Source organism: Ipomoea nil, unplaced genomic scaffold (assembly GCF_001879475.1).
Source record: "Ipomoea nil cultivar Tokyo-kokei standard unplaced genomic scaffold, Asagao_1.1 scaffold3100, whole genome shotgun sequence".
In the NCBI taxonomy this organism is placed as follows: domain Eukaryota; kingdom Viridiplantae; phylum Streptophyta; class Magnoliopsida; order Solanales; family Convolvulaceae; genus Ipomoea; species Ipomoea nil.
Genome location: NW_017619528.1, coordinates 2,755,578 through 2,827,666, shown reverse-complemented (window position 1 = coordinate 2,827,666; position 72,089 = coordinate 2,755,578). Strand labels below are relative to the sequence as shown.

Here is a 72,089-nt window from a genome sequence, read left to right as displayed (position 1 = left end):
TCTTAGAAATTAGCTCTACCTTCTCTCTAGAAAAGAAGTGTAGCTTATTCTCCATGCTAAATTGAGACCCTTGTCAAGATTCCAAGATTTGCTACCAAGACTCCGCCTTTCACCTATTTGGGCATCTAGAAGGGTAAGATCTAAGTTCATCTTGTGTTTTTGGTTTCATTTTAGTTGTCTTTTTCTTAAAGGTAGGATCCTTATGATCTTTTGGTTTGATCTTGAAGTGGGTTTGGAAAGTAAGTCTTGTGGGGAGCTTGTTGTGATGTAAAGTGAAGTCTTTTGGTCTACAAGAGGTAACCCATGCTCTACAAAACCTATTTTGCTTACCTATATGTGATTTCTTGGATTCTACATGTGTTTTGCTATGAAATGTGAGGGTTTATGCATTTGTCTTATGATATTGCGTGTCTAGAGCTTGTGTTTAGGGTTCCTTTGTGCCATTGCTTGGCATTTTCCATGATTCAAGTCATTTTGTTGTGTTGGGTGAGATTTGGCATGTTTTGGACTTGAATTTGTGTTTGGAGAAGAAAATCCCCGAAGGGATTTGTTGTGGAACTGGAGTGTTCCCGCGGGCGGAACGGCGGGCGGGGCACCACCCGCCAGCCTACCCGTGGGTAAATAGCCCAGTGGGAATATGTTCCCGCCGGCGGAACCACTGGTGGGGCACTACCCGTGGGTTCACCCGCGAGTACATGGTGGTCTTTGTCCGGGATTTATTCCCCGTGATTCGTTTGACTTGGTATTTGGTCTTTTGACTTCCCGATGTTCTTTTGTGGAACTATTTGAGCGTCTTCTTGATGTTTCGTATGTCTAGAACTATATGGTAGGTATCCATGTAGGACTTTGGTGTCTTGAATCGTGCTAAGTGTTCAACATTGTGTTTCGTTGGACCAAGAGGTGTCTTGTGTGTTCCTCGGAACTATCTTGAGTTTCTCCGTTGTTAAGCATGCTAGTTTATTGTCTTAACGCTAGCGTGTGTGTGGTTTGTACCTTCCGTTTGGTTGATGATAACTTGTGTTATTCATCGTTGTTGTTGTTGGGCTGTGAGCTGTTCCTTGATTGAGTATGTTTCATACCTTCGTTGTAATCCGTTGATTGATTCCTGTTGAGGTGTGGTGTGTGTGGCTTTACCTGGATTGCACGATTAGTGGTATGGGACCCTAGTCACCAAGGTATTGCAGCGGTCCTCGTGGCGGCCGTGGCGTGATTATGGAGCTGTGGCCTTTGTGTAAGGTTCACGTTTATGGGGGATAACATGTGTTATCCGGGCATGTGTTGCCTTGTACAGTACCTTGTGTACTATGAATTGGTGGTCTCGTTGGTGGTCGTTGGTGGGGGACGACGGTCCCAGGGGAATAAGGTTGGACTTGGCTGTATAGGAGTCCTGGAGGTAATGGTTGGAATGAAGATACAAGGTTGGGGGTAGCCATAAGGTTGGAACAAGGCATAAGGAAAGCATATAAACTCGTGATAGGTGATGTCACGAGGGCTTGTGTAGCCGTTGTTGTGTGTTCTCTTTCTTGTGACATGTGTAGTCACAAGGGCATGTGTTGCTGTGACACCCCAAAAATCCACACTCCAATCCATGAATTAATTGAGTAATTAATTCTATTTCTTTTGAGGAATTGATTCCTAAAATCCTGATTTTTTGATACTCAAGGACTAGTATTTGACTAGTCAATGTTTAAGTGGTGTTGTACCTTGTGCTTTGAGAGGAGTCCCCTTGTTCCTTACACTTTCTAAGAGTTAGTAAGGGTATCCTTGTCTTTTCACCAAGAGCTAGTTTTGTAACCTAAACCTAGAAGATATCTTCATTTTTCATCCCTTACCTTTCCAAGAAAATATCTCTACCATCTCTCTAGAATAGAAGAGTTGCTTGTTCCTCAAGCCAAAAGAAGCCTTTGTCAAGATTCCAAGTTTTGCTTCCAAGATTCAATCTTTCCTCTATTTTGGCATCTAGAAGGGTAAGATCTAAGCTTGTCTAGTCTTTTTGGTTCCATCTTAGTTGTCTTTTTCTTAAAGGTTGGATATTTATGATCTTTTGGTTTGATCTTGAAGTGGGTTTGGCTAGTGAGCTTAGTGGAGAGCTTGTTGTGGTGTAAGAAGAGTCTTTTGGTCTTCAAGAGGTAACCCATGCTCTACAAAACCTATTTTGCTTACCTATATGTGATTTCTTGGCTTCTATTTGTGTTTTGCTATGAAATGTGAGAGTTTATGCATTTATCTTGTGATATTGCATATCTAGAGCTTGTGTTTAGGATTCCTTTGTGCCATTGCTTGGCATTTTCCTTGGTTCAAGTCATTTTGTTGTGTTTGGTGAGATTTTGCATGTTTTGTACTTGAATTTGTGTTTGGAGGAGAAAATCCCCGAAGGAATTTGTTGTGGTACAGGGACTTACCCGCGGGTGGGGCACCACCCACCGGCCTACCCGCGGGAACGTGATGCCTTGTGGGTGTTGTACCCGCGGGCGGGACCAAGGGTGGGGCACTACCCGTTGGTCCACCCGCGGGGAACACAATGGTGTTGAGATGGGATTTGTTCCCCATGATTTGTTTGTCTCGGTCTTTGATCTTTTGGCCTCCCGATGTTCTTTTGTGGAATTATTTGAGCATCTTCTTGATGTTTCATAAGTCTAGAGCTTTATGGTAGGTATCCATGTAGGATCTTTGGTGTTGTGTATCGTGCTATGTGTTCAACATTGTGTTTCGTTGAACCGTGTGGTGTCTTGTGTGTTCCTCGGAACTATCTTGAGTTTCCCCTTTGTTTAGCTTGCTAGTTATTATCTTAATGCTAGCGTCGTTGTTGTCGTTGGGTGGTGACCTGTCTCTTGATTGAGTATGTTTCATACCTCTTTTACAATCCGTTGCTTGTTTCGTGTGAGTGGTTGTGCGTGTGTGGCTCTACCTGGATTGCACGATTAGTGGTATGGGACACTAGTCACTAAGGTATTGTAGCGGTCCTCGTGGTGGCCGTGACGTGATTATGGAGTTGTGGCTGAGTCCACGTGTTTGGGGGATAACATTGTGTTATCCGGGCATGTGTTGCCGTGAATTGGTGGGTTTCCGTTGGTGGTCTGTATGTGGGGGACGACGGTCCCGGCGGAATAAGGTTGGACTTGGCTGAACAGGGGTTTTCTGGAGGTAATGGTTGGCTTTGAAGGCACAAGGTTGGGGGTAGCCATAAGGTTGGAACAGGGCATAAGGAAGGCAAATCAACTCGTGATGTGTGATGTCACGAGGGCTTGTGAAGCCGTTTTTGTGTGATCTTCTCTCGTGACGTGTGTAGTCACGGAGTCTTGTGGTGTTTTAGCATGTGTTGCCGTTGGGTGAGTCTTTATCCTTGTGTGTGGTTAACCTTTGCGGTTGGGACGTGTTCCCGGTGTTATCCTTGTGAGTGGTGAGTCTGGTGTTGTCTTTTGATTTTGGCTTTTGACTTATATATATGTATTCCGTTTCGAAAATGGTTTTCATATTATATATCTTCCTATTTATGATACTTAACGGTATTGGTGGGTTACCAGCATCTTTCGCTGACCGGGCGTCGCACCGATGTTTATCTTTGTATCTTTCAGGTGATGCGTAGTCGAGCGTGATGTCTAGAGTCGGTAGCTTAGCACCTGTATCTTTAGACTGTGTTGTTGAGGCCTGTGTGCCAATGTCTTTAGATTGTTCTAGTTTGTTGTTTTTGGGATAGTGGTACACTTGAAGATTGTCGCCGTAGCGTATGCCAAGTGTGGTATACGTGGCATAACACCCCGTTTTGGATTCCTTTTTATCAAGTTATCTTTCTATCTTTCGCTGTGCTAGTGTTTTGTTGTTAATCTGCATGTGTTAAGACTTGTTTTTAGGTCTTGTTTTTGGGGGGTGTTACAGTTGGTATCAGAGCCTAGGTTTGAACCTTGGTTTAGAGCCTAGGAAGAGTTAAGTCTAGACTTTCTAAGTGTTTAAGTGTGTTTTGAGACTTCTAATCAACCTTAAGAAGCTAAGTGTTATGTTTAGGACTCTAGGTTGCGCGGTTAGATGTGTGTTGTTTTCTGTCTTGCTTGCTTGCTTTTTGTGGTAACCTTGTTGTTATAGCAGAAGTGCGATGCCTCCTCGTCCTCGCGCCCACTCCCCAGAGACCCCGACCAATGAGCAGCTCGCCCAGAATCTCCATCAGTTGACGCAGACGATGCAGTCTCTCAGTGAAGCTCTGTTGAACAACAACCAAGCTGCACCGCCTCCGCCTCCGGTTGGGCACCGCGATGTGGGTCGTTTAGTGTCTGGGCTTCGGCCGCCTTCCTTTGCTGGTGAAGAAGACCCTGTAGTCCTTGAAGAGTGGCTACGGGTGTTTGATAAGATTTTTACCATGGTGGGTTGTCCCGAAGAGAGGAGAGTAGAACTGGCAACGTTCTACTTCTGCCAAGAAGCTGATCTGTGGTGGGTTCATGAGAGTCCGGCCTTTCTTGAAGAGCCTGGGTTTGATTGGACCGCGCTCAAGGACAGGATGCGCGAAAGGTTCTACCCAGCGCATGTGCGAGCCGCCATGTTTGATGAGTTCCTTCATTTGCAGCAAGGACCCCTATCTGTGGTGGAGTACCACAAGAAGTTTTTAGAGCTGGCGCGCTTCGCGAGGGTGTTGGTGCCTACAGAGCTTGCCAAAGTTGAGCGTTTCGTTGCTGGTCTGAATTATGAGGCACGAAAAGCGTTGACGGTGAATAGGCCTAGTTCCCTCAAGGATGCGTATCTGTGTGCTGCGGATCTGTTTCGTGTTCAGCAGCTTCAGAAGAGTTTGCTTGAGTTGGCTAGGAAGAGAGTTGAGAGTGGTGGTTCTTTTGCTTTCAAGAAGCCCCGACCGAGTTTTCCGGCTAGAGTTGTGTCATCTTCTTCTCAAGGACTGGTTAGGATGGAGCCTCCGGTTCAAGCTAAGTAGGTTGGTTGTCGCAAGTGTGGGAAGGTGCATCCGGGTCAAGTTTGCTATGGCCAGGTGTTTAAGTGTTTTCGCTGTGGGGTTGTTGGTCATAGAGTTGCGGAGTGTCCTCAGCTTGTCGGTCAGAGAGCGTTGCCGCCACCCCCGGGAGTCGGAGGAGCACCAGGAGGGAGTTCGAGTCGTGGAGCTGTTGGAGCTAGGCCGCCGGGGAGAGTTTTCGTGATGGCGCGTTCGCAGGCGGAGTCGGAGGGTCTGGTGGAGGAGGAGTTAGCAGGTAACCCTTGTTTTGAGACTATCCTTGTGTCCCCGAGAGCTTTGTGAGCTTTGTTGCCTTGGGTGTTATCTTGTGTTTCGTAGTTGTCTTTGTTTGGTAATCCTTGGCTGATGCTTAGTATAGACTCTTTTCTTGCTAAGTGTTTTCTTTAGTTGGCATCTTGTTTGTGGTAGCCATCTATGCTTAGCCCAATTCTTTCACCTTTGGACTTGGTTGTTTTTACAACAATTCCTTGTGCTTTTCCCTAAAATTTTCAAGTATTCTTTGATTTGGAAAAATAGCAATCCCTACCAAAATCTTTCCTTGTTTAGCCTACAAGTTGAGCTTAATGTTTCTTTATAACCTTTGAGTTTCGATCCCTAGCCAATTTCTTTTCTACCCAACCTTTAAACCACTTGAGCCAATTATCTTTCTTTAAATCTAACCCATTTTAATTCCTTTTAAACCATAAATTCCACTTTGTTCAAAATCCCCAAATTTAATCATCTTTTTCCCCAATCTCACCCAAATCCCTAATTTCTTTCCCCAAAATTCTCTTCATCTTTTTCTTTCTCCCTACCCGTGAGCTACCCGAAGCCACCCCATCCTGTCGCCCAGCACCACCTGCCCGTCGCACCACCGCCTCGCCACCGCCGGAGTTCGCCGCCTCGCCACCGCCGGAGTTCGCCGCACCGCCGTCGGTGCCGACCTGCTGTGTGCCGTCCCGCCGAGCAGCCGTGAGAGAGTGAGAGCTCGAGAGAGAGAGAGAGAGAGCAGCGATAGAGAGAGAGCCGTGAGAGTGTGGTAGAAGAAGAAGAAGTTGTGGGCTTTGTTTGTTGAGCTTTGGATCATCTTTCACCATGCCTAGATGGTCAAGTTTGGCAAGAAAAGCGGAATGGGTGGATGCCCACTACCGTGTGCTTGAAGGTATAGCTTTTGACCCGGAATCTTTTTCAAGTTCCTTGTTGGATTTGCTTAAGTTTCAAGGTTTGCTAGATGGTTTTCTCGCCATAAGGGCCGAGACTTACCCGAGTTTGGTGAAGGAGTTTTACCGTCACATGGTTGTGACGAAGGAAGGTGAAAGGCTTGAGATCACCTCTAAGGTCAGAGGTGTGAATGTTGTGTTGTCTGAGAAGAGGTTAGCTCAGTTGTTGAGTTTGTCTGCTACCGAAGTGGCTCAGTACAGTGGTCATTCTTGGATTAGTACGGATACCATGGGGTACCGTGACTATTTGAGCTATCTGTTTGGCCGTACGAGTGGTTTCACTCAAGCCTCGAGGCCGGAAAGGAAGTGGTTGTCTGCGGAACAAAGGATCTTGGTGATGTTGGTGTCAGATTGTTTGTTGCCTAACAACAACAAGAGCAGTTTGTTGGGTAAGTTGGAATGTACCTTTGCTTTCTGTTTGAAGAATATGGTTAAGTTCAATCTGCCTGCTTTGATGATGCAACACATGGTGTTTTGCCGGGATCACAACCGGAAGAGTTTGCCGTATGGAATGGTGCTAAGTTGGATCTTGGTTAAGAAAGGTGTTAGTGTGGATGGTTGTCCCTCGAAGGCTGTGGGAAAGATGGTGTTGAATACCGCCAATCTCCGGAGTTGTAATCTTTTTCAGTTGGATAGTGGTGAGTACATCACGATTGAAGAGGTTGCTAGGAAAGCACCTGTTGAGGGAGCAGAGTTAGCTGCTGGGCTTGAGATTCGTGCCAGGAAGTTGAGCCTTGCAGTCCAGAGTTTGGGTGGTGATGAAGAAGTTGAGGCGGAAGCAGATCAGGAAGAAGAAGAAGGAGCACCGGAGACCGCTGAAGCTGAAGTAAGTGAATCAGACAGTGAGGAACGCCGTAGAAGGGAAGAAGTTCGCACCAAGAGAGGGCAAGACGTTGTTTCTTTGCTTCGTCAGCAGAACAGTTTGATCGCCGAAGGTTTTGCGTTTGTGAGGTCGCAGTTTGCCGCAGTGCATCAGAGGCTGGATCGGTTTGAAGCTAGTTCAAGCCACAGAGATGAAGCCGAAGAAGAAGAGTCTGAAGAGGCCGAAGAGTCGGAGAGTGAAGAGTTCTAGTGGTGTTGTGGTAACCCCGTTCGCTTCTTCTTTGTTGTTTCTTAGCCTTTGTAGCTTGGTGTTTGGTTGTTGTGTGCTTCGTGTGCTTACTTGTTTTGTTTTTTTCCTTGTTGCTTAGCTAGTGTGTTAGTTGGTGTTTGGGTTAGTAGTTTAGTTTTTGGTTGTAGGCTAGAAGTTGGCTGTTGTGTTGAGGTTAGAGTTCTTGATGCCCAATCTATCCGTTTGTTGACCTCTTGCCTATCCTTGAATTCGTAATGTCTTTCTCTTTGCCTTGGAACCTTGTGAGAACTTTTGGAGTTTTTGACCAAAAGGGATATTCTTGGACATCTTGTCACAATTTTGTTTCCTTGTTACCTTTCGTTCTTAATTCGTTGTACCCAAGTTTCGGGGACAAAACTTCTTTGAAGGGGGAGAGGATGTGACACCCCAAAAATCCACACTCCAATCCATGAATTAATTGAGTAATTAATTCTATTTATTTTGAGGAATTGATTCCTAAAATCCTGATTTTTTGATACTCAAGGACTAGTATTTGACTAGTCAATCTTTAAGGGGTGTTGTACCTTGTGCTTTGAGAGGAGTTCCCTTGTTCCTTACACTTTCTAAGAGTTAGTAAGGGTATCCTTGTCTTTTCAGCAAGAGCTAGTTTTGTAACCTAAACCTAGAAGACTTCTTTATTTTTCATCCCTTACATTTCCTAGAAAATATCTCTACCTTCTGTCTAGAATAGAAGAGTAGCTTGTTCCTCAAGCCAAAAGAAGCCTTTGTTAAGATTCCAAGTTTTGCTTCCAAGATTCAATCTTTCCTCTATTTTGGCATCGAGAAGGGTAAGATCTAAGCTTGTCTAGTCTTTTTGTTTCCATCTTAGTTGTCTTTTTCTTAAAGGTTGGATCTTTATGATCTTTTGGTTTGATCTTGAAGTGGGCTTGGCTAGTGAGCTTAGTGGAGAGCTTGTTGTGGTGTAAGAAGAGTCTTTTGGTCTTCAAGAGGTAACCCATGCTCTACAAAACCGATTTTGCTTACCTATATATGATTTCTTGGCTTCTATTTGTGTTTTGCTATGAAATGTGAGAGTTTATGCATTTATCTTGTGATATTGCATATCTAGAGCTTGTGTTTAGGATTCCTTTGTGCCATTGCTTGGCATTTTCCTTGGTTCAAGTCGTTTTGTTGTGTTTGGTGAGATTAGGCATGTTTTGGACTTGAATTTGTGTTTGGAGGAGAAAATCCCCGAAGGGATTTGATGTGGTACAGGGACGTACCCGCTGGCGGAACGGCGGGCGGGGCACCACCCGCCAGCCTACCCGCCGGAACGTGATGCCTTGTGGGTGTTGTACCCGCGGGCGGGACCATGGGTGGGGCACTACCCGTGGGTCCACCCGCGGGGAACACAATGGTGTTGAGATGGGATTTGTTCCCCGTGATTTGTTTGTCTCGGTCTTTGATCTTTTGGACTCCCGATGTTCTTTTGTGGAATTATTTGAGCGTCTTCTTGATGTTTCGTAGGTCTAGAGCTTTATGGTAGGTATCCATGTAGGATCTTTGGTGTTGTGTATCGTGCTAAGTGTTCAACATTGTGTTTCGTTGAACCGTGTGGTGTCTTGTGTGTTCCTCGGAACTATCTTGAGTTTCCCCTTTGTTGAGCTTGCTAGTTATTATCTTAATGCTAGCGTCGTTGTTGTCGTTGGGTGGTGACCCGTCTCTTGATTGAGTATGTTTCATACCTCTTTTGCAATCCGTTGCTTGTTTCATGTGAGTGGTGGTGCGTGTGTGGCTCTACCTGGATTGCACGATTAGTGGTATGGGACACTAGTTACCAAGGTATTGCAGCGGTCCTCGTGGTGGCCGTGACGTGATTATGGAGTTGTGGCTGAGTCCACGTGTTTGGGGGATTACATTGTGTTATCCGGGCATGTGTTGCCGTGAACTGGTGGGTTTTCGTTGGTGGTCTGTAGGTGGGGGACAACGGTCCCGGTGGAATAACGTTGGACTTGGCTGTACAGGGGTTTTCTGGAGGTAATGGTTGGCTTTGAAGGCACAAGGTTGGGGGTAGCCATAAGGTTGGAACAGGGCATAAGGAAGGCATATCAACTCGTGATGTGTGATGTCACGAGGGCTTGTGAAGCCGTTGTTGTGTGATATTCTCTCGTGACGTGTGTAGTCACAGAGTCTTGTGGTGTTTTGGCATGTGTTGCCGTTGGGTGAGTCTTTATCCTAGTGTGTGGTTAACCTTTGCGGTTGGGACGTGTTCCCGGTGTTATCCTTGTGAGTGGTGAGTCTGGTGTTGTCTTTTGATCTTGGCTTTTGACTTATATATATGTATTCCGTTTCGAAAATCGTTTTCATATTATATATCTACCTATTTATGATACTTAACGGTATTGGTGGGTTACTAGCATCTTTCGCTGACCGGGCGTCGCCCCGATGTTTATCGTTGTATCTTTCAGGTGATGCGTAATCGAGCGCGATGTCTAGAGCCGGTAGCTTAGCACCTGTATCTTTAGACAGTGTTGTTGAGGCCTGTGTGCCAATGTCTTTAGATTGTTCTAGTTTGTTGTTTTTGGGATAGTTGTACACTTGCAGATTGTCGCCTTAGCGTATGCCAAGTGTGGTATACGTGGCATAACACCCCGTTTTGGATTCCTTTTTATCCAGTTATCTTTCTATCTTCCGCTGTGCTGGTGTTTTGTTGTTAATCTGCATGTGTTAAGACTTGTTTTTAGGTCTTGTTTTTGGGGGGTGTTACTGTTGCCATCAGTCTTGTCTTTATCCTTTGTGTTGTGGTTAACCTTTGTGGTTTGGGATGTGTTCCCGTGTTATCTTTGAGAGTGATGAGTCTTGTGTTGACTGTTGATCTTGGCTTTTGACATATATACTTATGTATTTCGTTTCAAAAATAGCTTTACAACTTATATCTATCTATGTATGATATTTCACATGTATTGGTGAGTGACTAGCATTATTCGCTGACCGGGCATCGTCCCAATGTTTATCTTTGTGTCTTTCAGGTGATGTTTAGACGAGCGCGATGTCTAGTGCCTGGTAGCTTAGTACCTTTATCCTTGTTTTGTGGCCTGTGCGCCAATGTAGTTTTAGACTAATGTCTTTGGGATAGATGTATACACTTGCAGATTGATCGCTGTAGCGTTTACCGTGTTTGGTAGACGTGGCATAACACCCCGTTGGGTTTCTTTTATCCAGTTTTTGTTTTATCTTCTTTCGCTATGCTAGTTTTGTTGTATGATCTGCAGGTGTTAAGGCCTTTTATATAGGTCGTGTTTGGGGGGTGTTACATTTGTGGCAAGAAAATGACTCTCTTTTGGCTTTGACTGGAACCTGGCACATACTCCCACTGAGTAAGATATATCTTGTCGGCTTGCAGTGAGGTATAGTAATGATCCAATCATTCCTCGATATTTTGTGTCATCAACATCCTTGCCTTCATCATCTTTATCCAATCTTAAAGATGTGCTCATTGGGATCTTGTTTGAGGATTTTCCATCTTGACCAAATTTCTTTATGAGATCTTTCGTGTACTTGGCCTGATTGATGAATATTCCTTCGTTGAGTTGCTTTACTTGTAGTCCAAGAAAGTAGTTCAACTCTCCCATCATGCTCATCTTGAACTTATTCTCGAAACCGGGTGGTTGCTCAACGTAGACTTCTTCTTCAAGTAAGCCATTTAGAAATGCACTTTTCACGTCCATTTGATAGACAGTGAAATTTTTGTACGCGTCATAAGCTAGAAATATTCTGATGGCTTCTAGTGTTGCAACTGTTGCAAATGTTTCATCGAAGTCTATGCCTTCCACTAATCGTGCTTTGTTTCGAATGAGAATTCCATCCTCATTTGCCTTGTTCCGAAAGACCCATTTTGTTCCAATTACATTGTAATTTTCAGGTCTTGGAACTAATTCTCATACGTCACTTCTTTTAAATGGATCAAGCTCTTCTTGCATTGCATTAATCCAATCTGGATCACTTAGAGCTTCTTCAATGCTTGTGGGCTCCACCTGAGAGAGAAAACAAGAAAATAAAGTATGTATATTTGAGGACCTTGTTTTCACTCCTTCTCGTGGATCTCCGATCACTAGCTCTGGAGGGTGATTTTTGAGCCATCTCAAGTCAGGTTGTAGGTTGCATGGGCTTTCCACGTTCCCTTGCCCAGTACGTAAGTTGGAGGTAGGCACATTTAGCTCATCAGATTGTTCTCCAACTTGTGTTTCAACTTGAGAATTTTGATTTTCCACGTGTCCTTCACTATTGCAATCAGTGTCCAACTGCTCCATACCCTGTACAATTTGATCTTTAAAAGATATGTCAGTATGATTAAATGACTTTTCGACTTGACAACTTTCCTGATCATTTTTGTTGCTCTGGGTTTCCTTCTTATGAGCTTCATCAAATGTAACATGAATTGATTCTTCTACCACCATTGATTTCTTGTTCAATACTCTGAATGCTTTGCTGGTAGATGAATATCCCAAAAATATTCCTTCATCTGCACGCTCATCAAAAGTCTTTAGATATGTTTTACCATTATTAAGAATAAAACATTTGATGCCAAAAGTATGAAAATAGTTGAGTTTAGGTTTTCTTCCTTTCCATAATTCGTACGGGGTCTTATTGTAAGACTTGTGTATCAAGCTTCGATTTTGCGTATAGCAAGCGGTGTTGATTGCTTCAGCCCAATATCTTTTACGTAGCTCAGCTGACGTAATCATCACTCGTGCGGCTTCTTTTAGCGTTCTATTTCTTCTTTCGGCTACACCATTTTGTTGAGGTGTACATGCGGCAGATAATTGATGTAGAATTCCTTGAGAGTTGCAGTACGCTTCAATTACTTGATTCACGAAATCAGTTCCACGATCAGTTCGGATTTTTGCAATTTTCAAGTCTTTCTCATTTTGTAGTAGCTTGAGCAATTCTGGCAACTTTTTCTCCACTTCATTTTTCTTCTCGAGAAATATCGTCCATGTGTACCTGGAAAAATTATCAACAACAACTACCGTATATTTCTTATCACTTAGACTTACTAGGTCTACTAGACCGAATAAATCCATGTGTAGTAGACTTAGCGGTCTTGTTGTAGATTCTTGAGCTTTGGATTTGAAAGATAACTTGATTTGCTTCCATTTTGGCAAGCATCACATATTTGATCTTTCTTGTAGACAATGTCGGGTAGACCTTCAACGAGTTTGTTTCTTGCTAGCTTGTTGATAGTCTTGAAGTTTAGATGATTCAACATCTTATGCCATTCCCAGCTTGTTGCGTGTGAGTTGTTTGCTAATAGGCACACTGATTCTTTCGTTGTGTTCCAATCCACAACATACATATTTTTCTTCCTTATTCCTTCGAGCACAACTTCTCCCGAGGAATTATTCTTCACTTGGCATTTGTCTTTGAAGAACTCTACTAGATATCCTTTGTCACAAAATTGACTTGTACTCAACAAGTTGATTTTAGACCTTCAACAAAGGATACATCTTCGATTTTCAAATCATTTCGAAATATTGTACCAATTCCTTTTGTTATGTTGTATCGTTCATTTCCGCCGAATACGACTTTTGGTCCTTCGATATTTTTAAGATTCACAAGACTAGATTTATTTCCAGTCATGTGTCTAGAGCATCCAATATCGAAGTACCAAACTTCTTGCAAATAAATTACACATTTTTAGGTACCCAACTTGACTTGGGTCCTTGGGTGTTAGTCATTTTTGGTACCCAAATCCACCTTGTACTCACTGATCTAAGTCTAGGTGATTGGTAACCATTAAACACATTATAATCATATTTAATTTTTGAAAACAATTTTTGTGCCGGTTTTTGAAAATTGACTCGATTTTTTGGCACGTGGGAGGTAGATTGGTTGAGCCTATGATAGGCATTAAATGTGTACTTAGTCCATGGTTGAATATTATCAAACCAATCTTGTTTGGAGGGATAAGATCTCCCTGCCTCAATTCTTGGATTCCTTCCCATTCTCCTATGAGGGCTTTGTGCACTAGACTCATTGGTGTATTTCCATTTACGAGCAAACTTTTGTCTTTTTATATACTGCTTAGGCGAAATAATGTTTCTTTGAGGCTTCGGCCTAACAGCATTTAATTTGACATTAGTTTGATAACCAATTCCTTGTCTCACTGTGCTTTCTTGAACTTTTACAAATTTTACTACTTGGACTTTATTATTTAAAGTAGTAGTAGAATTGGTCAATTTCTCGGAGCTTGAGAACACGATGGATCATAACCAAGTCCGATTTTATCGCTTGAGGGTTTTTGCATATTTACCATTTTGTCCATTATTTTGGATGAATGTGTAAACGTTCCTATAACCTCTCTAAGGTTGTGTTCTCTCACTTCCCTTGATTTACACTCTTCTTGAAGACAGATAATTTTATCTTTCAAATCTTTTACTTCAACTAGAGCATTTTGCAATTTTTTATTTAATTCATCTTTTTCACGAATTAAAAAATCATTGCGCTCTTTGAGTTGAGAGTGAGTGTCCATTACGGTTTGACATTCTTCCATTAAGTGAAAGAAGGACTCTCTAGAAAATGAAGAGTTGACAGAATCATAAGAATTAGATGTTACCTCATTTTCTTCATTTCCATTTGCCATAAGACACATGTCCTCGTAGGGTGTGTTATTGGAGATGCTCATGCAAAACATTGCATTGTCATCCTTTGAGGTGTCACTTTTATCACTTGAAGATTCTTCTGACTCACTTATTTCAAGTGGGTCACTAATAAGTGCTTTTCTTCTCTCCTTTGTGAATCTTTTATCTTTGGGCTTGAATTCTTCCTGTTGAGAGTTAGAAGTATTTGTGTATTGACTTTTACTTACCTTGGGGTGTGTACAACTTGCTGCAAAGTGTCCAAGCTTTCTACAATTGTAACACAAATTCGAGTCTTCCTCAACCATTTTTTTCTTCGAATTCTTTGTTGCATTCCACGATTTTCCTTGTGGATTTTTCTTGTAGTTGCTTCTCTTCATGAATTTCCTAAATTTCTTGACAAAGAGAGCAAATTGATCATTAGGCAATAATTCAACATTTTGTACTAACCTTGAAGTTGATGGTTGCTCGGCTATGAGTGGGTTGTTCTTCTCTTCATGATCTTCCTCTAATCTTGATTTCATCTCAAATTCATAAGCTTTTAGATCACTAAAGAGCTTATCGGTCGATAGGGTTTTTAGATCCCTATGGTCTCTCATGGCCGTGACTTTCATGTCCCATGTAGATGGTAGACCACGTAGAATTTTGAGTGAAATTTCTTTTTCATTAATATCTTTTCCAAGATCATTAATCTCTCCTAAGATTTTGGTAAATCTTGTTTCCGTGTCGGTAATATTCTCGCCATTTAGCATTTTGAAATCCTCAAATTTCTATAATGCTATGGTGAGCTTATTATCCTTTTCTTGCTCGTCTCCTTCACCAATTTGAATGAGTGTTTCCCAAGCTTCCTTCGCGGATTGACATTTTCGAACTTTTGGGAATATCGTGTCATCGATAGATTTAAACAAAATATCCTTGGCAATATTGTCCAAGTTATTTCTAGTTCTATCTTCACAAGACCATTCCGCTTTCGGTTTTGGAATGTATTATAGAGTGTCACTTGTTTGTACGGACGAAGTGTTGACTTGTAAAATCTCAATAGGACCCTTCGTAACAACTTCCCACATTTCATCATGTAATGCGGATAGGTGTACCTACATGCAAATTTTCCAATCATCAAATTTTTCTAAGGAACAGTAGATTTTGGGCAAGAGCCATATCTATTTTCATCATCTTGATTGTTCGAGATCTGTCTAGCAGTCAAAGTTGACTCAAATAGACAATCGCTCTAATACCAATTGTTGGTCCCGATAGGGTGGTGAAAGTCTAGGGGGGGGGGGGGGGGCTGAATAGACTTTCAAGCTTTTTCAAAATAAATAACTCTTTGGTAACTTCAACTCTAAGTAACAAGTAAATAGAGTAAGTTTGAACTGCACAGCGGAATAATAGTATGTAAAGAGTTATGCCCAACCAATAATTTAAATGAGCTTGTAAGATGGGTACAGATGATATGTAAAGTGACAGACATATTTAAAGGAGATGGTTCACTAAATATGTAACAATAATATTCAAGATTGTAAATAAATATCGTGTCACGTCAACCGTGTAACGAACGTTACATGCAACACGTCAAACTTGCTTAGAATGATTCAATATTTAAGCTTGAGAAGTTTGAGTCACATGCATACGTGAAAACACACTAAACCCGGATGATTAAGATTAAATGTGAATAGTAAACGGGTTATTCGGATAAGATAGATAGATAGAGCAGATTATGTAAGTGCGGTATGTAAATGAGAGAGGAAATTTATAGTGGTTCGGAAGTGGCGTAATCTTCCTAGTCCACTTTACTCCATTCACTTCTAGGAGTAATTCACTATTTTCCACACACAGTTACAATAGTGAATAAGCGCTACACAAGCACTTCTTCCGGATGTCTTGTACACAGCTACACCCAACTCCGAGTGTCTCGCACACAGCTACACTCAACTCCGAGTATTTCGCACACAGCTATACTCAACGCCAACTAAGTGTCTTGCACACAGCTACACTTAGCAACTACGAGTGTTTTGCACACAGCTACACTCACTAAAGTTTTTTGCACACAGCTATACTCTTTTTAGAATTACAAATACAAAGGTAATTGTATCTCTCTCCAACTAGTTTTGAGACTATTCAGACTAAGTCTCTAATGAATATGTGAGCACTTGCACTTTTCAAATTTTGCACTTGTTTATCCGTGTGTATTCACCTCTATCTCTTGTCTTCAAGTCTTCATGGCTTTTTATAGGCAATCAAATATATCCGTTGGAGTGGGATAATTTGATATTTGAAATTTGAATCTTCATAGCCTGATATTGTTGACAATAGTAGATCTTCAATTTTGATTTGATTGTCAACTTGCCTGACAAAATAATATTTTATCTCAACTTGATTTTCAAGTTGTTTCTTAAAATATTACTTTTGTTGTAAATTTGAATATCCAACGAATCTTTGAAATAAATTCATCTGATAGAATTTATTTCTAGGATAATTTTTTATATTCATGTCTTCATAAATATTTTTCCGTTCTGATCAAATATCTTCAGGCAATTTTGGATTCTTGTGGCATGTGTGCTGATCCAAAATAAATTCCTTCAAATTTATAAATTTTCTGAACATCTTTCTTCTTTGCCACATTGTGCTCCTTTGACTTGGACACTTCTTGCTAGTTTGACTTGAACATTGTGCTTTTCTGATTTGGTCACATTGTGCTCCTTTGGACACATCGTGCTTGTTCACATTGTGCTCCTTTAGAACATTGTGCTCATTTCAGACATTGTGCTCCTTAGAACATTGTGCTTGACCGCATCGTGCTCCTTTCAGACATTGTGCTCCTTGGAACATTGTGCTCCTTTGGCAACATTGTGCTTGTTCGAATTCTTGACTTCTAAAAATTAAGTCTTTTGGGGAGAATCAATCTCGGGTATGATCGTTTTTAGTAAGGACTTCTACCATTTCGCCGTCAAGCTCATCCGGTCACTTCTTGCAACGCCATTCCTTTATGCTTCTTTCTCGGATGAATACTTGTAGGACCAAAATTAATTTCCCAAATTAATTTTGTTCTTCCTATGGTAGATTCCTTTTAACTCGATATTCTGATTTATGATGCTTATACTAAAAGACCTAAAAACTAAGGGGATCTAAAGTACATTTGGCTCATCAAAACTTACAAAAATATTCCTCTCAGGTCGGCTAAAAACCACGAAGGATCCTATTATGGTGTGACCACTACATGGTCTGTGGACTATGGTAGTGTGACCAATGACTTCAACTTTAATCAAAGGAAAGGCAAGCGAAAGCTTAACTTTCAAGGAGATTATGAGAAGAAGGAGAAATGTCACTATGAAGCGAACCGTCATCCTGGTGAAAAGGTTGAGGACAATTTCGCTATGTTTAAAACATGTGGATGGTTGGACGAGTGAGGTCACAACCAAGGTACCCCCGATGTGCACTATGGACCACCCTTTGTGGAGTGGACGGTTGAGAATGGAACAAGGCACACGGGTTTGAAGGACTACTACGAGATAGGAATAAGGAACTTGTTTCCAATGTATTTTCCTATTTATTTATCTTGAATAAATGTTGTAGTATCCTTGTGATACATTTTTATTGTTGAATAAAAATGAATTGTTCAATTGAGTTGGTAAATCTTGGTACATATGAATTATTTGCTAGAATAATGTCAAATGTATGAAATGATTCAATATGGATGTCTAGTGCATCAAGTAGCATTATTTGGAAAATGCTAAAATGGCTTAACGGCATAAACGAAATGTAACTAGCGTGTTACATGTTTGAAATCCCATAAAAGTACTTCGGTTCTGGTTCATGTAGAACGATAAGGATTTCAAGGATCAATTTGTCAAAATTTGGGATAGCTATATAATCGTGGGCGTCACAGCTCAAGTGTTGAATATTTTAATTAATATTCTGAGAACGATTATATAAGCTTGATTCAACTAGTCGGAAAATTTGGTTGATTTGTTCTTGTTAATTGTGTTATAACTAACTTGATCAAAAATTCCAAATTATACTAGTATGAAATTTAATTTTAGACAAATTGTGTTTTGGTGAATAGTGCTTTTGTAGCACTAATGGAAAGTGCAATTTAATTTGGCACTTTGAAGTGCAAATTAAAACACTATAATAGTGCTATTAAGCACTAGGTAGAGTGCCTAATTAAGCACTTTCGGCCACTTGGTGGCTGCACCTTTAGGTGTTGAAAACTTAAGCATTTGGTGCTTTGGTAATAGCAATAAAGGTGCTAGATTATGATCGGTCTTAATGCTAATTTACTTAGCTTAAACCTTTCGTATGTGGCTAATTAAATTTAGCGTTGTAAAGTTCTTCGTGACTAGCACGAAAGGAGGTTTGGCTAATTGTCTAATTAGCTAATAATCTTAGTGCTAGGTAGCACTGAAATTATAAATTAAGCAACCGAATGTTGCTGTGAGTTTACAATTTAAAGCAATAGAGATTGCTTTGGAATCGATGCGTTAGTTTAGAAGCAATGAGTCGTGCTTGGAATAGCATGTTTCATGCTTCATTACTAAGCACTGATTTGTGCTTCAATTTCGGAAGCACAGGTTCGGGTTTGTGGCCTTTTGGTCAAACCCGAATGGATTCGTAAGTGCTGATCTATTCGCACCTACGAAATGTGTTAATGTGTAACACATGTTTATTCTCTATGAGAATAGAAAGGATAACCAAATTAATTGTGAATTAATGCGGTTACGAACGATCGATGTAGTGAATATGAAACACCTGGTGGTGATTTCTGCGCAAGCGCTGGTATCGTACTCGAGCGTACGACACGGTATTCACCTCGATCAAACGTTGTTGCGAACATAAATATCAAGACGTTGATAAGTTCGGGTCTACCTCCAAGTATGTGGGGTGAGACAATACTTTGGACAAGTTAATACCTTTTAAATAAGGTTACTCGCATGAAATTCTTACGAATTGTGGGTACGTAGAAAGCTTTCCTACTAATGCCTGAAATGTGGGGGTGTCTTGGCAAAGGTGTGTATTGGTTCTTAGTACACGAGTCCTATAGTTTGGATGTACATAAGAACACGATAAATTGAATCAATAAATTCATCGTTCTTGGAAGATGTATTTCTGTGAAGGTTCAATAAAAAGGACCTGGCACGTTGAAATAACTTTCGACGTAGCTGTGGTTGGAGGGTATGAAAGAGAACCAAGCTCAAAGCTAGACGTAGCAAGAGAGCAAGGATTGAAAAATCTTTTGGTCCAGATTTTCTGACGTACATGTTAGAATGTGATGCACACAATCTAACTTGTTTACTAGAAAATAAACGGATTTTTCTGACAAGGTTGTTAGAAAACGAGCCTCGAACGTATGTAGAAGTGGTGACTTCTATAGATGGACTAACTCGAAAGAGGCTATCGAGAGTGAAGTAGATTCTATCTTAAAGAATCAGACTTGGAACTGGTTGTTGTTCCTTCGGGTTGTAAAACCTCTAGATCCAAAACGGATCATCAGTCGGAAGATAAAACCGGTTGGTTATATTGAAGTAAAATGGCCGGGCTTGTAATTGTAGATTACATGCAACGCGAGTGCCACGGTTACTTCAATATGTATTCTCTTGTGATGAGAATGAAATCCATTAGGATGATACTTGCCAGAGCTGTTTAGCGAGACTTGGAAGTTCATCGAAATGGATGTATTGCTTTCTTAGTAGACATGGAACGACCTGAGGGTTTGTGGTTCCACATGTGAAAAGAAAGTGAGTAAGTGGTGAGATCATTGTCTGGTTCAAACAATTGCCTTAGTATTTGGCATGTAAGTTTGATCATACAATGATGACTAACGAGTTTAGTATAAATAAAAGTGACAAGTGGGTCTACGTATTGCGTACGACAGACGGTGAAATCACTGTTTGTTTATACACGATAAACTCATCGTGGGTAGTAAAGATCACATGATCAAATCTACCAGAAACATGTTAAATGTGATGTTTGACATGATGACTGTGGGGTTGGCAGATTTAATCCTTGGGATTAAAATCGTGAGAAGACCGTATGGTCTCGTGGTAAGCCAATCTCACCGAGTTGGTTGAATCCTTGCAAGGATGATAATCAAGTGGTTTGGATACCGTTAGATACTAATGTACAGCTAGCCAATAATCACAAAAATTGTACTTCTCATGGAGAACACATTCAGATTATTGGTAGTTTAACTGTATCCAATGGGTTGTACTAGGCCAAATATTGCCTTTGCGGTTAACGAACTCGGTAGACATCCGAGTAACCCTAGTGATGCGCACTATAAGGCAATAGTGAGAGTTATGAGATACTTAAGGTATGCTCGTGACTTTGGACTGCACTACATAGGATATCTAGCCGTACTTGGAAATATAGCACATTAACGGATATCAAAGGACGCTAAGTCCTTTAAAGGCTACGTGTTTACGTAGGCTAGTGCAGTTGGTTGTATGGAAATTCTCGGAACGACTTGTGATAGCTAAGATCCATGACGGGATCAAAGCTGAGAGCCTTACACTTGTGTCGCGAGCGAGTAGGGCGAATAGCCATGCCATTTTTTCGAGAATGTTCCTAGAGATAAACCCGTATCTCCCATTTGTGTGTGTTGTAATAGTCAAGCCAAAATTGGTTAAATACAGAGTTAGATGTGGAATGGTAAGTCTAGACCTATAAGTCGTAGATATAATACCACTAAACAAATTCTCACAACAGGGGTTATCTCGATGGACTACATGATGTCAAATGATAACATAGCGGCCACTAACTCGCTAACCCGAGGGTAAGCAAATGGTTGTTGAGAAATTGGAACGAGGAATGGGTCTAAAGCCCTTGGACTAAAAGTTCTATAGTGGATACCCAACCTAGCTGGCACCTAGGTTCAATGGGACAACTAAATTATGGAACGGAGAGCGTCACTGTGGGGGTCTCGGACTCCCTACACCCTCCTCGTTAGAAACAGTGACTCCCGCACGAGGCTAGCACGTTGATGCTTTAATGATTCGAATGTCGGTTGACATATGTGAGTATGCGGGATACTCGAGAAAGAATCACCTATGTAAGAGAGAAGTGAGGGTCACTTCAAAGGAGAATTGTTGGGCACAATTCTTTAGAAACTCTCGCAGAACCAGGAACGGTGACCCACGACCAAAATGGGCACACTCATGATAACAGAGCATGGTTGGGAGGTTCCTGTGTGATATATGTCATCGTCTACACAAACGACAGTCGGTTCAAAGACATCGTGTTCTATCGTACAGCTAGTAGAGTAAACATATCTTCACAAGGGAAGGTTCAAAGGGTATAGTGACTCCCTATCTATCCTATGCAGGGATCGACCGTTTGAACACAGTTGTTTCCGATTTCAAAATACCCTGAAAATCAATTTTTCATTCATGTGGGGGATTGTTGAAAAAATAGCATTAAAATGGCATTTTAAGTGGCTATTTTGTGGTACAATTATCAATAGGGTCCACTTCCGATTTCGATCGGGTCAAAGTGGATTCGGGTTCTTCGTAGTGAGACGAAGAGATTGATATATTGTACGCTCAAAACGGATAATGGGTGAATGAGATATTGATTCTCAAAGTAGACCTCTTGAGTTGGAAAAATGAAGGGAAAAGTGAGCTTTGTCCCACATTGGTTTGGAAATAGGATTTCACCCCCCTTTTATACAAGAGCTCTTTTCGAGCTTGTAGAATTGTATAGCATAGAGGCTCTCTCGCGCCGGGGGGGGGGGGGGGGGGGGGGTGCAAATCAAATTCCAACTAGAAACCAGATCGAACAGGCTTGATTCAAGCCCGAGCTCATGTGCGCCGGCACGAACTTATGCCAACTTTCAGTATCATTTTTCCAACCAACATACTAGCCGCTTGTGTAACACCCCCAAAAAAAACAAGACCTAAAAACAAGTCTTAACACAGGGGTGTTATGCCACATCTACTACACCCGGCAAACGCTAAGGCGAACAATCTGCAAGTGTATCACTATCCCAAAACATCAAACTACAAACAGTCTAAAACCATTGGCTCGCAGGCCACAAAAACACAATCTAGAGGTACAGGCGCTAAGCTATCGGCTCTAGACATCGCGCTCAACTACTCAACACCTGAAAGAACACAAAGATAAACATCGGGGCGACGCCCGGTCAGCGAAAGATGCTGGTAACCCACCAATACCGTTAAGTATCATAAATAGGTAGATATAAGATATAAAAACCATTTTCGAAACGGAATACATATATATAAGTCAAAAGCCAAGATCAGAAGACAACACAAAACTCACCGCTCACAAAGATAACACCGGGAACACATCCCAAACCACAAAGGTTAACCACACACAAGGATAAAGACTCACCCAACGGCAACACAAGCCAAACAACACAAGCCTCCGTGACTACACACATCACGAGAGAAGATTACACAACAACGGCTACACAAGCCCTCGTGACATCACCCATCACGTGTTGATATGCCTTCCTTATGCCCTATTCCAACCTTATGGCTACCCCCAACCTCGTACCTTCAAAGCCAACCATTACCTCCAAAAATCCCCTGTACAGCCAAGTCCAACCTTATTCCGCCGGGACCGTCGTCCCCCACCTATAACCACCAACGAAAACCCACCAATCACGGCAACACATGCCCGGATAACACAATGTTATCCCCCAATCACGTGGACTCAGCCACAGCTCCATAATCACGTCACGGACACCACGAGGAGCGCTGCAATACCTTGGTGACTAGCGTCCCATACCACTAATCGTGCAATCCAGGTAGACCCACACACGCACCACTACTCACTCGAAAGTCAAGCAACGGATTACAACGAAGGTATGAAACACACTCGATCAAGAAACGGGTCACCACCCAACAACAACAATGATGAATAACACAAGTTATCATCAACCAAACGGAAGGTACGAACAACACACACGCTAGCATTAAGACAACAAACTAGCATGCTTATCAACGGGGAAACTCAAGATAGTTCCGAGGAACACACAAGACACTTCTTGGTTCAACGAAACACAAAGTTGAACACTTAGCACGAATCAAGACACCAAAGATCCTTCATGGATACCTACCATAAAGCTCTAGACCTAAGAAACATCAAGAAGACGCTCATATAGTTCCACAAAGAACAACGGGAAGTCAAAAGATCACACACCGAGACAAACAAATCATGGGGAACAAATCCCGAACCAACTCCACCGTGTTCCCCGCGGGTGGACCCACGGGTAGTGCCCCACCCGTGGTCCCACCCGCGAGCACACTACCCACAGGGCGACACGTTCCCCGCGGGTAGGCCGGCGGGTGGTGCCCCGCCCGCCGTTCCGCCCGCGGGTACGTCCCTGTACCACAACAAATCCCTTCGGGGATTTTCTCCTCCAAACACAAATTCAAGTCAAAAACACACCAAATCTCACCAAACACAACAAAATGACTTGAACCAAGGAACATGCCAAGCAATGGCACAAGGAACCCTAAACACAAGCTCTAGATATGCAATATCACAAGATAAATGCATAAACTCTCACATTTCATAGCAAAACACAAATAGAAGCCAAGAAATCATATATAGGTAAGCAAAATAGGTTTTGTAGAGCATGGGTTACCTCTTGAAGACCAAAAGACTCCTCTTACACCACAACAAGCTCTCCACTAAGCTCACTAGCCACACCCACTTCAAGATCAAACCAAAAGATCATAAAGATCCTACCTTTAAGAAAAGACAACTAAGATGGAATCAAAAAGACTAGACAAGCTTAGATCTTACCCTTCTAGATGCCCAAATAGAGGAAAGATTGAATCTTGGAAGCAAAACTTGGAATCTTGACAAAGGTCTCACTAGGCTTGAAGAACAAGCTACTCTTCTTTTCTAGAGAGAAGGTAGAGATATTTTCTAGGAATTGTAAGGGATGGAAAATGAAGAAGTCTTCTAGGTTTAGGTTACAAAACTAACTCTTGGTGAAAAGACAAGGATACCCTTACTAACTCTTAGAAAGTGTAAGGAACAAGGGAACTCCTCTCAAAGCACAATGTACAACACAACTTAAAGGTTGACTAGTCAAATGCTAGTCCTTGAGTATCAAAAATAAGGATTTTAGGAATCAATTCCTCAAAAGAAATAGAATTAATTACTCAATTAATTCATGGATTGGAGTGTGGATTTTTGCGGTGTCACATCCTCTCCCCTTCAAAGAAGTTTCGTCCCCGAAACTTGGGTACAACGAGTTAAGAACGAAAGGTAACAAGGAAACAAAATTGTGACAAGAAATTTCAAGAATATCCCTTTTGGTCAAAAACTCCAAAAGTTCTCACAAGGTTCCAAAGCAAATAAGAAAACATTACCAATCCAAGGATTGGCAAGAGGTCAACAAACGGATAGATTGAGCATCAAGAACTCTAACCTGAACACAACAACCAACTTCTAGACAACAACCAAGAACTCAACAACTAACCCAAACACCAACTAACAAACTAGCTAAACAACAAGGCAACACACAAAACAAGCAAGCACACAAAGCACACAACAACCTAACACCAAGCTACAACAGCTAAGAAACAACAAGAAAGAAGCGAAGGGGTTACCACAACACCACTAGAACTCCTCACTCTCTGACTCTTCAGCCTCTTCAGACTCTTCCTCTTCGGCTTCATCTCTGTGACTTGAACTAGCTTCAAACCGATCTAGCCTCTGATGCACTGCGGCAAACTGCGACCTCACAAACGCAAAACCCTCGGCGATCAAACTGTTCTGCTGCCGAAGCAAAGAGACAACATCCTGCTCTCTCTTGGTGCGAACTTCCTTCCTTCTCCGGCTTTCCTCACTGTCTGATTCACTTACTTCAGCTTCAGCGGTCTCCGGTGCTCCTTCTTCTTCTTCCTGATCTGCTTCTTCCTCAACTTCTTCGTCACCACCCAAACTCTGGACTGCAAGACTCAACTTCCTGGCAAGGATCCCAAGCCCAACAGCTAACTCTGCTCTCTCAACAGGTGCTTTCCTAGCAACCTCTTCAAGCGTGTTATACTCACCACTATCCAACTGAAACAGATTACAACTTCGAAGATTGGCGGTATCCAACACCATCTTTCCCACAGCCTTCGGGAGACAACCATCCACACTAACACCTTTCTTAACCAAAATCCAACTTAACACCATGCCATACGGCAAACTCTTCCGATTGTGATCCCGGCAAAACACCATGTGTTGCATCATCAAAGCAGGCAGATTGAACTTAACCATATTCTTCAGACAGAAAGCAAAGGTACATTCCAACTTACCCAACAAACTGCTCTTGTTGTTATTAGGCAACAAACAATCTGACACCAACATCACCAAGATCCTTTGTTCCGCAGACAACCACTTCCACTCCGGCCTCGAAGCTTGAGTGAAACCACTCGTACGGCCAAACAGATAGCTCAAATAGTCACGGTACCCCATGGTATCCGTACTAATCCAAGAATGACCACTGTACTAAGCCACTCCGGTAGCAGACAAACTCAACAACTGAGCTAACCTCTTCTCAGACAACACAACCTTCACACCTCTCACCTTAGAGGTGATCTCAAGCCTTTCACCATCCTTCGTCACAACCATGTGATGGTAAAACTCCTTCACCAAACTCGGGTAAGTCTCGACCCTTATGGCGAGAAACCCATCTAACAAACCTTGAAACTTAAGCAAATCCAACAAGGAACTTGAAAAAGATTCCGGATCAAAAGCTTTACCTTCAAGCACAAGGTAGTGGGCATTTACCCATTCCGCTTTCCTAGCCAAGTTTGACCTTCTAGGCATGGTGAAAGATGATCCAAAGCTCAACAAACAAAGCGCACAACTCTCCTTCTTCACACTCACGTTGCTTCTCTCTCTCTCGCTGCACTCTCTCTCTCTGCACTCTCTCTCTCTCTCACTCTCTCGCGGCTGCTCTCGGCGACGTGGCACACAGTAGTTCGGCGGCGGCGACGGGACGACGAGGCTCCGGCGGTGGCGAGACGGTGGTGCGACGGGTAGGTAGGTGGGGGGAGGTGGGATGGCTTCGGGTAGCTCACGGGTAGGGTGAAGGAAAAAGAAGAAGAGAATTTGGGGGAAGAAATTAGGGATTTGGGTGAGATTGGGAAAAAAGATGATTAAATTTGGGGATTTTGAACAAAGTGGGATTTAAGGTTTAGAAAGAATTAAAATGGGTTAAGTTTCAGGAAAGATAATTGGCTTAAGTGGTTTAGAGGTTGGGTAGAAAAGAAATTGGCTAAGGTTTGAAACTCAAAGGATACAAAGAAACATTAGGTTTAACTTTTAGGCTACACAAGGAAAGATTTTGGTAGGGATTTGTTATTTTTCCAAATCAAAGAATACTTGGAAAATTAGGGAAAAGCTCAAGGAATTGTTGTAAGAACAACCAACTCCAAAGGTGAAAGAATTGGGCTAAGCACAAGATAACTCAAGGATAGATGGCTACCACAAACAAGATACCAACTAAAGAGAACACTTAGCAAGAAAAGAGTCTATACTAAGCATCCAACGAAAAACTAACAAGGAAAGCATGCCAAGGATTGCCAAACAAAGACAACTACGAAACACAAGATAACACCCAAGGCAACAAAGAACACAACGCTCTCGGGGACACAAGGATAGGCTCAAAACAAGGGTTACCTGCTAACTCCTCCTCCACCAGACCCTCCGACTCCGCCTGTGAACGCGCCATCACGAAAACTCTCCCTGGCGGCCTAGCTCCAACAGCTCCACGACTAGAACTCCCTCCTGGTGCTCCTCCGGCTCCCGGGGGTGGCGGCAACGCTCTCTGACCGACAAGCTGAGGACACTCCGCAACTCTATGACCAACAACCCCACAGCGAAAACACTTAAACGCCTGGCCATAGAAAACTTGACCCGGATGCACCTTCCCACACTTGCGACAACCAACCGACTTAGCTTGAACCAGAGGCTCCATCCTAACTGGTCCTTGAGAAGAAGATGACACAACTCTAGCCGGAAAACTCGGTCGGGGCTTCTTGAATGCAAAAGAACCACCACTCTCAACTCTCTTCCTAGCCAACTCAAGCGAACTCTTCTGAAGCTGCTAAACACGAAACAGATCCGCGGCACACAGATACGCATCCTTGAGGGAACTAGGCCTACTCACCGTCAACGCTTTTCGTGCCTCATAATTCAGACCGGCAACGAAACGCTCAACTTTGGAAAGCTCTGTAGGCACTAACACCCTCGCGAAGCGCGCCAGCTCTAGGAACTTCTTCTGGTACTCCACCACAGATAGGGGTCTTTGCTGCAGATGAAGGAACTCATTAAACATGGCGGCTCGCATATGCGCTGGGTAGAACCTTTCGCGCATCCTGTCCTTGAGCACGATCCAATCAAACCCAGGCTCTTCAAGAAGGGTCGGACTCTCGTGAACCCACCACAGATCAACTTCTTGGCAGAAGTAGAATGTTGCCTGTTCTACTCTCCTCTCTTCGGGACAACCCACTACGGTAAAAATCTTATCAAACACCCGTAGCCACTCTTCAAGGACTACAGGGTCTTCTTCACCAGCAAAGGAAGGCGTCGATGCCCTGACACTAAACGACCCACATCGCGGTGCCCAACCGGAGGCGGAGGCGGCGCAGCTTGATTGTTGTTCAACAGAGCTTCACTGAGAGACTGCATCGTCTGCGTCAGCTGATGGAGATTCTGGGCGAGCTGCTCGTTGGTCAGGGTCTCTGGGGAGCGAGCGCGAGGACGAGGAGGCATCGCACTTCTGCTACAACAACAAGGTTACCAAAAGAACAAGCAAGCAAGCAAGACAGAAAGCAACACACATCTCACCGCGCAACCTAGAGTCCTAAGCCTAACACTTAGCTTCTTAAGGTTGCTTAGAGGTCTCAAAACACACTTAAACACTTAGAAAGTCTAGACTCAACTCTTCCTAGGCTCTAAACCAAGGCTCAAAACCTGGCTCTGATACCAACTGTAACACCCCCAAAAAAAACAAGACCTAAAAACAAGTCTTCACACATGCAGATTAACACAAACACTAGCACAACGGAAGAAAACGGAAACTGGATAAAAGAAATCCAAAACAGGGGTGTTATGCCACGTCTACCACACCTGGTAAACGCTAAGGCGAACAATCTGCAAGTGTATCACTATCCAAAAACATCAAACTATAAACAGTCTAAAACCATTGGCTCGCAGGCCACAAAAACACAATCTAAAGCTACAGGCGCTAAGCAACCGGCTCTAGACATCGCGCTCGACTACTCAACACCTGAAAGAACACAAAGATAAACATCGGGGCGACGCCCGGTCAGCGAAAGATGCTTGTAACCCACCAATACCGTTAAGTATCATAAATAGGTAGATATAAGATATAAAAACCATTTTCGAAATGGAATACATATATATAAGTCAAAAGCCAAGATCAGAAGACAACACAAGACTCACCGCTCACAAAGATAACACTGGGAACACATCCCAATCCACAAAAGTTAACCACACACAAGGATAAAGACTCACCCAACGGCAACAAATGCCAGACAACACAAGCCTCCGTGACTACACACGTCACGAGAGAAGATCACACAACAACGACTACACAAGCCCTCGTGACATCACCCATCACGAGTTGATATGCCTTCCTTATGCCCTGTTCCAACCTTATGGCTACCCCCAACCTCGTACCTTCAAAGCCAACCATTACCTCCAGAAATCCCCTGTACAGCCAAGTCCAACCTTATTCCGCTGGTACCGTCGTCCCCCACCTAAAACCACCAACGAAAACCCACCAATCACGGCAACACATGCCCGGATAACACAATGTTATCCCCTAATAACCTGGACTCATCCACAGCTCCATAATCACGTCAGGGCCACTACGAGGACCGCTGCAATACCTTGGTGACTAGCGTCCCATACCACTAATCGTGCAATCCAGGTAGAGCCACACACGCACCACCACTCACACGAAAGTCAAGCAACGGATTACAAAGAAGGTATGAAACACACTCGATCAAGAAACGGGTCAGCACCCAACAACAACAACGATGAATAACACAAGTTATCATCAACCAAACAGAAGGTACGAACAACACACACGCTAGGGGATTTTCTCCTCCAAACACAAATTCAAGTCCAAAACACACCAAATCTCACCAAACACAACAAAATGACTTGAACCAGGGAACATGCCAAGCAATTGCACAAAGGAAGCCTAAACACAAGCTCTAGATATGCAATATCACAAGATAAATGCATAAACTCTCACATTTCATAGCAAAACACAAATAGAAGCTAAGAAATCATATATAGGTAAGCAAAATAAGTTTTGTAGAGCATGGGTTACCTCTTGAAGACCAAAAGACTCCTCTTACACCACAACAAGCTCTCCACTAAGCTCACTAGCCACACCCACTTCAAGATCAAACCAAAAGATCATAAAGATCCTACCTTTAAGAAAAGACAACTAAGATGGAACCAAAAAGACTATACAAGCTTAGATCTTACCCTTCTAGATGCCCAAATAGAGGAAAGATTGAATCTTGGAAGCAAAACTTGGAATCTTGACAATGGTCTCAATAGGCTTGAAGAACAAGCTACTCTTCTTTTCTAGAGAGAAGGTAGAGATATTTTCTAGGAATTGTTAGGGATGGAAAATGAAGAAGTCTTCTAGGTTTAGGTTACAAAACTAACTCTTGGTGAAAAGACAAGGATACCCTTACTAACTCATAGAAAGTGTAAGGAACAAGGGAACTCCTCTCAAAGCACAATGTACAACACAACTTAAAGATTGACTAGTCAAATACTAGTCCTTGAGTATCAAAAATCAGGATTTTAGGAATCAATTCCTCAAAAGAAATAGAATTAATTACTCAATTAATTCATGGATTGGAGTGTGGATTTTTGTGGTGTCACAACTTGGGTTCGGCCCAACCAAAACAGAACTTTCGGTATCATTTTTCCAACCAACACACTAGCCGCTTGGGTTCGGCCAGACCAATATGGAACTTTCGGTATCATTTTTCTAACCAACACACTAGCCGCTTGGGTTCGGCCAGACCAAAACGGAACGGAGCAGCAATGTTTCGGCCTTGGGCCGAAACTTGGCAAAGCTGAATGTTTTGGCCTAGGGCCGAAACTTGGGGTTGCTGTTTCGGATGTTACACAATGTGTAATTAATGTCATGATGAATGCTATTAAGTACTCCTCCCCTATATAAGAAGGGGTAGAGGGCAGAAGACTTTTAACGACACAATGTACAAGTACATAACAAGAAATATACTTTTTCAGCTTCAAAATCCTTCTTCTTCAACTCCTTTCTTTAGCCTAACTGTGTTCAAGGCTTTGCTTTAATTCGCCGGGTTCGTTCATTTGGGTGCTCAAACGTTGAACCGTAGCGCGTTTTATCCTGGGAAACCTAGGCCACGACGCTCCTAGAACTTTTGGGTGGTGGCAAATAAGGTTTTATGGAAAGAGTGGTCTCTTGACTCACGCTAAAAACCCTATACCCATAAACGAGCCATCTTTCCTTCTTTCGGTCTTGGATTATGCTTCTAAGCAAAAATCCTCTCTTTTTGATATAGGTTGGTTGGAATTATAATCTGTGGATTATAAGTTCCATTTGGTTGATATGTATGTATCTTTTCCGTAGATATTCATGCATATAACCGTGGTGATCTGATATATATATATATATATATATATATATATATATATATATATATATATATATATATATATATATATATAGGGTTGAGTTCAAATCAGGACAACAATATATAGAGGATTGTGAGGACAAATAATGGGCACACAACAAATTAATACCAGACACACAACTTAATACATAATGGCACACAAGAATAAATGTAAACATCAGGTATCGAACCCAGGCTCTATAAATTAACAAATCTAGCACGCGATATACAATCTGTGGCACACGACTACCTTCGGCCATGCACACGACATACCAGCTAATGACACACACTACATCTGTCCTCACAGTCCTCTATAATATACCTGTCCTCATTTGAATACACATCTATATATATATATATATATATATATATATATATATATATATATATATATATATATGTATATATATATATATATATATATATATATATATATATATATATATACATATATATATATATATATATATATATATACATATATACATATATATATATATATATATATATATATATATATATATTTGTGTGTATATATATATATATTTTGGATATATATCAAATAATATTTGTTGGTCCCGGTAGGGTCGAAAGGAGAGTCAAGAGGGGGGGGGGGGGGGTGAGTAGACTCAACTCGTTTTTCTCAAAAATAACTCCTTTCGAGGTTATTACGGAGCGGATATGTTATACGAGTTTTAGAATACTTTGCACTGTTTGATATTTTGAGATATCTTTCGTTTAATGTGGAATGATATGCAATGCACGAAGGAAAAGTAGTGAAAGAATAAAGAGAGAGAGAGACAAGAGATTTTATAGTGGTTCGGCCAACTGTGCCTACTCCACTACTCTTTCACAGCTCGTGAAAGGTTTGCACTATCACTTCTAGTACAAATTACACCAAGATAGCTTCCTTGATCACTAGGGTGGACACCAACTTGAAGGTTTTTCAACTCCGAGAGTTTACTCCGCCTCTATCAACGTCTTCTTCAGATTTGAGGGTTGGTAGAAAAGATTTGTGTGTTTCTCCAACTGGTTGACGTCTTGACTGGATGGTTGAAGATTGGATGATCAGCGTATACAATGTGCAAGACTTCTTCAAGGTTGTGAAGATGAATTCTGATATTTCTTCTTTTAAACTTCACACCTTTGAACACTGGTTTTCAAAAGCTTGAGAGAGTGAACTTGTATAAGGAGCTTTTGAGTATGTACGATCAGTTGTAATAAAAACCAGCATCTTCTATCATGGAGAAGATTGGTATTTATGGGAGAGAAAATATCCATCCGTTGGAGGGAGATGATATTTCAAACCTATTATCCAGTGGTTAAAGACCAGAGAGCCTAGTGCATTTATTGCTTCATTAAATGCAGCTGTACCATATAGATGTTGGAGACAAGAACTACTGCATGTTTTGTCTTCTAGCTCTGAATAGTGCTACTATGGCATTTAATGCACCTAGATAAGCTTGCTCTCATTCTTAGGAATACTTATTACTAGGATGATCCATCAGCTGAGACATTTGACAGCATTCGTGTATTTGGCTAACTTACCACGAATTACACAGTGAGTTATGGTACCTTTCATCTAAGACGAAGGTAACAGAATAAATGACAAAAAGTTAGGGGTCTACTCAATGTTGCAAAACACGTTCGGCGCCTAGGCGCCGATTTTTTATATATTTTTTTATATTTTTTATTTTTTTTAGTTAAAAATTAAATTTTTTTAAAATTTAGTAATAATACATAAGGTTTCCAGAGTTATTTCTTACAAACTATTTACATAAGTGGTTGTAAAAGTATTCAAAAGATTGTTTAAACCATCTAAATACATAAAAAAAAAAAAAACTAAAATTAAGGGCAAAAGAAGAATTTTTTGGAGAAATAAGTGGACCAAAACAGACAACCGAGTCAAAAGTTATGCCATCCCGAACTTTTCCAGTTTTACAACACAAAAAAAAAATTAAAAAAAAAATAAAAAACTCGCCGAACCGGCCGGCTAGGCGGTCTAGGCGGCCGCCTAGACCGCCTAGCGGGCCGGCCTCGGAGGAGGCCGATTCCGGCCTTCCTCGCGGCGGCCGGCAGTCGCCTAGCGCCTAGGCGCCGATTAATTGGCACCTAGGAGCGATTTTTGCAACCATGTGTCTACTTCTAAGTTACATTGGTATCATCAAAATCCTAATACATATGTTCCTAACAATTTCCCCCTTTTTGATGATGCCAAAACCTATACTCTGCTTATAAGGCCGATAATTTTCCCATAAGGGATTTTTCATTTCAAAACAGCCAAGCAGAAGAGTTTACATTCGCTTTCTAATAAACATAAAGATAATTACAAACAAATATAACAGGTAACTTAGATAGAGACACGATAGATAGAATCAAAAGGTGACTTTTATAAAGATCAAAAACACTTACAAAATATTGTCAAAGGCATGGTGGAAAAAACTTTTACATATCTAAAAGTTTCGCCTTCTGTAGTTGGGCCTCCTTTCGTTCTTTGTCATCTCTTTCCTTTTGTTGTTTGAGCATCCTGTCCATGTCAATTTCTCGGTTGATATGCTCTCTGAACTTTCGGATTGGATTTTCTCTGACGAGGTCTTCATATTTTCTTTTAATGTTGCAACTCACATAGTTATTGTATGCTTCGAGGATGTTTTATCCTTCAATGATGCCGAGATTCCACCAGGCAATGAGCTCAAACGAGTGCATCCCTTCGGTGTACCTCTTCCCTGATTCTGCGTGGATCTTGAATGCAGCATTATATTTGACTCCTGATTTAGCATCTTTCTTGACTTTCGTTACATCCTTGATTTTATCCTTTACCCTTTCTCGCTCAATCAACTCCTTTTCTCTGGCAAGTCTCGCCTCTTCTTGCTTATTCCATAGCTCAAGATTTGCCTTCTTGATTTCTTCATTGCTTTGACTATGTTGGACTTGCCTGAAGTAGTTATCTCTCTTCTTCATCCACACAGGTATATTGTACCCATCAAAGCGTTTTCCACTTCCTTCTTCATATGGTTGATAAGTGAGGAAGTTTCATGTGGTGTCCATTGTTACAGTGTCCTTTCGCATAAGCTTTTGGCGAAGGTTCTTTTTCTCTATGTTCGTCTTCCCAAAGAATGAGAACTCAGAAGTGGATCCGAAGGAATGACGAGTTTTGATGGAATGTTGTATTGATCTTGAAGTGTATTGTTGTCGAGATCAGGATACTGGAGGTGACGATCTCGTGTTTCTAGGTGAGCTTCTTCTTTCTTCATGTCTCGTGGTTTTTCCTTCACTGTTTCTCCTGGATTCACCAAGATTAGGTGGTGATCTATTTCTGTCTTCGTCCTTATCATCATCCTTTCTATTCTTTTCCCCCTTTTTGGCATCAACACATGGGGAGGCAGAAAACCTGGTTAGAGTATTAACCGCATTTAAGACATCTTTGACATACTCGAGCATAGTGAGCTGATACTGTAACACCCCAGATTTTTAAGACATTTAAAACTTATAATAAAGGTAGAATCTTATTAAATCCCAAGATATAAATACAAGCGTTCGGGGTGCTATGCCACACCTGGGCTAGAGAACCCAAGTGCACAGGCTAACTATATCCTCAAAGCGTAAATACGTAAATGTGGCACGCAGGCCAAAAGGGAAACTATCTACTTCTAAGTTCTAGCGCACTCCAGTGACTTAATCTTCGGTGCCTGAAAGCCAAATATATCTGTTCAGCGAGAGATGTTGGTAACCCACTCCAACGCGTTGAAATACAATACATATAGAGATATATATAGATATACGAAAACCATTTTGAGCATGAAGATATATCCTACGAACTCTAGCTTTTAAAACCGGGAATGACTCGACAGATAACGCCAGACACGAGCAACAGTTATAACAAACATATGCAGTTCACAACAGATAAGGCAGATAAGGCAAAGCATAAACAATAGTCACAACCCAACATAAACAATCCCCAACATAAATCCCATAGTCACATCCCCCAAGATACTCGTAATCACAACTCGTCCCTGTCACAACACATAACACACTTTGTTGGCGCCACAGGACCAATCGCATGCCCATACATGAGGGTCAGCGCATATAGCTCTGACACGGCCCCGCAGCACCCTGCCCCGTATCGCAACACGGAGGGGTCGATCGCAACCGACCGATGAACCGCAGCTCATCATAGTGTTTGATCGCAACCAAACCGTGGACCGCAGCCCAAGAGAATGTCATCTGACCGCAGCCAGGAAAAAGGACGAACCGCAGCTCATATAGAAACATTTGATCGCAACCAAACGGTGGACCGCAGCCCAAGAGTATCAATCTGACCGCAGCCAGCTTCTGAACCGCAGCTCAGGATAACCAATCCGATCGCAACCGAATTGGGGTAACACACACACATAACACATAGCAAGCACATGCAACCCACATTACACATTAAGAAGGGGGAGAAAACGTATAACAAAACCTATGGTGATCCATCACATACTAAGAATAGTCCTAAGGGGTTCATACTCCTTCCACCTAGGTCAACGGGATACCAATTCAACTAGCATGCAATACAATAGACTCATAAACCTACGAACGGTACCCGAAACATCAAACTAGACATAGGCACGATAAACGGAGTCCGTTGGGACACCACGGGGAAAGGGGAAACATCAAACGGGGAAGCCGGGGTCCCGGGTGGGACAATTTTCCAGCGGGTAGCCGGTGGGTGGGGGCCACCCGCCAGATTCTACTGTTCCGGGCAGCGGGTCGCCGGCGGGCAGCTGCCCGCCCGCCGGCCACCCGCTGCCGGGCGGTGTTTTACGGCCATGGGTAGGTGGCGGGTCCCCTACCCCCCACCTACCCCCACTGACTCTTTTCATCACTTTTCGCCCCGGGAACCGTTGTGGAACCCGAAACCAGGCTTAGACACTTTTCAACGCAATTAACGACAACTCGTAGACAATTAACGGATCAAATACGAGAAACGAACGGCACATAACCTATCATGCTTTTCTAAACATAACCGACACCCAAACATGCGATTTCCCCTCCCGATAAATCATACGATACAACCTAGGGTTCTAATCACTTTTACATCAACAGGAATACGATTTGCCTTATAATTACAAGATTCGGTAAGAATAACACATAAGCATCAAGGATAACATCCAACCATCAAGAACATCACATAATCATCAAGAATTCCATATAATTATCAAGATCCCCATATAGTCATCAAGAACACCATAATTATCAAGAATCTCCCAATATCAAGATTATCAAGATCTCTCATTGGATCATCACATCAAACATCAATAATAATCATCATATCTCGCCAATACACAATAATATGGGGGAAACCCTAAGGGGAATCATAGCTATGAAAATAGGTTTTGTTGAGACATGGGTTACCTCTTAGCCTTAATTAATTCCTTGGCTATGAAGGATCTTTCTTTAAGCTTTCTTGATTTCTTGATTTCTCCTAGGGGAATTCTTGGAACTCTTTGGGTGGTGAGAGATTAATGTGGTGGGGATTCTAGGTGCCTCCTAAGTTCCCAATTTATATATTTAAGACTCCTAGTTAGGGCCTGAATGGTATGGGTTTACTAATTCTATTCCTTATAGGGCTAGGACTTGTTTTAGGGATAAGGGTCCATCGTCCATAGTGGATCATATTAATTAAAGAGAATCCTAATCCTAATCTGAATAGTAAAAGGCCTACTTCCTTTATTCCTAATAGGCTTAAGACTCTTATTCGGGCAAGGGTCCACGATTCATGGTGGACCTCACTAATTAATTAAAGGTAAATCTAACATAATTAAATCATATTTAATTATTATTAACGGGATTAATTAAATAATTAATCCGGGATTGAAGGCCGTAACACGGGGTGTTACACTCTCCCCCCCCCCCCCCTTACGAGAAGCTTCGTCCCCGAAGGTTGGAAATCGTTGCAGGGTTAACGAGTCAAGAGTAGAACCGTGGTCCTATAGGGAGGGTATTCCACAGGGAAATTGTATACTTGTACGCCTATGCGTGTTGGGTTTTTTTTGGGAACGATTAGGTTTACAGGGCTAAGAGAGTGGGTTTCAAACTTGAGGATACGGTGAATTCAGGAATTAGGATCAAGTTTTCAAGGTTGCAACTTAGGTTGTGAGGTTGCCACCTTGTATGGAATCGTTAAAACATGGGATTACGAATGGGGTCTGAAGGGTAGAAAGGGTTTTGAAATAAGGAGGAGGCCGATTTTCCGAGGAAGGGAAAGGAATTCGGCTAGGATGGGTTAAGGTTTCTCGATCCCAAGTGAATAATCTGGCTAGATGCTTTGATCACGATGCGTCGACGAGCTGATGATCCTCCTTCCTTGGTGTTGGTACTTGCTTGACTTTAAGATCCTTGTTAGACCTTGCTTCCCGGGCTAAGGTTTCATCCTTCTCTTCTATCTTGAGGGAAATTCCCGTGGTGATTCAACACTTACTTCTTTAATGCGCCCAAGGTCTTGACCAAGTTGGGTCAACTAAGCCAATCTCTTAGGGCGCACTTCCCAAATTCTTCCCAAAGTCTCTTGGGAGTCGATGGACTTTGGGTTGAATTTCTCTTCTTATTGAATTTCATCTCCTCTTTAGTGGATGAAATTCTTAGTAAGACTTCATGTCTTACCCGAGGTTCGGCATTGTTGTGCCCTGTTTGTGTTATTTTTAATGATGAAGGTGTCCTTGCGTGCCCTTTTTCTTTTAAAGCGCAGTCGGTTACCAAATCTCGTTGTGGGATGACTCGGCGACTTTACGAGTCACCTCATCTCCTTGTAGGTCCTTAATGACCCTTGAAGTCTTGGCGCGAATGTGTTCTTCACCCTTTTGCTTAGCACCATGGGCTACGTAGTTCTTGATTCCATACAACTTGTAAGGAGTCCTCTGATTTGCTCGAACGATGTCCATGGTTTGGAGGAGTCCCGGTCCCTCCTTAGCATTTTGACTTTTAAGGTTTTCGTGGGTTCTTAGTACGAGTTCCCAACTCGCCTCCTTGGTTTGCGCAATCCTTTACGCCAAACATCCCTAGTCGGTTGTATCGTAGGATCCGATTTCAATTACTCGTGCAATGTAATTGATTGTGATTTCCCGATGGTGTCTCATGCGTCAAGGTCTTTTACGTAGGACACTATGTTTGGGTGGTCCATGGTTCCTTACCCAAGACTCACATTCCTCAATCGAGGCACACAAGTGCGCCACAAATCAATAAAATGAGGGGTTAAGAAATCAGCACATTGTACCAGTGGGCGCGAGGTGGGCGGTCGTCCGCCTGCCAAGCTCCTGCCAAGGACCCGCCAAGGTCCCATCAAGGACCCGTTGGGGACCCGCGGGAAAGTGACTAGGAATAGTCAATTCCTTCGGAAAAGACCCCAAAAATGCACAGATTCATGTCCTGACAAGTCCCATGCCCTTGTGCACAATTAAAGGGACTTGGATACATAGGATGACCCATCGTACAATGTTCATTGATCCTTAAGCACGAGTTCTAGAGGTAGATATACATACATATATATATCTATGTTTTCTTGGTCTGGGTTTAAAGGGGTGTAAGGAGTGCAAGGGCTAGGTTTCAAAGTCGAGGGGCGGATAGGGTCGATGTCTCAAGGTCGTAATACAGGAAGGAAGGTTGCCACCTTGTACGGGTTCGTCTGTAATGAGGGATCAAGAGCGAGGTTTGGAGTGATAGGACGGATTCTTTAACGAAATGGTACTTGATTTGCATGGGGAGGGAAAGGGGCTAAGGAGTCTTGGCTTCGAGTGATTATGCCTGTTTAGGGCTTGGTTGTGGCGTGCAGTCGAACTGGTGATCCCTTTTCCTTGGCTTTGTTTGATTCTAAGATTTTCGTTTGATCTTCTCTTCCCGTGTCGAAGTCCCCTTCGTCTCTATGGCTTCCAAGGGAATTCTCGTGATGGTTTCCGTGCATGTTCCCCTCGGATGTTCAGGAGTCTGGACCCAGTCGGTTAGTGGGTCAAATCCCTAGGTCTTGACTCCTAATCCTTGCCGAGGGTTCTTAAGGGTCAAGGGGGTTTCGGGTTGGTGGATGAAATTCTTAGCAAGGCTTTATATCCGCTTTGAGGTTCGGCCTGTTACACCTATTTGACGATGTTTTCTGTAGCGAGGGCCCCTGACACTTTGAACGTATTTGTTTGCCTGCTCTTGTCAACGCATGGCGTACGTACCGGCTATGGTTTCTCGTAACGCCTTCACGGTTTTCGTGCAAGGGTGGGATGATACGTATTCGTAACTTCCACCTACTTCGCCGATTCCTATCTAACAACTTATTTTAATATTGGATCAATGAATGTCGATTCTTCACGCCCCTGGGCAGGGTAAGGGCTTTATGCTGCTCTACGGTTTTTAACAGGGTTTCCAAAAGGAGTGGGGATATGAACATAGAGTAAGGGCGATGATTCCAATGCTCATATCAATTTAGGGTTTCCGAGGGTTTGGGTTAGGTGCAACAAAGGGTGAGCAAGGTCATGACGGTTGTGAATTTGCTCTTACGGTAATTAAGGATTCGGGGTGGGAGTTTTCAACAAATAGGGGTATCAAGATGCTGGGGTTTCAGGGCGGATGATATTTTAAACTGGGGTGGTGGGGTCGCAAGGTGTCGCGATATACTTACCTTGCACCCAAGGATTCGACTAATGGTGTCGTTCATCCGCTACTTTAATCAGTGTTCTAGTTCTCTTTCCTGTTTGTTGTCGCCGCAACCTGGGTTTGCCGAGATAAAGCAACTTGTCGGAAGGTGCATGCCATTTGTCTGAATCGGGGGTTATCGTGGTTACCCTGGGTTGGTGCGTAATGCAGTCCGTCCCTTTTAGCAGTCCTGACTGTAACGCCTCTTCTTAGTAGTCATCCAAATCTTCCTTTTCTTTGGTCAGGGTCCTTGTCAAGTCTTTTGACGGGAGTTAGGACGAGGCGATTTATCGGGTAAGTGTACGTTACCCAGTTGTGGAAGAAAACTTATCTATTCGCACCCTTACCTGGTGTGGTAAGCGTAGGGGGAGGTTCCTTTAAGTTAGAGAGGGATGAAGTAAAGGGAGGTTATGTGTAGGTTTCACAATCTCACTGCGCGTCCTAAGATCCCTGGATCATATGTTTCCAAGTACCTAGAGTTCAAGCCTAGTGCCCTAAAGTCCGGTCTTAAGAGTCTTATCCTAGGGTCAAACTTAAGCTCTGATACCAACTGTAACACCCCAGATTTTTAAGACATTTAAAACTTATAATAAAGGTAGAATCTTATTAAATCCCAAGATATAAATACAAGCGTTCGGGGTGCTATGCCACACCTGGGCTAGAGAACCCAAGTGCACAGGCTAACTATATCCTCAAAGCGTAAATACGTAAACGTGGCACGCAGGCCAAAAGGGAAACTATCTACTTCTAAGTTCTAGCGCACTCCAGTGACTTAATCTTCGGTGCCTGAAAGCCAAATATATCTGTTCAGCGAGAGATGCTGGTAACCCACTCCAACGCGTTGAAATACAATACATATAGAGATATATATAGACATACGAAAACCATTTTGAGCATGAAGATATATCCTACGAACTCTAGCTTTTAAAACCGGGAATGACTCGACAGATAAGGCCAGACACGAGCAACAGTTATAACAAACATATGCAGTTCACAACAGATAAGGCAGATAAGGCAAAGCATAAACAATAGTCACAACCCAACATAAACAATCCCCAACATAAATCCCATAGTCACATCCCCCAAGATACTCGTAATCACAACTCGTCCCTGTCACAACACATAACACACTTTGTTGGCGCCACAGGACCAATCGCATGCCCATACATGAGGGTCAGCGCATATAGCTCTGACACGGCCCCGCAGCACCCTGCCCCGTATCGCAACACGGAGGGGTCGATCGCAACCGACCGATGAACCGCAGCTCATCATAGTGTTTGATCGCAACCAAACAGTGGACCGCAGCCCAAGAGAATGTCATCTGACCGCAGCCAGGAAAAAGGACGAACCGCAGCTCATATAGAAACGTTTGATCGCAACCAAACGGTGGACCGCAGCCCAAGAGTATCAATCTGACCGCAGCCAGCTTCTGAACCGCAGCTCAGGATAACCAATCCGATCGCAACCGAATTGGGGTAACACACACACATAACACATAGCAAGCACATGCAACCCACATTACACATTAAGAAGGGGGAGAAAACGTATAACAAAACCTATGGTGATCCATCACATACTAAGAATAGTCCTAAGGGGTTCATACTCCTTCCACCTAGGTCAACGGGATACCAATTCAACTAGCATGCAATACAATACACTCATAAACCTACGAACGGTACCCGAAACATCAAACTAGACATAGGCACGATAAACGGAGTCCGTTGGGACACCACGGGGAAAGGGGAAACATCAAACGGGGAAGCCGGGGTCCCGGGTGGGACAATTTTCCAGCGGGTAGCCGGTGGGTGGGGGCCACCCGCCAGATTCTACTGTTCCGGGCAGCGGGTCGCCGGCGGGCAGCTGCCCGCCCGCCGGCCACCCGCTGCCGGGCGGTGTTTTACGGCCATGGGTAGGTGGCGGGTCCCCTACCCCCCACCTACCCCCCACTGACTCTTTTTATCACTTTTCACCCCGGGAACCGTTGTGGAACCCGAAACCATGCTTAGACACTTTTCAACGCAATTAACGACAACTCGTAGACAATTAACGGATCAAATACGAGAAACGAACGGCACATAACCTATCATGCTTTTCTAATCATAACCGACACCCAAACATGCGATTTCCCCTCCCGATAAATCATACGATACAACCTAGGGTTCTAATCACTTTTACATCAACAGGAATACGATTTGCCTTATAATTACAAGATTCGGTAAGAATAACACATAAGCATCAAGGATAACATCCAACCATCAAGAACATCACATAATCATCAAGAATTCCATATAATTATCAAGATCCCCATATAGTCATCAAGAACACCATAATTATCAAGAATCTCCCAATATCAAGATTATCAAGATCTCTCATGGGATCATCACATCAAACATCAATAATAATCATCATATCTCGCCAATACACAATAATATGGGGGAAACCCTAAGGGGGAATCATAGCTATGAAAATAGGTTTTGTTGAGACATGGGTTACCTCTTAGCCTTAATTAATTCCTTGGCTATGAAGGATCTTTCTTTAAGCTTTCTTGATTTCTTGATTTCTCCTAGGGGAATTCTTGGAACTCTTTGGGTGGTGAGAGATTAATGTGGTGGGGATTCTAGGTGCCTCCTAAGTTCCCTATTTATATATTTAAGACTCCTAGTTAGGGCCTAAATGGTATGGGTTTACTAATTCTATTCCTTATAGGGCTAGGGCTTGTTTTAGGGATAAGGGTCCATCGTCCATAGTGGATCATATTAATTAAAGAGAATCCTAATCCTAATCTGAATAGTAAAAGGCCTACTTCCTTTATTCCTAATAGGCTTAAGACTCTTATTCGGGCAAGGGTCCACGATTCATGGTGGACCTCACTAATTAATTAAAGGTAAATCTAACATAATTAAATCATATTTAATTATTATTAACGGGATTAATTAAATAATTAATCCGGGATTGAAGGCCGTAACACGGGGTGTTACAGATATTCACCTATCTGAAACATGTTGTCATGCCCTAAGTCTACCTTTGTGCAGGCAAGGTCAACTCTCTCTTTGAGGGCGAATTGGGATAGTTTAAGGGCATGCTGTTCTTTTGCAATCTTGTCGCGAAGATCATTTTGACGATGGAGGTCCTGTGTTATCTTCTCTTGGAAATCGGCAGTAGATAAGCTCGGTTGCTATTGAGAATTTGTCTTCATCAAGCTGTCGACCTTATCACACAGTCTAGCTAAGGTTAGGGCGTCATGCTCTCTATGAATTAGATATTGCTGATGAATAAGCTCGGCCAGACGGACTGTGTTCAACATCTGATGCATAATGTTCTCGGGATCAAGATGGTCGAGAGTGGGACTTCTTTCGGGAAAAAGAAGCATACGTTTTTGAAGAGAACTTCTGTGTTCAAATGGCATTTCTGGAGGCGATGTTTCCAGCGATTCATCACCAGGTGATGCTTCCATTTTATCATCACGAGCTTGATTTGCAACAGCTTCACTTTGTCTTGGTGGAGGCATAGAGTGAGACGGATCATGAGCGGAATTGTCCTTAGGTGGAGATGAGCGAGGTGCTGGGGATCTATCGGGTACGTATTCGGTATTGCCAATGATAGGAGATTCGCTATTATAACCCAAATTGCCATCATCGTCATCATCATTTCCCGAATCATCATCATCATGTTCATCATCGTCATCCTTCATGTCATCATCTTCTTCATTATTACTTTCTTCTTCATCATCATTGTCTTCGTCATTGGCATCTTCATCATTTTTATCGTATCCATCATCATTTTCATCGTTATTTGGAGACTCATCTGCTTCTGAGTTATCCTCACTGGTATCGTGTTCTGTAGTTAGTCTTCCGTCTTCATCCGCGATTTCCTTCCCTTCGTCATCCTTGAATCCGCTAACATTACAAGCTGGATCATTCTGATGGGTTTTTTCTAATTTCGTTTTTACTTTGGATAAAAGAAGAGCATATCTGAACTCTTTCATTTCTTCTTCATAAGCAGGATCCAAAGGCGGCTTATTTAGCTCAATTCAGATGGGAGCTTTGTCTTTTCCAAGAGTGCAATTGTTCACCTTGTAGGAATATACACGATTTATGGTTTCGAGACGGATTGCATTGTAAACGTCTTGTGTGCCAAGCCACTCCAGAGCAAAGTCTTCTTCATCCTTCATTTCGTCAAATGTTTCAAGAAAAGTTTGCAGAGGTGATGTTCGCCATATTTGCCACTGCATGACTCTGTTAAAGTCATTCTCAATTGATTGACGAAGCAGTTGGTCTTTCGAAGGGGCAGGATGTGGAATAGTTTCAGGTGCTTGCACAACAGCTCTCGAGTCCACTGGTTTGGCAGGTTCCTGAGTGACTTCGGGTTCAGGTAGAGCTTCTTTCTTATCGGTTTGAGGCTATGTAATCACTTCTCTCGTCTCAGCTACTGACCAGGTTCTTTTGGGAGACTTAAGTGATTGGAAGGTTGTGGCATACTTTCGTCCTCATCAACCATAACAGGTTCTTGTGTCAGAATAGGAACTATCTGCTCTGCACGGGTAGGTTCTTGTGGGAAGGAAGTTTCAACAGCCGGTGTTGTGAGAATGATTGGATTATTGACCACTTATCTCGTCTGATCTGGCAATCCAGGTTCTTGTGGGAGACTTAAGTGGCCATTTAGAGCTGGAGTATCGTGAGCATCCTTTTCCACCGCAGCAGGTTCTTGTGTCAAACTCGTGTTGAGTTGCTCTACTGGGATGGGTTCTTGTGGCAAGGAAGTTTGCTTTAAACTTTCTGCGCTATCAGATCTCGTCTTTCGCTTCTTTGAGGCTTTTCAGGATGAATCACGTTTCTTCTCTTCCCCCTAAGAAGATCCAGACTTCTTTTTCAACTTTGCTCTTAAGGTGGATGCAGGAGGGGGAGCTAATCTTGCAATGATTTCGTTTGCTTTAGTGATGGTAGGTCGAAAATGACTTTTTGATGCTTGTACAGGGCTGGATAATGCAACATCTTCTCCTTCGAAAGAATCATCAATGATGACAGGTTCTGTTGTTGAAATTTGGGGCGTCTTCTGAGGGTCTTCTTTCTTGGTACCAGCTGGAGGTTTCGGTTTTGTAATCTCAGGAACTGGTTGAACTGTTGGTGTAACTTGCTTCTCAGATTCGGGTGAAACTACAGATGAAGCTTTTGTCTCGAATACAGGTTGAGCGGCAGATTGAACTTTCATCTCTGGTGCGGAGGAGTCTTTGTCTTTCTTCGATCTCTTGGCCTTGGGCATATCATCATCGGTTTTTTTTGGCTCTTTTGGACTTCCGTTCCTTTTTCACCAAGTCCAATTGCAATCTAAGCTCTAGTGCTTTCTGCTTGTCATATCAAGAGGGTTTGGATTTCATATGACATACCTTTCGCCGATGTGAGACTCCAGCACATAAGGGAACTTTCTTTGTGGCGAGAAGATGGCTTACTAAAAAACCATAGCCAATTTTCTTTGTAATATCTCCTGGTGACGATCGTCCATTGGTGATGACGTGTCGAAGTTGATTGAAGACAACTTTCGACCAGTCCACTTTGTATTCCCCGAGAAAGGCGTGCAACATTTTCAACTTATCCTTGGTTACATCGTCTATCCCCGAAGTTTTGTGCTCTACAATTTTGTTGAATATGTCAACAGTGAATTCGTAGTCCAAGTGAAACCATTTCTTCTATAAGGGCCAGGTGATCTCGGTTGATGCTGGTCCTTGTTTATTCTTGATCTTCTCATAGAATGCATTCTTTTCGTAGTAATATCCAGAGAAGTCATAATGATATGTCTCATCTTGATCCGGGAAGTTGAAAGCTTTCCTTACGTCTTCAACTGTTAGTGTTATGGCGGTGCGATTGAGTTCCGATGAGATTTCTGAACCGTCGGCGGATACAGTGGCGTTCAGATAGAACTGAGCAACGTCCACCTGAAACCAGTACTTATATAGATGAGTTTCAAAGTTGTACAACCCACTTTCATTCAAGAGATGAATCACGTCTTCTCCAAATGATCTGTCAAGGACATACTCAAGAAAACCATGAGCATCCCACATGCATCCGCCTATGATGAATGGACTCCTTGACTCAATAAAGTTGATGTCGGAGGTTGTAAAGCTGGGTACCACCATTGTTGTCGGTGTTTCTGGTTCGGTGTCTGATGCTGAAACTTTGGATTTCTTTGCCATGGCATCAGATATGGAGGTATGTGTTTTCTAGGTTTGGGAGGGAGAGTTGATGATTACGAAGAGGATTGTAGACTTAGAGTATTGAAGAAGTCTTGCAAATATTAGAAAAGTGACAAGGAGATGATGGTTTAGGTTATAAAGGAGAGGGTTTTTCAATGGGTTTTCACATGGGCCAAGATAATTACCCGGGTAACCCGGCCTGTATTTGAATTTGAATGAGAGTGACTCTTCCCATTCTACCAATAAGGTAATCTGATATGGTAAGTGACTCTGATAAGTCCAGTATCAGATCAATTTTGATCATTCCCAATTAAATATGAGAGAGAACAGCACTTGAGTGCAAAACACCCGCATTAAATACCGGTCGCATCAACTGACAGAGGTGCATGGGGTAGTGGGCCGAGGTTTGTGGCCACACGATCACTTCGATCAACTCCATCGAACTGTTACGGTATAACCTCTTAATTCCAAATAACTATCAGTGCATTTATCTTCTAAAAGAGATGTGATTTTTCACGAGAGTTAAATAAATACCATGCTGTGACCACTTGAAGAAAGTCTCGGTTATGACGATTTTGTGACCACGATTCATTTGTAGAGAGATAGCGCATACGAAACATAGAGATGACCAAGTGTAAGATGGATCTTCCTTAAAAGCATTCATCGTGAGATTGGATGGACCAAGTGGAGGACGAACATTTTCCCGAATAGTTGAGTGAAGCTTTTTGGTAGACGATCCATGAGAACTTTCTCTATGCTCAGTAGATAGGCTAAGAGATTTGAACATCTCTTGAACTTCTTTCAAGTCTTTCTTCGGCAAGGATACAGAGGAGGATATCTTTTTCTTTCCCTTATCCATTGTCACGAATTGGAATGAGCATTCTATTGCAAGATGTGTCTATTTATAGGTAGGAATGGCCGTTCATACCGAGGTTTGACACATATTCCATGTGTGAAAGACTAGACACACAAAGATATAGAGTTCTAATGTTTCGGAAGAAGATTCCTGACGAAATGAGATAGATGTGACATAGCATGCTCAGAAGATAAAGTAAATCAAATAAAGAGTTACTTATCTCGTTTAGACATTTCGTGTGGCATCGTTTCGAGTTAGATAAAAGACGAAACAAGTAAGGTTTCAGCAAGATGCAATGAGAGGATATTTATTGATGATGATCCAGGAGAAACATCAGATGAGAGTACATAGAAAAGATATTAAACAAAGGAAAGTTATTTCATTGTTTTTCCCTTCACGTCCTTGTCCTCCACACTTCTCATTGACATCATTTTGTCTAACTCCTTGCGAAACCATTTCGCGGTCTTGACTGACTTAGACCCAGAAGGAGTAGGTGCTGGCCTTTCTTCACTACCAGCGTCAAATTCATTGGCGTTAGTGCTTAGGTACATGAGATAGTCATGGTCAGCACGGGGATTTTTCCAGTCTTCAGCAGTTGGAAAGTCTCGTCCTCCTTCAATTGGTGGTGGAACTTCATGAGGATCAGCAATGGGGTTCTCTTCATCTTCAGAGGTGAGAGATACATCATCTTTTTCAGGCTGTTCATCATCCGACGAGAGATCTAGGGGAGCATGCACGCTATTTCCAGGGTAAAAATCTCCTTGTAGACGTGTGACTGGCCTTCGAGATTCTTTCTGCTGCTTAGTTTGTAGACGTGTGACTGGCCTTCGAGATGCCATGATCAAACTGTTTCTGAGTTTGGGGAGAGAAATGTGTTTATTTGAGATTTGTGTTCACAACTCACGACCTTTTGTAGCTGAGATTTAGCATTGAGTGTTGTGAGCATTGAATGACCATTCAATGTCTTTATGTTATTCATCGAGCCATTTATTACGGCTTTGACCATTAGCACGTAATTTAATGATGGCCACGGAGAAAATGTAACAGTCACGAGATTTCATAGGGACTTGTGCATCAGTTATGATTCGATTCTCAACAAGATAAAATAAATCAAATAAAGATATATCTCTCTGTGAGAAAGAGATTGAAACATAATAAACCACATTTTATTCCAAGCGAAGAATACCAGATTACATCTTAAGATATTTTGAGAAGATTCTACTTCTTCTCTTTTCCTTTCTTCGCCTTACTGGGTTCTCCCTATCTTTTCTTGCTTTTTTCTTAAGTGTTGAGGAGTCAGGACGAGATGAACCAACGGAGGATTCGGTTTCAGCAAAAGGATATACCTCTGGATATCCAACAAGTTCGGATTTGCAGTCATATGTTCTGAGGAAGCTACGAAGATCCTTGTCCATGTCTGGATCATTCCAGGATTTTTCAGATAGGAAGCCCATTCTGACGATAAGAGGAAGTTCTTCTTTTGGATTTGCCATTGAAGGTTCTTCTCCAGATTCATATGTGATGAATCTATCATAGTGCCCGAGGTCTGACTCTGAGGATATGTCCAATGGAGCTCTCATGCTGTTTCCAGGATAAAAATCACCTTGTTCTTCTCGAACAAGACGGGCCCTTTCTGTGATTCTTTTTTGTTGTATCTCTGGTGATGGGTTTACGAGGTGCCATTTTAGACAAATTTTGAGATGTTGATAATGAACCATTGCTAATATCCTCCTTTTATAGCTAGAACTTGATGCATTCATTCAATGCATATGCATCATTTTCAACGAGGTTCTGATAACTTGGATGAAATCCTAATGTTAATCAAGGTCATGGTCGACGTGTCCTCTATGTATTGGACAAAAATTTTAGAAAAATTAATTCCCGTGAACTTTGTAACTTATTAGGATCATCACATTTAATACCATGAAATTTTGCGTAACTCTTAAGTTCATGGTTGAACAATTTATGAGATGCCAACTTAGTTCTTAAGATGATCTTTGACCAATAGGGCAACTTTTCAGCATTTTGAGGGCTTTATCAAGAGGATCATTATGACTGACACCCGGTAGCATAGACCTTTATTAAAAGAAACCATAACGCAGATAACCATGCCTTACATATGAGATAGACACGAATAATGCTTTAAAGAAAACGATAAGGCATGTGAAGTTCCAGGTGAGTTGTCTCATCAGTCCTTTCGCATATGCTGGCCATTTTTGCATATTCGTCCAGTTCCTCAAGTGAGAGGGTGGGCTCAAGCAATCCGCTTGGTGACTGAGTGTGAGCAAGAGAGAAATCTTCATAAGATTTTTCATCCTTTTTAGGAACATCAGAGATAGGGTACCAACGAAAGGTGGGTGGAGATCCTTTAGATGAATTTCCATGTGCACTTTTTAAGTCCATTATCCTTTCGTTCGCCAATCTTTGGGCTTGTTCCAGATGATATGCTCTCTTTGCTTGAGACTCCATGACAGTTTTGTCCAAGATTTCCTTATGTTCTTTGATGGTTGTGTTTGGCAGAGAGTATGTGACCTTTACTCTATCACCATCTTCTTCCATTTTTATGACTGTAGAGTTTGTTAGTTTGCTAGCTTCCATTAGATGATGATCTCGTCGAATGGCTCATTTCTCTGCTTCATCCATTCGTCCTTTACCTTTGTTTTGATTCATTCCTGCAATCAACACTACTAAAACACTAAAATATGTTAGTGGGTAAGGATGAGTGTTTCTCGTTGAAGAGGAGGTCTTTTTGTTGGCGCAAAAAGTGAATGTTGCCTTAAGATCTTTTCAAAATATTTTGGATTCAAGTACTATATCTTTCTTTTTGGAATCTTTCGGAGATTTTGTAGCATAAATTTTCACATTGTGCTTATGTTTTTACCCAATGGATATATGATGCAAGAAACAAGAATTTTCATTTAAGAGGTTTGCACTTGTGTACATGACTTATCATTAAAGGATATTTATTATGCTTACATAGAAGAAAGGATACAAAAATTCGTTCATTTAGTTCATTTTCTTCTTGCTGCTAGCAGTTGATCTAAGAGGTGAGGACAATTTTGGAGGAGTGCTTGATGGTGAGTAGTCATAGCTGTCGCTCCTTTTGAGTACACTATCCACGTCATTGTATCCCACATGATTCCCAATGGAATGAAATGATTCATGTGATTCGAGTTCAGTGGGATCACGAAGGAGATTCTGCAAATATGGTGAACTTGCTAGCATTCTGTTTAGAGCATCCTTGTTTTTTTTAGTTTCAAGAGGATCATGGAAGATTTCTGTCTCATTAGGATGATTTTCTGGGATTTGAGCAGCCTTTGGGTTGGTTGGTTTTTTTCTTTTCACATTCTTTATCCGTCTTCTCTTTTCCTTTTCTTGTGCTCATACCTGCAGACAAGAAATTTCCAAAGAGAATACACTTGAATAAAGGATTAGTGTGAGCTTATTTGTAACACCCCGTGTTACGGCCTTCAATCCCGGATTAATTATTTAATTAATCCCATTAATAGTAATTAAATATGATTTAATTCGGTTAGGTTTCCTTTAATTAATTAATAAGGTCCACCATGAACCGTGGACCCTTGCCTAAATTAGAGTCATAAGCCTATTAGGAATAAAGAAAGTAAACCCTTTACTATTCAGATTCTAATTAGGAATCCTAGACCTGGTTATCTATTAGGAATAAGGGAAGTAGGCCTTTTACTATTCAGACTACGATTAGGATTCCCTTTAATTAATTAATATGGTCCACCATGGACCATGGACCCTTATCCCTAAACCCAATCCTTAGTCCCGAAAGAAATAGAATTAGCAAGCCTATAATATTAAGTTCCTAACTAGGACTCCTAAATATATAAATAGGGGACTCAAGAGGAACCTAGAACTCCCCACCACAATAAACGTTCCACCACCCCAAAGAGCTCCAAGAATTCCCTTAGAAGAAATCAAGAAAGCAAGAAAGCTTAAAGAAAGACCCTTCATAGCCAAGGAATTAATTAAGGCTAAGAGGTAACCCATGTCTCAACAAAACCTATTTTCGTAGCTATGATTTCCCCCCTAGGATTTCCCAATATTATTGTGTATTAATGACTTGTGATGATTATGATTGATGATTGATGTGATGATCCCATGGGGGATCTTGATAATCTTGATATTGGGAGATTCTTGATAATTATGATGTTCTTGATGATTATATGGAGTTCTTGATGATTATGTGTTGTTCTTGATAATTGTATGATGCCATTGATGCTTATGTGTTATTCTTACCGAATCTTGCAATTAGAAGGCGAATCGTATTCTTGTTGATATAAAAGTGATTAGAACCCTAGGTTGTACCATATGATGTTATTCTTGGGTTATCGGGTGCGGTAATCGCATGTTTTGGTGTTTATTATGTTTAGAAAAGCATGATAGATTATGTGCCGTTCGTTTCTCGTATTTGATCCGTTAATTGTCTACGTGTTGTCGTTGATTGCGTTGCAAAGTGTCTAAGCATGGTTTCGGGTTCCACAATGGTTCCCGGGGCGAATTTGTGTGATAAGAGTCAGTGGGGGGTAGGTGGGAGGGTAGGGGACCCGCCACCTACCCACGGCCGGAATAGTGATCCCGGCAGCCGGCGGGCGGGCAGCTACCCGCCGGCGACCCACTGCACGGAATAGTAAATCCGGTGGGCAGCCGGCGGGTGGCCCCCACCCACCGGCCACCCGCTGGAATTTTCCCCATCTTCGGTTCCCGGCTTCCCCGTTTGATGTTTCCCCGTCCCCCGTGGTGTCCCAACGGACTCCGTTAATCGTGCCTATGTCTAATTTGATATTTCGGGTACCGTTCGTAGGTTTATGAGTCTATTATATTGCATGCTAGTTGAATTGGTATCCCGTTGACCTAGGTGGAAGAAGCATGAACCCCTTAGGACTATTCTTAGTATGTGATGAATCACACATAGGTTTTGTTATACGTTTTCTCCCCCTTCCCAATGTGTTAATGTGGGTTGCATGTACTTTCTATGTGTTATGTGTGCATGTAACCCCGAGTTGGTTAAGATCAATCGGGCTATACGGGCAGTCGGGTGGGCTGAGAACCATACCGGCTGTTAACCAGGCTGGTAGAGACCGGTCAGGTATATAAATATTATATAGGACTAAGTTCCACTATACGGGCAGTCGGATGGGCTGAGAACCATACCGGTTGTTAACCAGGCTGGTACAGACCGGTCAGGTATATAAATATTATATAGGACAAAGGTCCACTATACGGGCAGTTGAATGGGCTGAGAACCATCCCAACTGTTAACCAGGCTGGTAAAGACCGGTCATGTATATAAATATTATGTAGGACAAAGGTCCATCAGTCGGTTGCGAACGTGTAACACCCCAGATTTTCAAGACATTTAAAACTTATAAAATAAAGGTATTATCTCATTAAATCCCAAAACATAATACAAGTGTACGGGGTGCTATGCCACACCTGAGCTGGAGAACCCAGGTGCACAGGCTAACTAACTAATGTCCTCAATAATGTAAATGCACAATATGGCACGCAGGCCGAAAGGGGACTAACTACTTCTACGTTCCGAGTACTAGCGCTCTCCAGTGACTTATTCTTCTGTGCCTGAAAGCCAAATATATCTGTTCAGCGAGAGATGCTGGTAACCCACTCCAACGCGTTGAAATACAATACATATAGAGATATATATGTAGATATACGAAAACCATTTTGAGCATGAAGATATATCCTACGAACTCTAGCTTTAAAACCGGGAACGACTCGACAGATAAGGCCAGACACAAGCAACAGTTATAACGAGCATATGCAGTTCACAACAGATAAGGCAAAGCATAAACAATGATCATAACCCAACATGAACAATCCCCAATATAAATCCCATAGTCACATCCCCCAAGACACTCGTAATCACAACTCGTCCATGTCACAACACATAACACACTTTGTTGGCACCACAGGACCAATCGCATGCCCATACATGAGGGTCAGCGCATATAGCTCTGACACGGCCCCGCAGCACCCTGCCCTGTATCGCAACACGGAGGGGTCGATCGCAACCGACCGATGAACCGCAGCTCATAAGAATGTGTAATCTGACTGTAGCCAGGAATTCCCATCTGACTACAGCCAGCCTCCGAACCGCAGCTCGGGAAAATGTCATCTGATTGCAGCCAAGAATTCCCATCTGACTACAACCAGCTTCTGGACCGCAGCCCAGGATACCGTCATCCAACTGCAGCCAGGAATTCCCATCTGACTGTAGCCGGCTTCTGAACCGCAGCTCAGGAATAACCAATCCGATCGCAACCGAATTGGGGCCACACGCACACATAACACATAGCAAGCACATTCAACCCACATTACACGTTGGGAAGGGGAATAAACGTATAAATAAACCTATGCGTGAACCATCACCAACTAAGAATAGTCCTAAGGGGTTCATACTTCTTCCACCTAGGTCAACGGGATACCAATTCAACTAGCAGGCAATATAATCGACTCATAAACCTACGAACGGTACCCGAAATACTAAACTAGACATAGGCACGACAAACGGGGTCCGTTGGGACACCACGGGGATCGGGGAAACATCAAACGGGGAAGCCGGGGTCCCGAGGGAGGGAAGATTCCAGCGGGTAGCCAGTGGGTGGGGGTCCACCCGCCGGCTGCCCGCCGGTCATCACTGTTCCGGGCAGCGGGTGCCCGGCGGGCAGCTGCCCGCCCGCCGGCTGCCCGCTGCCGGAACTGCCCGAGAATGCCACGGGTAGGTGGCGGGTCCCCTACCCCCACCTACCCCCCACTGACTCTTTTCATCACTTTTCGCCCCGGGAACCGTTGTGGAACCCGAAACCATGCTTAGACACTTTACAACGCGATTAACGACAACACGTAGGCAATTAACGGATCAAATACGAGAAACGAACGACACCTAACCTATCATGCATAATCAACACCCAAACATGCGATTTCCCCACCCGATAATCCAAGAATAATATCATACGATAAAACCTAGGGTTCTAATCACTTTTATATCAACAAGAATACAATTCGTCTTCTAATTGCAAGATTCGGTAGGAACAACACATAATCATCAAGGATACCAATTAATCATCAAAAACATCATAATTATCAAGAACAACACATAATCATCAAAATCCCAATTAATCATCAAGAACATCATAATTATCAAGAAACTCTCAATATCAAGATTATCAAGATTCCCCATGGAATCATTAAATCAACATCAATAGTAATCATAGTGATTCGCCATTTAGAATCATATGGGGGAAACCCTAAGGGGAAATTATAGCTACGAAAATAGGTTTTGTTGAGACATTGGTTACCTCTTAGCCTTAATTAATTCCTTGGCTATGAAGGATCTTTCTTTCAGCTTTCTTGCTTTCTTGATTTCTTCTAAGGGAATTCTTGGAGCTCTCCTGGGGTAGTGGGGCGTCTAGGCGTGTCGGGGGGGTTCTAGGTGTCTCCTAAGTCCCTTATTTATATATTTAGGAGTCCTAATTAGGAATTACTACTATAGGCTTGCTAATTCTATTTCTTTCGGAACTAAGGATTGGGTTTAGGGGTTGGGCATATATATATATGATGGCCCATGGACTATGGTGGGCCTTTTTCCCTAATTAATCATTATGATTTATTCTTTCTCTTGGGCTATTGATTAATTAATTAAATGGTTTTAGGAGCCGTAACACGGGGTGTTACAGATCGGCTCCTCCGTAATGTGAGACGGGGCAGGGTGCTGCGAGGCCGTGTCAGAGCTATATGGCTGACCCTCATGTATGGGCATGCGATTGGTCCTGTGGCGCCAACAAAGTGTGTTATGTGATTAGATATGGAGGAGTTGTGTTTATGAGTATATTGGGGGATGTGACTAAGGGGTTTATGCTGGGGATTGTTTATAATGGGTTGTGATTATTAATTGTGCTTATCTTTATCTGTCTTGCCTGTTGTGGATCATATACGCTGTTATAACTGTTGCTTGTGTCTAGCCTTATCTGTCGAGTCATTCCCGGTTTTAAAAGCTAGAGTCTCATAGGATATATCTTCATGCTTTAAAATGGTTTTCGTATATCTATATATATCTCTATACGTATTGTATTGCAACGCGTTGGAGTGGGTTACCAGCATCTCTCGCTGAACAGATATATTTGGCTTTCAGGCACAGAAGATTAAGTCACTGGAGTGCGCTAGAGCTTGGAACATAGAAGTAGTTAGTTTCCCTTTCGGCCTGCGTGCCATGTTTATACGTTCATATCATTGAGACATTAGTTAGTTAGCCTGTGCACCTGAGTTCTCTAGCTCAGGTGTGGCATAGCACCCCGTACACTCGTACTCTATTTGGGATTTAATGAGATTTCACCTTTATTTTATAAGTTTTAAATATTTTGAAAATCTGGGGTGTTACATTATTAATTGGCAAAATTTGTCCTTTCATAGCACGAAAGGATGTCATCTTGCGTGCAAGAGTAGTCTAGCAACTTCCCTTTTTGCTTTCCCAAGATTTGCTTTATAGAATCTTTTCAGGAATCTTTTGGAATAAGGCCTCTCAACACGCAAACATTTTAGTTCATTTCAATCATCCCGATTTCGTGTCGAAGAGAAGCAAATCTATTCTCACAAAGTGGTTTGGTGAGAATATCTGCTAATATTGATCATCAGTGTTGACATACTCAAGAGAGATATCCTTTCTTTCGACATGATCACGAATAAAGTGGTACTTAATGTCAATATGTTTTGTTCGAGAGTGTAGGACAGGATTATGTGTAATAGCTATTGCACTTGTATTGTGACATTTTATATGCACTTCTCGAGCTGTTACACCATAGTCTCTTAATTGGTGTGTCATCCACAAGATTTGAGCACAACAACTGCCAGCCGCAATGTATTCGGCTTCAGCTGTGCTAGTAGCAATTGAGTTTTGCTTTTTACTAAACCAGGATATGAGTCTTCCCCCTAGGAACTGGCAGGTTCCTGAGATGCTTTTTTGATCAATTCTACAACCAGCGAAATCAGCATCTGAATACCCAACTAGATCGAAAGAACCTCCTTTCGGGTACCAAAGTCCTACACATTGGGTCCCCTTTAGGTATCTTAAAATCTTTTTGGCAACGCTTAGGTGACTTCCTTTAGGTTTGGATTGAAATCTTGCGCACACCCCAACAGCAAAAGAAATTTCAGGTCTACTTACTGTAAGGTAGAGAAGAGATCCAATAATTCCACGAAAGTTCTTTTGATCAACATCTTTCCATTTGTTGTCAATATCTATTCTTAGTGATGTACTCATAGAAATTTTGACTGAGGATTTTCCATCAATTCCAAATTTACGAACCAAATCCTTTTTATATTTGGCTTGATTGATGAATATTCCTTCTGGATATTGTTTGACTTGTAAGCCAAGAAAGTAGTTTAATTCTCCCATCATGCTCATTTCAAACTTTCCTTGCATAAGGTTTGAGAATTTGTCACATAGATCTGGATTTGTACATCCAAAAATGATGTCATCAACATAGATTTGTACTAGTAACACGTGATCATCATCTTTGATCCGAAAGAGTGTTTTATCAGCAGTTCCTTTCGTGAATCCACAATTTATGAGAAAGTATGAAAGAGTATCATACCAAGCCCGTGGAGGTTGTTTCAGTCCATATAGTCCTTTCTTGAGATGATATACTTTTTCATGTCCACAATCAATAGCGAAACCAGGTGGTTGTCTACATACATTTCTTCCTCTAGAAGTCCATTTAAGAATGCACTTTTGACAAGGCTCACGGGGAACAAATCCCATCACAACACCAACCATGTACCCGCGAGTGGACCCACGGGTAGTGCCCCACCCGTGGTTCCTCCCGCGGGAACACCTTCCCACAAGGCTATGTACCCGCGGGTAGGCCGGCGGGTGGTGCCCCGCCCACCGTTCCGCCCGCGGGTACAATCCTGTACCACAACAAATCCATTCGCGGATTTTCTTTTCCAAACACAAATTCAAGTCCAAAACATGCCAAATCTCACCCAATACAACAAAATGACTTGAACCATGGAAAATTCCACGCAATGGCACAAAGGAACCCTAAACACAAGCTCTAGATATGCAATATCACAAGACAAATGCATAAACCCTCACATTTCATAGCTAAGCACAAGTAGAATCCAAGAAATCACATATAGGTAAGCAAAATAGGTTTTGTAGAGCATGGGTTACCTCTTGTAGACCAAAAGACTTCACTTTACACCACAACAAGCTCCCCACAAGGCTTACTTTCCAAACCCACTTCAAGATTAAACCAAAAGATCATAAAGATCCTACCTTTAAGAAAAAGACAACTAAGATGAAACCAAAAACACAAGTTGGCCTTAGATCTTACCCTCCTAGATGCCGAAATAGGTGAAAGGTTGAATCTTGGTAGCAAATCTTGGAATCTTGACAAGGGTCTCAACTTAGCTTGGAGTAAGGAATGAAATGAAGAAGTCTTCTAGGTTAGGTTACAATACTAACTCTTGGTGAAAAGTCAAGGATACCCTTAATAGCCTTTAGAAAGTGTAAGGAATAAGGGAACTCCCCTCAAAGCTCAAGGTACAACATAGCTTTGAAGTTGACTAGTCAAATACTAATCCTCGAGTATTAAAAATCAGGATTTTAGGAATTAATTCTTCAAATAAAATAGGATTAATTACTCAATTAATCCATGGATTGAATGTGGATTTTTGGGGTGTCACAGGGTCCTTCGGGGTTAGTGGTTAACTTTGGGATCCAAGCGAATCTAGAGTAACCTCGACTCATTCTCGGTCCCTAGTACCCATTAAAAACACGATAATCGTAGAAGATTTTAGCAAAGGTTTTAGCCTTGTGTCACTCTTGAAAATAATCATCAGGAGGGTTGTGATACTGCTTGGAGTAATTGGTTTGCTTATGCAGATGAATTTTCACAAATTGCGCTTTTGATAAAGGTTCAAGATAATTAAACCAATCCTCCTCAGATGGTCAACTCCATCCGTTGCCATACATAGTGTTAGGAATAAAGTGTAATGGTTTTGATATGTCAAATATGTATTTGTAGAATGCCCAATTTTATTTCATAGGTCTTGTAGAGTCTTAGACCATGATCGGGAAATTATTTAAGTTGTAAAAGAGAAAAACAGAGGAAGATGCATGAAAATAGAAGATGAAGATATCAAACTGAAAATCAAGAATTTGTCTGGAGAAAAATGACAAATAGAAGTATATGAATAATATGAGTTTCTCGTCAATGCTACCCAAAGGAATTCCCAAGAGAATTTTCGTTGAAGAAAATTCAGATTGAAAGATTGCATGAATTTGACTTGGAGATCAAGCATCTATGGAAAGAAAGGAATACATCAAAGATGATTGGAGATTTAACCAATAAGCTGTACGGACGAGGTGGAAGATGCTTGATGTATTATGTGAAATGGCTCAAGTTTGAATCTCACCATTAATAATTTTACAAGGTAAAATTTGAGAAGCCAAAATTGATTAAATCTGATGGAGTTGGGCGCTAGAGAAGCAATTGTACTTGGGAGCCGATTTTAGAGCAATTGAAATTGGGAGCTAGTTTCACAGACGTTGGGAAGCAATTGAATTGAGATGAAATGAGCCGATTTCAGAGAAATTTTCACGGACGTTGGGAAACAATTGAATTGAGATGAAATGAGCCGATTTCAGAGCAATTTTCACAGACGTTGGGAAGCAATTGAATTGAGATGAAATGAGCCAATTTCAGAGCAATTGAAATTGGTAGCTAGTTTCACAGACGTTAGGAAGCAATTGAATTGAGATGATTTCAGAGCAATTGAATTGAGATGATTTCAGAGCAATTGAAATTGGTAGCTAGTTTCATAGACGTTGGGAAGCAATTGAATTGAGATGAAATTGAATACCAGGAGAAGTCTGGGAGCCAATTTCGAAGTCAAAGTCATATGATTCAAATTGGGAGCCAATTATGAAATTCAATACCAGGAGAAGTCTGGGAGCCAATTTCGAAGTCAAAGTCAAATGATTCAAATTGGGAGCCAATTTCGAAGTCAAAGTCAAATGATTCAAATTGGGAAGCAAAGAAGTCTGTGAGCCAAATTCGAAGTCAAAGTCTAATGATCCAAATTGGGAAGCAATTGAAGCACCAGGAATAGATTGGGAGCCAATTACAAGTCAAAGTTAATTGGGTGCCAATGACAATGGAGAAATTCAAATTGGGTGCCAATTACCAGTCAATTGCAATTGGGTGTCAATTACGAAGGAGAAATTCAAATTGGGAAGAAATTCAAAGCCAGTTTGAAGTCTGAGAACACCCAGACGTGAGAATGAAGAAGATGAAGAAAAACTTACAGTAAAAATATTCTCACAAGGAAAAATACTAGTCTAACTAGTATGGGATTAAATTGAAGAATATTTTAAAGTATTTAAATCCCAAAGAAACAAGAACCACTTCAGAGCTGATCAGAGAAGTCATTCTACACAAAACTGAGACCCAGATATTCCCAAGAAACGTGAGAAAACCAGAGGAATATCAGATGAAGTTTGGGAACTCATTTACATGAAGTTGAAGCTTATCTCTTCTGACACTTTACTATAAGATAAGATAAGATCTCTGACAAAAGATACAAGAATTCAAAAATGAGATCGTCTCTTTCCAACGGGCAGATTCTCATTTCCAGCTATATAAGGATGAAGATATGAAGACTTGAAGATGGGGAGCATACGAGCAAAGAACTAAAAAGAGCAAAGAGCAAAAATCTCATTTGGTGCAGAGCATACCAATAGAAATTTTCAAGTGAGAGAAAAGAAAAAGAACTCTGAGAGCTTAAAGAGAAATATTCAGAGAGTTCTTGAACAGAGCTAAACAGAGCATAAAAATCAAGTGCTTTACTTAATACATTCAAAGAGAGAAAACACTCAGAGCGTTCAAGATAAATCTTTCAAAGAGTGTTTCATCTTCATCAAAGAGACTAAGCGCATCATTGAAGATCAACTACAGAGTCTCGAAGATGGAAGCAAGACAACACTTGTTTTGGAGCAAAACAAGAAAAGGGAGGAAAGTAGCACGGAGTTGTGAAATCCTGGATTGTCACACGGAGCTGTGAGATCCGAAGCAGCAGTGTCGGAGGCATTGGGCGTGATTAGTGCGGGCTTTGTGATCAAAGCACTAGATCACGGGATACAATTCTGCCGGAGTGTGGAAGACGGAGGGAAAGTAACGCGGAGTCGTGAAATCCTGGGATAGTAGCACGGCGACGTGAAACCCGAAGCAGCAGTGTGGTGTCACTGGGCGTGATTAGTGCGGGCTTGGTGATCAAAGCACTAGATCACGGAATTCATTGTATCTTGGAACTAAGAAGTGGTGGATATAGTGAATTGCTCTTGGAGAGAAGAGCAAGTGGAGTAGGAGGATTACACCACCTCCGAACCACTATAATTATCTTGTGTTCTTTACTGCTTTCTTTACTTACTGCTCTTTACTTGCTCTACACAAGATATAACTCACACAATCTAACACACTGCTGTGCGCCATACTCTAACAATCTAGTTAAGAGTTTTGGTTTATCTCTGGCTCAGCAATTGTTGTGCTGTGCAAAAAAGTTTGAATGTCTATTCACCCACCCCCCCCCCCCCCTCTCTAGGCTTTCACCTTACCTCTTTTGGGACCAACAATTGGTAACAGAGCAGCCTGTCTATTTAGGCCAATTTGCTATCTAAGCACGTTGCCTAATTAGGTCAACACTTTCTGACTGCTAGACAGATCCATTCTACAAAGTGTGTGATTGGATTAATCATTCATATCTCTCGTGATGATGATGAAGAAAAATTTAGCTCAAAATCTATTATTCTCACTTGATAAATTTGATGATTGAAAAGTTCGTATGCAGGTACACTTATCGGCTTTACACGATGAAATGTGGGAAGTTATTTCCACTGGCCCTATATATATATTAAAAATCAATACGGCGTTTGTCCTATCCCCGGATGCTCCACAGTACGTACAAAAGCCTAAACCGGAATTGTAACACCCCGTGTTATGACCTCTAACCTAAACTAATTATTTAATTACTTACCCTAAAAAGAGAATTAAAATCCATTCATTAGCTAAAAAGGGGTCAACCATAGTCCGTGGACCCTTATCCCTAAAACCAACCCCTTAGTCCTGTAACTCTATAAGGAATAGAATTAGCAAGCCCTTACCATGTAGACCCTAATTAGGACTCTTAGATATATAGATAGGGGCATAGGAGGCACTTAGAACCCACACCACAATAACTTTCACCACACAAGAATTTCCATAGGAGAAATCAAGAAGAAGAGATCTTAACGAAAGACCCTTTATAGCCAAGGATTCTAATTAAGGCTAAGAGGTAACCCATGTCTCAACAAAACCTATTTTCCTCGCTATAATCTTCTTCTTTGGCTCCTTATTCTATGCTTGTGCCTTGATGAAATCTTCTATGATAATTGTGATATGATCTTGATAATTGATAAGGTGATTTTATGTGTGAAGATGATGATAAGAGGATCTTGATGATTGTGTGATGTTCTTGATAAATCTTGGTGTTTCTTGATATTAAAAGATGAACTATGATCTTGATAATTTAAATATGATTAGAGCCCCAGTGATGCGCAGATGATCTTGATAACTTCTGAGACTCTGTAGATGATCTTCAATGATGCGCAGATCTCTTTGATGAAGATTAACACTCTTGAATGATTTCTCTTGATAGCCTTGAGTGTTTTTTCTCTTTGAGTGTATCAAGTAAAGCACTTGATTTTTATGCTCTGTTTCGCTTTGTTTAAGAACTCTCTGAATATTTTCTTTGAAGCTCTCTGAGTTCTTTTTCATTCCTCACTTCTCCTTGAAGATTTTTGGTATGCTCGGTACCAAATGAGATTTTTGCTCAATGTATTTTTGCTTTCTGCTCTATGCTCGTATGTTCCCCTTGCTCTTCAAGTCTTCATATCTTAATCATTTTATAGCTAGTAATGAGGATCCGTCCGTTGGAAAGAGACGATCTGATAGGAATATTTTTTTTGTAAGTTTTGATGAGCCAAATGTACTTTAGATCCCCTTTGTTTTTAGGTCTTTGAGTACAAGCATCATAAATCAGAATAGCGAATCAAAAGGAATCTACCATAGGAAGAACAAAATTAATTTGGGAAATTAATTTTGGTCCTACGAGTATTCATCCGAGAAAGAAGCATAAAGAAATGATGTTGCAAAGAATGACCGGATGAGCCTAACAGCGAAATGGTAGAAGTCTTTACTCAAAACGATCACACCTGAGACCGATTCCCCCCAAGGACTTATTTTTTACTAGTCAAATTTTCGGACAAGCACAATGCTACCAAGGAGCACAATGCTATCAAAAGAGCACAATGTATTAAAAAGAGCACGATGTGCTAAGGAGCACGATGTGTGCTGACAAGCACAATGTTCAAAAGGAGCACAATGTTCTACAGGAGCACAATGTGAACAAGCACGATGTGTCCAAAAGAGCACAATGTGACCAAATCAGAAAAGCACAATGTTCAAGTCAAGGAGCACGATGTTCAAAGTCAAAGGAGCACAATGTGGCAAAGAAGCAAGATGATCAGAAATTGAATTAATTCGAAGGAATTTATTCCAAGTCTACCCACATGCCACAAGAATCCAAAATTGCCTGAAAGACATTTGATCAGAACGGAAAAATATTTATGAAGACATGAATATAAAAACTTATCATAGAAATAAATTCTATCAGATGAATTTATTTCAAAGATACGTTGGATATTCAATATGACAACAAAATAATATTTTGAACAAATCAGTTGGAGATAAGATATTATTTTGTCAGGCAAGTTGACAATCAAATCAAAATTGAAGACCTACTATTGTCAACTATATCAGGTTATGAAGATTCAAATTTCAAATATCAAATTATCCCACTCCAACGGATATATTTGATTGCCTATAAAAAGCCATGAAGACTTGAAAACAAAGTGTGTGGAGCAGAGGTGTACAAGATAGACACAAGATAGAAGTCCAATACACACGAAAATTCAAAAGTGCAAATGCTCAAATATTCTTAGAGACTTAGTCTGAATAGTCTCAAACCTAGTTGGAGAGAGATACATTTACCTTTGTATTTGTAATTATAGAAAGAGTATAGCTGTGTGCAAAATACTCTAGTGAGTGTAGCTGTGTGCAAAACACACGTAGTTGCTAAGTGTAGCTGTGTGCAAGACACTTAGTTGGCGTTGAGTATAGCCGTGTGCGAAATACTCGGAGTTGAGTGTAGCTGTGTGCGAGACACTCGGAGTTGGGTGTAGCTGTGTGCAAGACATCCTGAAGAAGTGCTTGTGTAGCGCTTATTCACTATTGTATCTGTGTGTGGAAAATAGTGAATTTCTCCTAGACGCGAAAGGAGAAAAGTGGACTAGGAAGATTACGCCACTTCCGAACCACTATAAATTGCCTCTCTCATTTACATACTGCACTTACATAACTTGCTCTATCTATCTATCTTATCCGACTAACCCGTTTACTATTCACAATCAATCTTAATCGTTCGGGTTTAGTGTGTCTTCACGTATGCATGTGACTCAAACTTCTCGAGCTTAAATATTGAATTATTCTAAGCAAGTTTGACGTGTTGCATGTAACACTCGTTACACGGTCGACGTGATACGATATTTATTTACAATCTTGGATATTGTTATTCTATATTGAGTGAACCATCTCCTTTATATATTCAAGATCCCTCTGTCACTTTATTCATCTTACATGCGTATTTAATTCATTAATTGGGCCTAACTCTTTACATACTACTTATTCCGCTGTGCAGTTCAAACTTACTCTACTTACTTGTTACTTAGAGTTGAAATTTCCAAAGAGTTATTTAAATTGCGAAAAAAGCTTGAAAGTCTATTCACCCCCCCCCCCCCCCCTCTAGACTTTCACCACCCTATCGGGAACAACAATTGGTATCAGAGCAGTTGTCTATTTGAGTCAATTTTGACTGCTAGACAGATCTCGAAAAATCAAGATGATGAAAAGAGATATGGATCTTGCCCAAAACTTATTATTTTCCTTAGAAAAATTTGATGATTAGAAAATTCGCATGCAGGTACATTTATCCGCATTACATGATGAAATGTGGGAAGTGGTTACGAGTGGTCCTATTGAGATCTTGCAAGTCAACACCTCATCCGTACAAACTAGTGACGCTCCACAATACATTCCAAAACCGAAAGCGGAATGGTCTCGTGAAGATAGAACAAGAAATAACTTGGACAATATTGCCAAGGATATTTTATTTAAATCTATCGATGACACGATATTTCCAAAAGTTCGAAAGTGTCAATCCGCGAAGGAAGTTTGGGAAACTCTCATTCAAATTGGTGAAGGAGACGAACAAGAAAAAGATAATAAGCTCACTAAGCTCACTGTAGCATTAAAGAAATTCGAGGATTTCAAAATGCTAAACGGCGAGAATATTACCGACATGGAAACAAGATTTGCCAAAATCTTAGGAGAGATTAATGATCTTGGAAAAGATATTAATCAAAAAGAAATCTCACTCAAAATTCTACGTGGTCTACCATCTACATGGGACATGAGAGTCACGGCCATGAGAGATCATAGGGATCTAAAAACCCTATCGACCGATAAGCTCTTTAGTGATCTAAAAGCTTATGAATTTGAGATGAAATCAAGACTAGAGGAAGATCATGAAGAAAAGAACAATGCACTTATAGCTGAGCAACCATCAACCTCATGGTCAGTACAAAATGTTGAATTATTGCCTAATGATCAATTTGCTCTCTTTGTCAAGAAATTCAGGAAATTCATGAAGAGAAGCAACTACAAGAAAAATCCACAAGGGAAATCGTGGAATACAACAAAGAATTCGAAGAAAGAAGTTGTTGAAGAAGATTCGAATTTATGCTACAACTGTAGAAAGCCTGGACACTTTGCAGCAAGTTGTCCACACCCCAAGGTAAGTAAAAATCAATATACAAATGTTTCTAACTCTCAGCAGGAAGAATTCAAGCCCAAAGATAAAAGGTTCACAAAGGAGAGAAGAAAAGCACTTATAAGTGACGCACTTGAAATAAGTGAGTCAGAAGAATCTTCAAGTTATGAAAGTGACACCTCAAAGGATGACAATGCAATGTTTTGCATGAGAATCTCCAACAACTCACCCTACGAGGACATGTGTCTTATGGCAAATGGAAATGAAGAAAATGAGGAAACATCTTACTCTTATAATTCTGCCAATTCTTCATTTTCTAGAGAGTCCTTCTTTCACTTAATGGAAGAATGTCAAACCGTAATAGACACTCACTCTCAACTCAAAGAGCGCAATTGTCTTTTGATTCTCGAAAAAGATCAAATAAATGAGAAATTGCAAAATGCTCTACTTGAAGTGAAAGACTTGAAAGATAAAATTACTTGTCTTCAAGAAGAGTGTAAATCAAGGGAAGTGAGAGAACACAACCTTAGAGAGGTTATAGCAACATTTACACATTCATCCAAAATAATGGACAAAATGGTAAATATGCAAGAATCCTCAAGTGATAAAACCGGACTTGGTTATGATCCATCGTGTTGTCAAGCCTCCAAGAACTTGGCCAATTCTACTACTACTTTAAGTAATAAAGTCCAAGTAGTAAAATTTGTAAAAGGTCAAGAAAGCACAGTGAGACAAGGAGTTGGTTATCAAACGAATGTCAAAATTAATACTGTTAGGCCAAAACCCCAAAGAAATATTATTTCACCTAAACAGTACATAAAAAGGCAAAAGTTTGTTCCTAAATGGAAATACACCAATCAGTCTAGTGCACAAAGCCCTCATAGGAAAATGGGAAGGAATCCAAGAATTGAGGCAGGGAGATTTTATCCCTCAAAACAAGATTGGGTTGGTTATATTAAACCATGGACTAAGTCCAGATTTAATGCCTATCCTAGGCCCAAACAATCTTCTTCCCACGTGCCAAAAAATCGAGTAAATTTTCAAAAACCGGTACAAAAAATGTTTTCAAAAATTAAATATGATTATAATATGTTTAATGGTTACCAACCACCTAAACTTAGATCAGTGAGTACAAGGTGGATTTGGGTACCAAAAATGACTAACACTCAAGGACCCAAATCAAGTTGGGTACCTAAAAATGTTTAATTTGTTTGCAGGAAGTTTGGTACTTCGATAGTGGATGTTCTAGACACATGACTGGAAATAAATCTAGTCTTGTGAATCTTAAAAATATCGAAGGACCAAAAGTCGTATTCGGTGGAAATGAACGATACGGCATAACAAAAGGAATTGGTACAATTTTTCGAAATGGTCTGAAAATCGAAGATGTATCCTTTGTTGAAGGTCTAAAATTCAACTTGTTGAGTACAAGTCAATTTTGTGACAAAGGATATTTAGTAGAGTTCTTCAAAGACAAGTGCCAAGTGAAGAATAATTCCTCGGGAGAAGTTGTGCTCGAAGGAATAAGGAAGAAAAATATGTATGTTGCGGATTGGAACACAACAAAAGAATCAGTGTGTCTACTAGCAAACAACTCACACGCAACAAGTTGGGAATGACACAAGAAGTTGAATCATTTAAACTTCAAGACAATCAACAAGCTAGCAAGAAACAAACTCGTTGAAGGCTTACCCGACATTATCTACAAGAAAGATCAAATATGTGATGCTTGCCAAAGAGGAAAGCAAATCAAGTCATCTTTCAAATCAAAAGTTCAAGAATCTACAACAAGACCGCTGAGTCTACTACACATGGATCTATTCGGTCCGATAGACCCTGCAAGTCTAAGTGATAAGAAATATACACTAGTTGTTGTTGATGATTTTTCCAGGTACACATGGACGATATTTCTCAAAAAGAAAAACGAAGTCGAGCAAAAGCTGCCAGAACTACTCAAGCTGCTACAAAACGAGAAAGACTTGAAAATTGCAAAAATCCGAACTGATCGAGGAACAGAGTTCGTAAATCAAGTAATTAAAGCCTACTGCAATTCTCAAGGAATTTTACATCAATTATCTGCCGCACATACACCGCAACAAAATGGTGTAGCCGAAAGAAGAAATAGAACGTTAAAAGAAGCCACACGAGTGATGATTACGTCAGCCGAGCTACCTAAAAGATATTGGGCTAAAGCAATCAACACCGCTTGCTATACGCAAAATCGAAGCTTGATACACAAGTCTTACAATAAGACTCCGTACGAATTATGGAAAGGGAGAAAACCTAAACTTAATTATTTTCATACTTTTGGCATCAAATCTTTTATTCTTAATAATGGTAAAACATATCTAAAGACTTTTGATGAGCGTGCAGATGAAGGAATATTTTTAGGATATTCATCTACCAGCAAAGCATTCAGAGTATTGAACAAGAAATCAATGGTGGTAGAAGAATCAATTCATGTCACATTTGATGAAGCTCATAAGAAGAAAACCCAGAGCAACAAAAATGATCAGGAAAGTTGTCAAGTTGAAAAGTCATTGAATGATACTGACATATCTTTCAAAGATCAAATTATACAGGGTATGGAGCAATTGGACATTGATTGCAATAGTGAAGGACACGTGGAAGTCAATGAAGATCCCCACGTGGAAAGTCAAAATTCTCAAGTTGAAACACAAGTTGGAGATCAATCTGATGAGCAAAATATATCTACCTCCAACTTACCTACTGAGCAAGGAAACGTAGAAAGCCCATGCAACCTACAACCTGACTTGAGATGGCTCAAAAATCACCCTCCAGAGCTAGTGATTGGAGATCCACGAGAAGGAGTAAAAACAAGGTCCTCAAATATACATACTTTATTTCTTGTTTTCTTTCTCAGGTGGAGCACACAAGCATTAAAGAAGCTCTAAGTGATCCAGATTGGATTAATGCAATGCAAGAAGAGCTCGATCAATTTAAAAGAAGTACGTATGGGAATTAGTTCCAAGACCTGAAAATTACAATGTAATTGGAACAAAATGGGTCTTTCGGAACAAGGCAAATGATGATGGAATTGTCAAACGAAATAAAGCATGTTTAGTGGCAAAAGGATATTCACAAGAAGAAGGCATAGATTTCGATGAATCGTTTGCACCCGTTGCAAGACTGGAAGCCATCAGAATATTTCTAGCATATGCCGCATACAAGAATTTCACTATCTATCAAATGGACGTGAAAAGTGCATTTTTGAACGGCTTACTTGAAGAGGAAGTCTACGTTGAACAACCTCCTGGTTTCGAGGTAAAAGGTGATATTAATAAGGTCTACAGATTAAAGAAGGCGTTATATGGGTTAAAACAAGCACCGAGAGCTTGGTATAACACTCTATCAACGTTCCTAATTAACTGTGGTTTTACAAAAGGCCTTGTTGATAAAACCTTGTTTAGAATTCAAGAAAATGATCACATTTTATTGGTACAAATTTATGTTGATGATATTATATTTGGTAGTACTAATAAAACTTTATGTGAGAAACTTTCCAAGCTAATGCAGAATAAGTTCGAGATGAGCATGATGGGAGAGTTGAACTACTTTCTTGGTTTACAAGTAAAGCAACTCAATGAAGGAATATTCATCAATCAGGCCAAATACACGAAAGATCTTATAAAGAAATTCGGTCAAGATGGAAAATCCTCAATCAAGATCCCGATGAGCACATCTTTAAGATTGGATAAAGATGATGAAGGCAAGGACGTTGACGAAACAAAATATCGAGGAATGATTGGATCATTACTATACCTCACTGCAAGCCGACCAGATATATCTTAACCAGTGGGAGTATGTGCCAGGTTCCAGTCAAAACCAAAAGAAAGTCATTTTCTTGCTACCAAGAAAATCATCCGATACCTAAAAGGAATAGTCAATGTGGGATTATGGTATCCCAAAGAAGGTAATTTTACACTAACTGGTTTCTCAGATGTAGATTTTGCAGGATGTAAAATCGATCGAAAAAGTACCTCAGGGACATGCCAGTTCTTAGGGGGGAAGATTGGTATCATGGTTTAGCAAAAAGCAAAACTCCATAGCCACAAGTACAGCCGAAGCTGAATATATAGCTGTTGGGAGTTGTTGCGCGCAAATTCTTTGGATGAAACAGCAACTGAAAGATTATGGCGTGAATTGTGAAAATGTCAACATATTGTGTGACAATACAAGTGCCATAGCTATAACACACAATCCCGTGTTACATTCAAGAACAAAACACATTGATGTGAGACATCATTTTATCTGGGATCATGTCGAAAAGAAGGAATTATCAATTGAATACATCCCGACCAAGAATCAAATAGCTGATATTCTCACAAAACCTCTGTGTGATTCAAGATTTTCAAAATTATGACACGAGATGGGCATGATTGAATTGAGCTAAGTTTCTAAACTCTATTTAAATTAAAAGCTCAAATTTTTTTTCTTTTGAAAAATTCGTTACTATCTGATTTATTTAAATCTCTTTCGTGCCTATGTGTCACACATGCAAAAGTTGTCACATCTTTACATTTAAAGTCTATCTATATCAATTGCATGTATCTCTATTTCAACCGTGTATCTACATACATATATGCATAAATAAAAATCATTTAGATCTACACCATCTTACCATTTAAGAGTGACAAGATGGTGTGATGATAAGTAGCCTTAAATAAGAACACCTTTTTATGGTAGTTGTGCCTAATAAATGGTCTAGAAAGAATGGATTTCTCTTTCCTCCAACTACATAAAAACGTGTATATATATATACATGCACATATTATTTTCGGAATAGATTTAGTGCTCTATGAATTTTATTTCAGGTAAAATCAGTCCGAGTATCTAAATTTTTGGCGCCACATCAGCAGACAAATTGGATGGAGTATATATAACCTAAACTAACTATCAGTTAGGTCAAAGGTTGGAAGCTATTGGAATATCAAAAATACCCCTCACTTATTAAAAGTCAACATTTAAGTTGTGAGGATATTTGTGTAAAGACACCTCCCTTCCACCCAACCGGTTGGAAGAGCCACTATTACACTCAAAACTCTCAAAATCTTTTCACCTTCCATAGCCGAAACACTCAATCTTCATCTCTTTCAAAATCTTCAATCCCTCAATCTCTAAAAATACCAAGCACATTATGGCTACCATTGGAGATTCAAGCTCTCAACCGAATGAAGAACACTCTACACAACTCAACCACTCGAAGCTAGCTGTTGGAATCAAAGCCGGAGGAAGTTTTGACCCTCAAGGATTTCTAAAAGAAGCCGAGAACTCTCATCTTGCACAAAGAATCATCCATGCACTTCAACAAAGTAATCTCATGAGGTTATGTTCTTATCCATACTCAGGATTTTATGATGAAGATGTAGCAGATTTTTATATGAATGCCAAGGTTGTTGGATGGACCATTGAGTCCACCGTGAATGGAACTCTCATCACCATTAATGAACATGAGTTGCACACAACCTTTGGACTGCCTATATCTAGTCCAGAACAACCATTGTTGGACTTAGATGTTCACACATATGATCACACGGAAATTTGGACAGAAATTCGGAATGAGAATGCTTCTCTCGAACCAAATCTTTCCGGTCAAAAATCTGGCTTGAAGCATGAGTATGAGATGCTAGTTAGAATTCTCTATAAATGTGTGTTGTGCAAATTGAATAGTATGGACGATATATCACCCGTGAGATTTGGATATTTGCATGCTGTGATGAATGGAGTTAGGGGTGACTGGAGTAAGCTTATTTTAAGCCGGATTGCACATTTTGTGAAAGGTGCAAAAATTAGGAATGGGAAGTTCAACCGTATCCTAGGGTTCGGTTTGCTTATTGGAGAAATTATAAAAATGAAAGGGTTACCAATGAGATCAAGAAAGCCTTTTGGAAGTAACCGGATACTATTTAAAGATCATGAAGAATCAACTGATTTGAACTCCAAGAGAAAAAGGAAACCGAGAGGCATTCCTGCTAGGAAAAGGCCAGTTGTAGAAATTCTTGGTTTATCCTCTCAACCCTCAACTCAATCCCATGAAAATCCTACCTCAAGCCAAAATCCAACCATAAGTCACAATCCCAATACAAGCCAAAGTTTCATAAATCCTTTTTCCCAAATTGCCGATCTGGAAACAATGTTGAATGAGGAGATTCATCAAGTTGATGGACTTGATTTGGTGTTGGTGAGTGAATACCGAAGAGTCCTACCATGATTTGATGACAAAAGGAACGAGTATGCAAGAAGAAGAATTATTTTCCTTGAATTGGATTGGTAATTTTGATGTTGGCCATGCAACTTTGATGTCTACGGTGAATGGAATATTTGTGAATAAATTGAAAGCTAAGTTGGCCGAAGCTACTGTTAATGTCACAGTCCAAGGAGATATGCCTACCGAAGATGACTTCCTAGTTGATATTGATGAATTTGTCACAAGGAATGTAGAAGAAGAAAATGTCACATGTGGTGCACATTTAATGGATAGTGGTTTATATGATGTGAGTGTTTTGAATTTCACTGAAATAAGTCAAGATCAAAATGCCATGCAAGCTAGCCAACACACGGAGGAAATTCAATCCATTCATGCAGAAAGTGGACCAGGTAACACGAACGTGTTACACACACCGGAAAGAGAAGGATATCAAATGGAAAATCAAGCACAATCTCACATGCTTGAAGTCAATTCTGCTCAAGAAGGAGCAAGGTGTGTTCCCACAACCTGAGAAGAGCAAGACATTGATGGCACAACCTTAAAGGAAAAATTGGAAAATCTGGAGAAAGTTGTACTAAGCCTTGTTGACCGAATGGAAAGCATGTTTCAAGGCATCTACACTCACGTGGATCATGTTGTCAATACTCAAGGTGGAAAATTTGAAACATCTTTTGATGAAAATCGGAGGAGTCAACAACATTTGATCGACACCCACCAAGCACTTGAGAGACAAGTTGGAGGATTGAATGCAAATGTCAAGGGGCAACTCAATGAGTTCTACATCCAACTCTCTCAAATCCTCAAGAATTCTGGAAAGGCAAATGAAGCAATTGACGTGAGTCAAAGCCAAGGAATCCTCAATGTTGTTCATCAACATGAGAAGCAGATTAGTGATGTCCACACGGATCTCATCTCTGTCAACACCAAAGTGGGCTGCCTTCGGGGATCATATGAAAATATTTTCGAATCTATTTTATCTCTTCGAGAATCTGTTCATACACTCCTTGATTACGCCAAAAAGGGGGAAGAGAGATTCAGTCATTTGGAAGGCATGCTTGAGATGATGATGACTGCCAAATGGCATGCTTGAGATGATGATGACTGCCATGGCCACCCGAAATGTTGGCACAAGCAGTAGTAGAGGTGGAGGAGGCAGATCTGCTGGCAGAAATGTTGCTAGAAGAGGAGGTTTAGAATATTGGTTCGGTGGTGGTGAAGCTGGCAGTCCAGGAGGATCAAGCAGCGCAAATACCACTAACCGTTCTTTTCGTGACATTGTTTGTGCAGGTGGAAATGTTGAGCAAATCAATTAGTATAACCGTGCAGCTCTCTATTTGGAATCCACACCAAGAGATGGTAGAGTTGAAATGCCAAAGTTGGTGACTTTGAATGATCTACCAAAGGGTATGATGAAGAGTGGTCCAAGTGATCAAAATTTGTGGGTTTCAAACGAGAATTTCAGAAGAATCCAAAGCTATGCTAGAGCTTTGATGATCATGGTTCTAAAGGACTATATCAAAGTCAATGATGCCGAGCTACAAAATGGAAGAAGCCTAGAAGAATGCATCATATGGTATGAAGAAGGTATACTGCCCGGGAACAACATCATTGAAGCATTCAACTATTATTCAGTTGGGCAGGTATGCAACAATTATGCCATTAGTGACAATTTCATTG

At 41.2% G+C, this 72,089-nt stretch overlaps 1 protein-coding gene across 1 annotated transcript; it reads right to left on the bottom strand.

Annotated features, from left to right (window-relative positions):
- Nucleotides 1-33,167: 33,167 nt before the first annotated feature.
- LOC109166515 (protein starmaker-like) lies at nt 33,168-43,152 on the bottom strand. Its single transcript, XM_019315458.1, has 4 exons — nt 42,460-43,152; nt 42,190-42,342; nt 33,809-33,968; nt 33,168-33,517 (listed from the first exon to the last, which is right to left on the bottom strand). Exons 1-4 carry the CDS (start codon nt 43,150-43,152, stop codon nt 33,168-33,170), a joined length of 1,356 nt encoding a protein of 451 aa, XP_019171003.1.
- Nucleotides 43,153-72,089: the final 28,937 nt, after the last annotated feature.

What these genes read in the sequence shown, in the direction of transcription:
- LOC109166515 (XM_019315458.1), bottom strand. Translation starts at nt 43,152, where the DNA reads ATGAAAGAGTTCAGATATGCTCTTCTTTTATCCAAAGTAAAAACGAAA. An exon ending in TGCATCAGATGTTGAACACA is followed by an intron (nt 42,343 to 42,459) that starts GTCCGTCTGGCC and finishes AATTCTCAATAG; the next exon opens with CAACCGAGCTTATCTACTGC. An exon ending in TAGATCACCACCTAATCTTG is followed by an intron (nt 33,518 to 33,808) that starts GTGAATCCAGGA and finishes CATATGAAGAAG; the next exon opens with GAAGTGGAAAACGCTTTGAT.